Raw genomic sequence first — 72,089 nt, 5'->3', positions numbered from 1 at the left:
TCGCTTTCTCGGTCCGAATCGCTCTCGCTGCTGGTGTAAACAATGGGGAAATGTGAGGAGCCCTTCAACCTGCGACGTCACGCTACTTCCGGTACAGGCAAGGCTTTTTTTTTATCAGCGACTAAAAGTTGCGAACTTTATCGTCTATGTTCTCTACTAAATCCTTTCAGCAAAAATATGGCAATATCGCGAAATGATCAAGTATGACACATAGAATGGATCTGCTATCCCCGTTTAAATAAAAAAAAATCATTTCAGTATGCCATTAAAACAATAGTCTGAAAGGTTAAAAAAAATGTAGGATAGTAGGGGTTTCCCAACAAGCACAATAACAGAAGCTTGAACCTGTGGACTTTTATTGTTGATATCTAATCTTTTAGCCAACAGGATACCATTGTTAGACATTTCTACTGCTTGAGGGCAGATTGTGTATTAGACGTTTATAGTTCAGGCCCTGAAAAGGATTTTAACAACACCCTGCGGTGAGGAGCTGAAAATAAAATGTCTAATGTTCTTCCCTTTTCTACATCATTACATCAACGACATGACCAAAGGGGCTTCTCTATATTTGTCCTCGTTTTCCTGAGATGTCGGCGTGCATCTTCCTTCTGTGCTTCCCGTGACCTCCTGTAGTACATGTAACATGTACTTACGCTTCTTTTACAATGACAAAATATCAACCGCAACAAATTAACAAGATTAACTACGCGACGTTAGTATCGGTGCATTTCCAGAACATAAACCAAGTATCATCATCAATAATCTGCTCCTAATAGGAGTTATACAATTCAGACAGGCATGTCATTTATTCCGACAGCACACGATGTCGTAAATATTGGCAGACCTTGACAGTTGGAGTTTCCTTGTGGTCAGCCGGGTGCTTATCCAACTGCAGGGGGCTCCAGTCGAGTGGTAAATCATCTTACGCCAGTCTTGCAATTCATAAATTAGTTTCCTCTAATAGTAGATCAAGAAATATGATCAATATCTGCACTGCCACCTGCTTTCCCGTTATGAGCAATCAATATTCATGAGATGACTTTGGGGTCATTCAGATGTAGATGATTGAATGCAGCTGAGCCATTACACCGGTGTATTCTCAGCTTTATGTTTTACCGCAAAAATGAGTTTTCAGAATGCTCAACGAATACATAATGTGGACTGTCAGAGTTAACACGATAACGAGTTGACTCTGATTTCCTTTTAAAGGCGCTATTTTTAGTCATGTTTGACGCTGGCCCTGGTGTTCTCAGCCGCCGAGTACTGTGCCCCGGTTTGGTGCCGTAGCCCCCATGTAAAGAAGTTGGATGTCGTCCTCAACAGCGCTCTGCGAACCGTCTCCGGGTGCTGGCGAGGGACCCCAGTAAACCAACTGCCCGTCCTCGCTGGCATCGCCCCGGCAATCATCAGATGAGAAGCAGCCTCTCTGGCCCTCGCCCGAAAGCCACAGACCAGCGAATCCCACCTCCTCCATAAGATCGTCACAGAAACACCACGACGCATGCGCCTCAAGCCACGGCGCCCCTTTGCCATGAAAGCCCACGAGCTGCTCAGCACAACATCAGCTGATACTTCCAAGGCCACCTGGGTCAAGACGAGATGGAGAGAACAGTCGAAGTTAGCAGAACCATCTAGGCTGCACCACTACATCGATGACCCCACAGACGTCTCCGGCCAGGAACTGCCCCGGAAGAAGTGGACAACCTTAACCGCTTGAGGACCGGCGATGAAGCGGTGGGGACTTGCGGATAGTGCCTCCTGCGAGTGTGGGGACCCAGTCCAGACAGTAGAGCACATAGTCACTCGTTGCCCCAAACACCGGCCACCGAATGGCGAACAAGGTCTGATTGTTCTGGATGATGACACGTTGACCTGGCTTGCCTCAACGAAGCTGCAGGTCTAAAGACACACGACAGAAGAAGCCATACGGGTCACACTGGGGAAAAACGCACAACCCTGAGCAGAGGTGGGTAGAGTAGCCAGAAATTGTACTCAAGTAAGAGTACTGTTACTTTAGAGATTTATTACTCAAGTAAAAGTAAGGAGTAGTCACCCAAATATTTACTTGAGTAAAAGTGAAAAGTATGTTGTGAAAAAACTGCTCAAGTACTGAGTAACTGATGAGTAACCTGTTCGTTTAATGATGACAGCAACAAATAATGCACAAAAACAGCAATGAGCAAATTCAGAGCCAGGAATATCTCTTAAGCAACTAAAACAATAATATATATTAAATAATAATACATTAACATAAAAAAAATGAAGGCAAATTGAGCCACAATAACTTAACAGCACCATAGGCTCAGTAGGCAGAGATTACAAAGGAAAATAACAAGTTAGCCTTTACGCAAACCATAAACTGATTGGTGTGGGCTGCATGAATTGATTTACGTGGACCCCGACTTAAACAAGTTGAAAAACGTATTCGGGTGTTACCATTTAGTGGTCAATTGTACGGAATATGTACTGAACTGTGCAATCTACTAATAAAAGTTTCAATCAATCAATCAATCAATCAATCGCCTGGGAACACACTGTGCACTTCTGATTGGTGTTTCTATGCATGCGTGTGTGTGTGTGTGTGTGTGTGTGTATTTGTGTGTGTGTGTGCGACTGTGCGTGTGAGTGTGTATCTCTGTCTGTGTATGAGGCTGCAGTGCGTTAATAAATGTCCCCACACGATGTACATTTGACAGTGATTCATAGCAGGGAAGCTAACATCAGCCTACGGTGACAGCCAAAATATCTACTAAGGTTACTTACCGCGATGTGCTTCCTCAAATTTGACGTTGAGTTCATGTAAGCTTAAGCTTGTTGTTTGCCGCTGAAACTTTTTGTGCAGTTAATCATGTGACCGCCTGGCTCTGTTTGATTGGTGAAACTGAGTCAAACGTCACCAGTGACTGCATTTGATTGGTGAAACGCAGGATCTTACTTTGAAGGTCTGTCTGACAAACCAAAACAAACAAAGCGTGCATTAACAGATCGATAAAAATCAGTAGCGAGTAGCGAGCTGAATGTAGATAAATGGAGCGGAGTTTCTTCTCTATAAATATACTCAAGTAAAAGTATGTTGCATTAAAACTACTCTTAGAAGTACAATGTATCCTAAAAGTTACTCAAGTAGATGTAACGGAGTACATGTAGCGCGTTACTACCCACCTCTGACCCTGAGCCACAGCACCGGCAGAACACCGAACAGAAATGGACATAGAAAAGTGCACACTAAATGACAAGGCTTACCCTGAAGCCAGGAGTCTCTCCCAATGAGACCAAAGCCAAGTCATTCCTAAATGGCAGCTTCCACCAGTTAACTATGCAGAGAACACCCTGTTAGAATAATTATTTCTAACCTATGACAAAAACTTTGTGTTACATTGAGTGCCTGGTGAGAAGCAAAAGCTGTCTTTGGAATCTACCAAGAGTAAGGCTCGTAAAACTCAACTGTGTAGGGGGGAAGCAAGATGAAGGTGTTCCTGTTTCTTTCATGTATTATAATTAAACAGAAGGATATTGTCTGACCCAAGGACTATAAAAGGGTAGAGCAAGCAGGACCAGAATACCTCCTTTTTCAACTGTTTTACGAACGTCTTTTTGAACTGTTTTACGCACCTCTTTTTGAACTCGTTTACGACCTTTTCTGTGACGTGTTTACGACCGTTTCTTTTGAACTGTTCTGTAACCAAAGGCAATGCTGTTTACGACCCACTTCCCTCTGGAAGCAGCTGTGGACATGTGGTCAGAGAAAATCCAAATAAAGGAAGGAGGCATACAATCTTTCGCCAGAGCGTGCTGGAGATTGTACAAGAGTACAGTGTCCCGGCGTCTCTCCTCAATTGAGCCAAATTGAATTCTGTCTCTGTTTGATTCTTTGCTTCTTGTCTTGTTTAATAGATGTCATCAGTGTTTGAACCTGACACACCCTTACCCTGCCAGAGGCAAACCATGCCACAAAGCCAACAACGGCAAACTTTCCATAACAGTGTTAAGTTAATTGACTAATCATTTTTGTCTTAGTTATCGTTAACAAATTATTTTCCCATGACAAAAATAAGACGATAACGAATTGAAACAAAATGCAAATTGACTGAGACGATAACAAAATTACCGTATTTTTGTTGTCAAAATTGGATCTGGAAATGATCATTCACGCGTTCATTTCGTCCCGCATTGACTATGGCAATTCTCGTTTCACCTTTTTCAACAAGTCAACGCTGAAGAGACTTCAGACTGTACAAAATGCGGCTGCCAGACTTTTGACCGGTGCACCCAGAACAGCCCATATCAACCCCGTTTTATCCAGTCTTCATTGGCTTCCCCTTAAATTCCGCATTGAGTTAAAAATTTTAGTCCTGACATTCCGTGCGTTGCATGGCAGGGCCCATCAGTACATTATTGACTTGTTATGGCCCTACTCTTCAGGGCGCAGCCTCCGGTCTTCAGGCCAGGGTCTTCTAAAGATCCCAAAAATGTGTTTTAAAACCCGTGCAGACCTTGCATTCCGGGCTATAGCTTCCAGGCTCTGGAACAATTTGCACCACTCCCTTCGTGATCTTGACTGTGTCGAAACTTTTAAGAAACATTTGAAAACTTCTCTTTTTAGTAAAGCTTTTAGTTAATGCACTTTTTAAGTATAATTTTTAATCCACTTTGTATCATTTTTATGATATTGCCTCTGTTGTTTTAAATTGAACTGTTGTTTTACTTTACCTATGCTTTGTACAGTACTTTGTGATTCTATCTGTGAAAAGCGCCTTATGAATTAAATTGACTTACTTACTTACTTACTATTTTCTGGACTATAGGGCGCACCGGATTATAAGGCGCAGCGCCGATGAATGGTCTATTTTTGATCTTTTTTCATATATAAGGCGCACCGGATTAAAGGAGTCATATTATTATGACTTTCTTGTGGTCTACATCAGTGGTTCTCAAATGGGGGTACGCGTACCCCTGGGGGTACTTGAAGGTATGCCAAGGGGTACGTGAGATTTTTTTTAAATGTCTGTCAAAAAGAACTGTGAAAAGAAATGGAACAATGCAATATTCAGTGTTGACAGCTAGATATTTTGTGGACATGTTCCATAAATATTGATGTTAAAGATTTCTTTTTTTGTGAAGAAATGTTTCGAATTAAGTTCATGAATCCAGATGGATCTCTATTACAATCCCCAAAGAGGGCACTTTAAGTTGATGATTACTTCTATGTGTAGAAATCTTTATTTATAATTGAATCACTTGTTTATTTTTTAACAAGTTTTTAGTTATTTTTATATCTTTTTTTCCAAATAGTTCAAGAAAGACCACAACAAATGAGCAATATTTTGCACTGTTATACAATTTAATCAATCAGAAACTGATGACATAGTGCTGTATTTTACTTCTTTATCTCTTTTTTGCAACCAAAAATGCTTTGCTCTGATTAGGGGGTACTTGAATTTAAAAAAAATTCACAGGGGGTACATCACTGAAAAAAGGTTGAGAACCACTGGTCTACATAACATGTAATGGTGGTTCTTTGGTCAAAATGTTGCATAGATGATGTTTTACAGATCATCTTCAAGCCGCTTTCTGACAGTCGCTTCAGGATGCGCCATTTTGTGGGCGGCCTTATTTACGTGGCTCACCTTCGGCAGCGTCTTCTCCCCGTCATCTTTGTCGTAGGGGTGTAGCGTGCAAGGACGGGAGTGGAAGAAGTGTCAAAAGATGGAGTTAACTGTTGTAATGACATTCAGACTTTTCTTCAATCAATAACGGAGCAGCATCTCCTCATCCGTGGCTCACTAGACAACAACAACGCCAGAAATGCGTCCTGTGAAAAACCATCCGACCGGAACGCTCTAATAACTAAAGTTCCTTGGGTGAATAATGTAAACTCACTACACCGGTAGTTTTTAGCGCTTACATTGCGAGATATAAGTTAGAACTTTAAACTTTATATTAGAAATAGCAACAGCAGAGGATGGATGAGAAGAAGCTTATCGACTACGGCATCGGCACGGACTACAGCGGCGGACTTGCACACATTTTCAGGACTTATGCAGATCTCAAATACACATCAGCAGGTACCAGAAGGTAAGAAAAGTTGGTTTTGCATAATATTGTGAAACAAAACACCAGATAATATGTCTGCTAATGGGTGCCATTTTGCGGTCCTTATACACACCATAGTAAAACTTGTATCTCTGACTACGGTAGCCGTAATGGGCCGACAATCCATCAAGCGGTGTGGCTTCAAAGTCATACTAAAACATTTTGACAGATTTTTGAGTGCCGTGTGTAATGTTCTTTATTTCCAATGGAACATTTAAAGTTTTGGTGTTGTTTACTGGCATCATATTGCAGTCTACACATATCTCTTATGTGTGACTGCCATCTACTGGTCACACTTATCAATAAACCATGTACCAAGTAAAATTTCTTCGAGGTCGGTAAGCACAACCAGAATTATTCTGTACATTAGGCGGACCGGGTTATAAGGCGCACTGTCCATTTTTGAGAAAATTAAAGGATTTTAAGTGCGCCTTATAGTTCGAAAAATACAGTAGTTTAAATAAAAGTACTTTCAACTGAACTTTTTAAAAAAGCCTCATCTTTTATACTTTATATTTTAGTCGAATAAAATGTACTGTTATTTTAGTTCACTAAAATGTGATGTAATTTTATTGACTAAAGCTAAATAAATTTAGATGACTAAAATTTTACTAAAACTAAATATAATACTGCTGTCAAAATAAACACTGTTCCACAGCAATTGTTAAATGGGTGGCAATGGTCCGAATTCTGCGACCGATCAATACTAATCGCATGATCATGAAGACTGAGGAAGTACCCTGCGGACATGCACACGAGCCGATTTCTTTTATTGCCATTCATAGAAGCTTTGTTTCGAAAGTGAACCTGTGTCAGAAGTGGTAAACATGTGTGTTCAAGAGTGTTAATATCCGTTTTGTGTTGAGCTGTTTGAAAAAGCCTCGTGTTCATTAGGCAAAACAAAATGTGACAGAATAAACAACTTGAATGTGGTCTTTCTAAGGTAATCTTATCTTAAAGATAGAACAACTTTGATCTGTGATGAATTACAATTGATTAAGAGTTAACTATAGAAAAAAAAATGGTTAATTGTGTTTAAAGGCCTACTGAAATGATTTTGTTTTTATTTGAACGGGGATAGCAGATCCATTCTATGTGTCATACTTGATCATTTCGCGATATTGCCATATTTTTGCTGAAAGGATTTAGTAGAGAACATCGACGATAAAGTTCGCAACTTTTCATCGCTGATAAAAAAAGCCTTGCCTGTACCGGAAGTAGCGTGACGTCACAGGCTGAAGGGCTCCTCACATTTCCCCATTGTTTACAATGCAGCAAGAGCGATTCGGACCGAGAAAGCGACGATTACCCCATTAATTTGAGCCAGGATGAAAGATTCGTGGATGAGGGACGTGAGAGTGAAGGACTAGAGTGCAGTGCAGGACGTATCTTTTTTCACTCTGACCATAACTTGGGTACAAGGGTTCATTGGATTCCACACTTTCTCCTTTTTCTATTGTGGATCACGGATTTGTATTTTAAACCACCTCGGATACTATATCCTCTTGAAAATGAGAGTCGAGAACGCGAAATGGACATTCACAGTGACTTTTATCTCTACGACAATGCATCTGCGAAGCTCTTTAACTACTGAGCTAACGTGATAGCATCGGGCTTAAATGCAGATAGAAACAAAAGAAATAAACCCCTGACTGGAAGGATAGACAGAAAATCAACAATACTGTTAAACCATGGACATGTAACCACACGGTTAATGCTTTCCAGCCTGTCAAAGCTCAACAATGCTGTTGCTAACGACGCCATTGAAGCTAACTTAGCTACAGGACCTCGACAGAGCTATGCTAAAAACATTAGCTATCCACCTACGCCAGCCAGCCCTCATCTGCTCATCAACACCCGTGCTCACCTGCGTTCCAGCGATCGACTTTGGAGGCGAGACTGACAACAAGGACACGGACAGACAAAAATCAGCTAAAAAAAACATATGTTGTCTTCTATCCAAGTTTCTTTTACTTGAGATCAAGCAATCTTCCTGTTGTGTGACAATCAGTGAGCAACAGATGTTCCACATGAACAGGCACAATAGAAAAAATGCGAAATTGGGTAAGAATGCAGCTGGAGAACTCCCAGCTCTGTCAGAGGCGGCTGATGAGAAAAACACCACATCTGCAATTCTTCATTTTCATCACAACCTCCGCCATGAAGGTTCGGTCTCATCAGTGTGGATTTTATTTAATAGACAAATCCTGTTACATGTTATTTGTATTTTCTGTAGCAGTAAGACGTTTTACATAACAGTATTTCACTGAAACCCACAAAACACATCTGTATGCAGTCATCACAGTTATGAATTACTCTGATGAACTTATTTGGTGATATTTTCTCTTTATCTACTTCCTGTTCCTCAATTCTATCTATTTCAACCCACTGGTCGACGCCACAGAGCCTCGGTTCTGCTTCAAGGTTTCTTCCCTAAAGAGTTTTTAGAGTAAAAAAATACGCAGTCAAAGGCTGCACTCCAGGGAGGGAGTCTAGACTGAGAGTTGGGTCAAAGATAATACCCAGATTCTTTACTGGGTCACTTTGTGTAATTGTTTTGTTTTCAGATGATAAGGTGGTATTATTAAATAGATGTCGGTGTCGAGCAGGACCGATAATCAACATTTCCGTTTTCTTAGCGTTGAGTTGCAAAAAGTTAGTGCACATCCATTGTTTAATTTCATTAAGACACGCCTCCAGCTGACTACAATCTGGCGTGTTGGTCATCTTTAGGAGCATGTAGAGTTGGGTTTCATCAGCATAACAGTGAAAGCTAACACGGTATTTGAGTATGATGTCACGTAGCGGCAGCATGTAGATGCTGAAGAGTGCAGGGACAAGAACCGAACCCTGTGGGACTCCGCACGTTACCTTAACATAGTCCGAGGTCACATTGTTACGCACTGCATCCTGTCAGTAAGATAGGAGTTAAACCAAGACAAGGCTAAGTCTGACATACCAATACGTGTTTTGATACGTTCTAATCAAATGTATGATCGACGGTATCGAAAGCAGCGCTAAGATCAAGAAGTAGCAACATGGATGACACATTGTTAGCAATAGATCATCAGTCATTTTTGCGAGGACTGTCTCCGTAGAGTGATATGCCCTGAAACCGGACTGAACGGGTTTACAGAGATTGTTAGACGCTAAGTGTTCATTTAGCTGCTGTGCAACAATTTTTTCGAGGATTTTCGAGATAAAGGGAAGGTGGGACACTGGCCAGTAGTTTACCATGAGGTCAGGATCAAGGTTAGGTCTTTTGAGCAGAGGATGAATAACCTTTTTTTTTAATGCTAGGAGAACAGTGCCAGAGGAAAGTGATACGTTTATACAATTTTACACTTAGGGTCCTAATATTATAAACGGCTCCTTGATAAGTTTCCCTGGGCCTTGCTCTCTGCGGGGGAAATTCGGGCTGGCAGTCTTCTGTTACGTCTGGGTCGCATGGTTGCGGCGGTCGTGTCCCCAAGATGCAGGAAGGCAGCGTGCAGGTAAGATGCTTATTTATTCACAATAAGCGAGGGTGAAAACACAAATAGGCAGACGTGCCGATGGCACGGGAAACTACGGCAAAGCTTAACACAAGAACGAGCATGAAGCTAGTAACAAGTAGGAGTAACCATGTTGCGAACAAGACTGCCAGACAAAGTGTGGCGCGAGGCAGCAATAAATAGCTTTCTGATTAGTAACCGGGAGCAGGTGAGCGTCCTGACAACTAATCAGAGGCAGGTGACCAAAATCAGCACCCATGGCAACTAAGAAAACTAACAAAAGTGCTGAAACAGAAATAGACAACAACTAAACTAAGGATATACCAAATTAAACATAACATGACCCGAGCAACGGATCATGACATTCATATTCTTATTTTATTCATCTAGTTTTATTATTAATTCTATTTTTATTTTGGTTATCTTAGTTTTGCTAATTAAAAAAATGCCTAGTTTGTGAACCCTCATTGACAATGACTATTCGTATGTAGCAATAACTTCTGACATAATATAACGTTCACATAAATGCAGTATCTTATCTGTCACAAAACTAAGCCGGGCTCATTTTCCAGTCAGTGTGCAATCACCCTGTCTTTGACAGCTGATCAGTTCAGGGTATAAATCCTCCTCTCTCTGGGACAATCTCCAGAGTGCTCAAGAAAATGCATGTATAGATATCTGTATGATACACGCTGTCCCTAAACCACAACCCTCTTGGGGGTTGGGGAAAATTGCAAGCGATCTGTTGTTCTCTTGTCTACAGCTTTATTTCTGCTATGATTAACAGACACAGCGTTCTTCAATATGCCATTTCATTAAAAGCATTGAACATGGCTCCTATTGATTTGGACCTCAGTCCCTTTGCATTGCAGATATTGTTGGCAAAATGGGAGCGATCCTGTCCAATAGCTGCCTGGGTGGGCTCGAGCTCATCCGAGACTCGGAACAGAATAATAAGAAGAAGTTCATGTCCCATTACTTGTGTAAATGGTTAATTGCACTACTCCAAAAGAAGAACTGACAAAAGTTGTAGCTGGGCGTGCAGAGGGTGGGATTACTGACGTACTATGGCTATTTGTAATCCTCATGATCCCCCGTCAAGGACAAGACAGAGAAAATTAATCACCTCGGAGGGTTAGAACAAGGGGAGGCATCGACTGACGAGGTCAGAAGTTAACATGCACTCATCATGGGCAAAAATGTTCAATTGATTTTGGGCCTTTTAGGACTCATTTTAAAAAAAAATTTGAAAACTTACACTTTTAATGGCTTATTTAAAACAAGACTAAAGATGTTACGATCAGGGTTTTTTTTGCTGCTGATTCCAATACAGATAATCTTTAATATACCGATAATCACCTACTCAGTGGCCTGGTGGTTAGAGTGTCCGCCCTGAGATCGGTAGGTTGTGAGTTCAAACCCCGGCCGAGTCATACCAAAGACTATAAAAATAGGACCCATTACCTACCTGCTTGGCCCTCAGCATCAAGGGTTGGAATTGGGGGTTAAATCACCAAAAATGATTCCCGGGCGCGGCACTGCTGCTGCCCACTGCTCCCCTCACCTCCCAGGGGGGTGTACAAGGGGATGGGTCAAATGCAGAGGAAATTTCACCACACCTAGTGTGTGTGTGACAATCATTGGTACTTTAACTTTTTTTTGAGTGATATCGAACGATATCAATACCAATCACATATATATTAACTGTATATTTTTCTATATACTGTATTTACGGAGAGTGCTATAGGCAGTGTAACAATTTCAAAACAATATAACTGATTCCTTATTCTATCTTATTACATAAAATTGTTTGAAGAAAACAAAGTCAATAGTTGTCAGGACGTGAACTTTGAGGGGGTTTTTTTCCCGAGATGCAAGTGAACTTGGAACGGACATGGCGTGAAGGTAATGACATCTTTTATTTTAACACTATAACTACAAAAAAAGAAGCAAACAAAAGGCGCACACAATGGCGGAGAACAAACTTGACCAACGAAACAAAAGACTAGCACAAAGGCAATTAACTATGAACATGAAACAAAAACACTAACTGTGGCATTAATAAACAAAACTTACTTGCGATGACGTGAACTGGGCAGTATGGATTATGAAACAAGCAGCGTGAACTAAGCATGAAACCGTAAACATGGCATGAAGCAGAGTGATGTCGCCAGAAAGACAGCCTGACAACTGGAAGCTTAAATAATAGTGACATGATTAGTGACAGCAGGTGCGTGACTCAAATTGTGAAAACGTGAGACAGGTGCGTGACATGAGGATGTGAACCAGGTGAAACTAATGGTTGCTATGGTGACAAAGCAAGGGAGTGAAAACAGGAACTAAAAAGTGTCCAAAAACCAAGCAAAACATAACTAAACAAAACATGATCACAGACATGACAATAGTACACAATAATGAAACAAAAGAAAAAAACAATTATCAGCTACTTACTTAAATCTTTTTTTTTTGCCCTCAAAAAGTCCCCCTATGTCCAGAGAATTACATGGTTCCAGCTATACTTCATAAAGTTTACTAAGCACTAATTTATTTGTTTTGTTTCAAGATAGCTTAGTAAATAACTTAACTACTAGCATGCATGTTCCTGCCTCGTCCTCCAGTGATAATAGTACACAATATTGAGATATTTAAGATACTAACAAAAGAATCCCACATGTTTGTTGACTCAATCTCTGCTTTTTTAAATGAGTATGACTGATTGTAGGTGTCTATCCATCCCAGCAGACATATACACCAAGTAATGTGCCAGGAAAGCCACCAAAATGCCATCAGAACACCGCCCTTCATACTGCTCCCCAACCACAGGACATGTATTTATTTATTCACACTAATGTATACATTTAATTTATTACTATTCATGTACTGTTGCCTTATTCTCAGTATGCAAAACAGAATTTTAATCACTGCATGTAACATATGGAAAATGACAAGGATGAAAAACCATGAAACCTATAATATATATATATATATATATATATATATATATATATATATATATATATATATATATATATATATATATATATATATATATATATATATATATATATATATATATATATATATATATATATATAAAATGTGTATATATATTTTTATAAAATATGTATATATAGAGTACAGGCCAAAGGTTTGGACACACCTTCTCATTTCAATGCGTTTTCTTTATTTTCATGACTAACTTACATTGTAGATTGTCACATCAAAACTATGACACCTGTGAAGTAACAACCATTTCAGGTGACTACCTCTTGAAGCTCATCAAGAGAATGCCAAGAGTGTGCAAAGCAGTAATCAGAGCAAAGGGTGGCAATTTTGAAGAAACTAGAATATAAAACATGTTTCCAGTTATTTCACCTTTTTTTGTTGAGTACATAACTCCACATGTGTTCATTCATAGTTTTGATGTGACAATCTACAATGTAAATAGTCATGAAAATAAAGACAACACATTGAATGAGAAGGTGTGTCCAAACTTTTGGCCTGTACTGTATATATACCTATTTGTGTTAATATTGTTGTGGATCTGAAACAGATTAGTTGGATTAACATTATTTCGAATTCAGTCTTCGTTGGATCTTTTGGAACGAATACTGAGGTCAAACTGTATATTTGGCCTAGGCCTAATTAGGTGCTGGGGCTTCCGGAATGCCTTTTAACTTGTCAAGGCCAAGGCTCATTATTGATCATGATTGAGTGCAGCTGCTAGTTTCTCTAGTGAAGACATTTCCTAAAGGACTACAGATTAAAAAAATAATTGTACATATTGTAAGTACTAGTTATTTCGATGTGTCATCACTGTGCCATGGTCTGGAAAAAGACCCACATTGTCACCCTTAAATGAAAGAAACTCGTTTAGGCTGTTGAGGAGCCTGCACCAAGGCTCAAGTCTGCCATCAACTGGAAACTAGTGGAACGCCAGAACAGTTTTACATCACCATGGACTGAGAAAGTGCTGGTTAAAGAACTACATAATCTGACACGCAATACCTCAAGTTGGAACTGGATAGGATATCCAATATATACAATAATATATTATAATATATCAAATAAATACAAATATTTGTTTCCCCCTTTGTTTTTGCGGCGCCCCTAGAGAATGCCGTCCTTGCAATTGCCATGATATTGCCCTTGTATCTAAAACTGCCACTGCCTGTTCTTTATTTGACTTGCTGTTGGGAGCAAAACCAAGTTTATCCAAATTATAATATACATGTTGAAAACGGAAACCACATGTCGAATTTGCATACTTAATCCAACTGTCAAACTTGCATACTTAATCCTACATGATCAAAAGAGAAGCATATTTCTGTCAGGTTCAAACACTGATGACATCTATTAAACAAGACAAGAGGCAAAGAATTAAACAGAGACATAATTAAATTTGGACTCAATTGAGGAGACATGCCTGGACACACTGTCCTCTTGCACAGTCTCCAGCACGCTCTGCCAAAAGATTGCACTCCTCCTTCTTTATTTGACTTTCTCCGACCACCTGACCACCGCTTCCACTTCCAGAGGGAAGTGGGTCGTAAACAGCGTTGCCTTTGGTTAAAGAATAGTTCAAAAGAAGAGGTCGTAAAATAGTTCAAAAAGAGGTCCATAAAATAGTTCAAAAAGAGTTTGTCTGGAAATTGGGCAGATCCTGTCATCTCTCCGCTCTGAAGTCCTGGGGCCAGAACAACATCCACTTCCTTTTTTCTACCCTCCTATCATATGACAATTGTTGTTGTTGCATGTATTGAAAATGTTTATTTTAAAAATAATAATAATAAAAATAAAATAAAATACAAAAATTAAAAAATTAAAAATTAAAAATTAAAAAAAAATTAAAAAAAGAAAAGGTTTATTTAAAAAATCATGTAGAGAGTGGTGGAAATCACAGTACCCAAAGGTTCTTTTTTATAAAAAATAAAAAAAAAACATAAAATACTGAAATGCCTTATCATACAATACGATATTTTACAAACAATTGTCATAAGTGCAAAAAATACTATTGGGTCAAAACTTAAGGTTAACAATTTGAAGGGTTGACTGTCCAAAACCTATAAAATAAAAATATTAATTCAGATACCATTGCTTATTTGCTTGTTCTTTGTGGCGTCAAAGTGTGTGCGTTTACTTCAACAAAATGGATTGATATATATCTATTAAATACACGCAGGCAAATCTATTTATGTCAATTTTACGTCTTTTTTAACATAATTGAATCAGCATAACGTTAACGTAATAAACTCGCTGGAATATAAAGACAATTTAACATACATCCATAAACGTGGATGCATATGAAAAAGTGCAATATATTTATCTGTACAGTAACCTATTTATTTGTTTATATATGCACCTTATTGCTTTTTTATCCTGCACTACCATGAGCTAATGCAATGCAACGAAATTTCGTTCTTATCTGTACTGTAAAGTTAAAATTTGAATGACAATCAAAAGGAAGTCTACGTCTAAGTCTAAGTCTTAACGTTATACGTCTTTACAATTATGCATATCATTTGCTTTTTTTCCCCACAGGTTTGAAGACTTTCATCCTCACACTGCATATTTTTAATATGTCTAGTTTTATCAAATCAAATGCGCATTTATAGTAAGTTTGTAGTAGAATCAGTTGTAGGTTTTTGAAGAAATGTACATCCAGTAATTGAAAAATGTCAAAACAATGGAATAAAAATCAAAGAGCAGCAATTCTTAATAACAAACGTAAAAGGTTTCCTTTTTGTGACATGAACGTGACGTGTAATATTGTTTGGTGCGTGGAGTTCTTCTTTTTCCACTCGACACCCTTTTGAGTGGGCGGATGTGACGTAATCGAGTTGGGCGGATGTGACGTCATCGAGTGCTGCGTCATTACGTCCCCCAATTGGCGCACAAAATTCAAACACCGAAACAGGAAGAATATACAAAAGTGAGTCCTTGCCTCTTCGTTTTATTTTAAGCCTTCTAATACAACTGTAAAGGATTGGTGACATTTCTTCACATCATTTTACGATAAGTATGAACCTGTTAACGCCCCCGTCAATAGTCGAACAATGCGTTTGTGTTTACGATGCTATACGCTAGCTAGCTTTGTTGTGCTAACGCCTGTTACTTGTTTCCGACATGAATTAGCAGATAGCAAGTACGTAGACGTGGTTAATTAAATATGTGCCGGTATAATATACATTTTAATAAATGATTAGTTTCTAACAGTGTTGGTGACACTCAAAATTATAAACGAATATGAACTCTACGAGTCCATCCATCCATCCATCCCTTTTCTACCGTTTGTCCCTTTTGGGGTCGCGGGGGATGCTGGAGCCTATCTCAGCTGCATTCTAGCGGAAGGCGGGGTACATCCTGGACAAGTCGTATGTGCGAGTCAAGTATATTAAAAAAGTGTTTTTCAACCACTGTGCCGCGGCACACTAGTGTGGCGTTAGATACAGTCTGGTGTGCCGTGGGAGATTGTGTAATTTCACCTAATTGGGTTAAAAATATTTTTTGCAAACCAGTAATTATAATCCGCAAATGTGTCGGTGCTGTCTAGAGCAGTGTTTTACAATCATTGTTGATGACTGAAGTGCTGATATCAACCAAACCTAACCCCGCCCCAACCCCCTCCACATCCCACCCCCCATATTGTAAATAATGTAAATAATTCAATGTATATACTCTGATGATTAACTTGTGTGATGACTGTATTATGGTGATAGTATATATTTGTACCATGAATTGATTAACGGGGACCCCGACTTAAACAAGTTGAAAAACGTATTTGGGTGTTACCATTTAGTGGTCAATTGTACGGAATATGTACTGTACTGTGCAATCTACTAATAAAAGTTTCAATCAATCAATCAATGTGCCGCGGGATATTGTCTGGTGTGCCGTGGGAAATTATGCAACTTCACCTAATTGCTCCAAAAAATATATTTTGCAAATCAATAATTATAAAATGTGCCGTTGTCCAGTGCAGTGTTTTTCCAACCTTTTTTGGTATGTAACACTTAAACCAAAAATGAACAAAAGGCAAGTCCCGCTAGGAAAAGGCACTGAAGCATAGTGATGGCTATGCAAAATAAAAGTAAAACTGAACTGGCTACAAAGTAAACAAAAACAGAATGCTGGACGACAGCAAAAACTTACAGCGTGAGAGAGCAGGGAGACGGCGTCCACAAAGTACATCCGTACATGACATGGCAATCAACAGTGTCCCCACAATGAAGGATAGCGTCAGCACAACTTAAATAGTCTTGATTGTGAAAACAATAGCAGGTGCGGGGAATAGCGTTCAAGGAAGACATGAAACTGCTACAGGAAAATACCAACAAAAGAGGAAAAGCCACCAAAATAGGAGCAGAAGACAAGAACTAAAACACTACACACAGGAAAACGCCAAAAAACTCAAAATAAGTCACAACGTGATGTGACAGGTCGTGACAGCACACCTACGTTGAGACAAGAGCTATAGTGATGCATGCTTGGTTATGGTTTAAAATTCATATCCAACAATTGCGAGAACAACTTTTTATTGTCAATACTGAGTTTCATTTTTCAATGATTTCTGCTGGTAGTGTGCCTCGGGATTTTTTCAATAAAAAAATGTGCCTTGGCTCAGAAAAGGTTGAACAACACTGTATTAATAGATGCCCAAGACAAAAAGGCCTATTTTCCTCAAATATTACACAACTGGAGAATTTTGCTGCAAGGTTAAATATCCCGATAGTTCGCCATATTCATATTTTTTCACACACATTGTAAAGCTTGTAAAATGTCATAGTAACCAGAACAATGCACCTCTTGCAGTGTGGAAATAAAGAATTAAAGATGCTACGATTGTTGTATCTATCACAAATTAAATGCTGCCATGTTAAATTACAACAGGACTATCAAAATTATATTGTATGGTATATACTACAATCTATTTGGCTAAAAGTCTGATTCGCATGTGGTTATATTGTTGCTTGCAAATTATAATATGACTCCAGACTTGCTGTAAGCACTGGCACATCTCTCAGTTCAACATGCCGCAACGCCTCGTATCCTACAATTTGTACCAATGGTTTTTTTAAGATGCTCTCTGTTTGCAGCTAAGATGAGTGCAGCATCCTCGCCGATCTCCCGTGTACGCCAAGGATGGATGTCCTCCACCTCATCTATCAAAAACAAGGGTGCATCACCAGCTGCCTGTAGCACACCGCTGCTTGCGGCCTTCCCTGGCAATGATGACGAGAAAGAGCGACGTCAGCGCAGACGATCTCGAGTCATTGACCTTCAAGCTGCTGCAGACTCCTCTTTCTGTGACTCTGTCACTCACAGGTACATGGTATTCTACAACAATCAACAAATATCCGTCCATTTTTTTCTTGTTTGTAAAGTGCCTCCATCCTGCTGTCAAACTTTAGTCCAAATGATATGTCAGATCGTTATTACATCTAATTGACATTTTATATTTATTTGTCAGCACATTAACATATATAACAATACTTTGGGTCCCTTCAGGCTGATCGATGCCACTGTTACCCCAGATGCTCAATATTTGCAAAGCAAATGGTCAGTGTTATAATAATATATTTATTTAATGGAGTTTATTTGATAGACACACAATAACTTAGACAAACAAAGAAAGCGGCAGTCCAATGCGTGTTACACGGTGCTTACAGTCCTCAACCTACCAATGTGGACCTAACACAGCCAATGAGCGCTCCTTCGCTGACGTCATGCTTCACTGGCAACGGGCACCACCCTTTAAAAACACAAGCTCACACTCTTGTCTCATGAAACATCTCTCAACTGCATTTACATAGTATTTAAAAGTAAGGCATTAATTACTTTCTATAGTAATTACATCTATCAAAGAATAGTTCAGTTAGTAATTCAATGACCTTTTTTTGGAAAAGTAATGAGTAACTACAGTGTTTCCCACACATTCATTTATTTGTGGCGGCCCGCCACGAAAGAATTACGTCCGCCACAAATAAATAAAAAATATATATATCCATCCATCCATCCATCCATCTTCTTCCGCTTATCCGAGGTCGGGTCGCGGGGGCGGCAGCTTATCCGAGGTCGGGTCGCGGGGGCAGCAGCTTAATATATATATATTTTATTTTTTTATTTTTTTTGTCCTGTCCAGCTTCTCAGGCAAATCATATAGTTGATGTAGATGCCCATATAGGCTGTTCAGATTTACTTTACAAAAGAGAAGTGTAGGATACTTCTCTTGTTGCCTTATTTGTATTTCACCACTACTGTTTTCTGTTTATTTGTTACTGACTGTGGCAGGACACCTCTGCCTCTGTTTCACTTTATGTTGCTGGTAAATAATATGGTTGTAGTAGTAGGCTAAAGTTAAATTATTTAATATGCACTAATTAAAGGGGCAGAGCTTTAAGAGACATTTTAGCTTTTATATTTTATAAGATATATTTTTTGTAAGAACCACATTTAATAAATATATTTCAGTGAATAACTTATTGTTCAAATCTGTATATAAATATGTACATAAAGTGTTGTAATTATATTGTAAAATGGATGGATGGATGGACATTTAAAACAAAACTGTTATTATTAATTAGTAAGTATACATTTTTTTAGCCTTTTTAGAGAAAATCATATCATTGTAGTAAATTATGCAAATTACTCGATGATGTCATAGTGACCACGCGTACCCCCCATACAGATCACCATCTCAATTCACCAAATTTTTTGACGGTTGTTAGGTAGGGCCTGGCGGACGTTTCCGCTCTTGAGTGCTTTCCTAGTTTAAGTATGTAATTTGAAAAAAATAGCTGCGGCTCTAAAATGGCCTCTGTCCTGCTTATATATATAATGATATTTTTCTGCCTTGAGAATGTACGCAAGGTAAAAGCAATATTTGCTTACAGTGCGGCAGGGACACCGGCTGCTGTGCCCAAGTTGTCCAATGCACAGATCTCAGAACATTACTCCACTTGCATCAAACTCTCCACTGAGAATGTAAGTAAAGCATGTTTTTATTAATGCCCTTAAAACGTTAAGTGTTTGTGTTATCCTTGTTTACTAATGCATTGTTATTTTTTAACAGAAAATTACCACAAAAAACGCCTTTGGTCTGCATCTTATTGACTACATGGCCGATATTCTCAAACAGAAAGATTCAGAGCTCACAAACTTCAAGGTAGGTTGGAAGTTTGACACATGGTTGATGTTCTGTAATTCTGTGAAATCTTGGGGTTTAATACATTGTATCAATGCTATTAGAACATGTCATTTTCCTTGGCACAGATATATCTTATGATAATGAAAACATTTGGATAATTTAATTAATTTGTTGCAATAGTGATACATAGCTTGAATGTTATATTGAAAACCTAACGGCTGAGTTACTAACTGCTGTGGTCTGCTACTGATATGGTTTTGTAAAAACCTGTATTGTATGTGGTACTTCGTACCAGTCGTCATACAATATATTTACCAATGTCTAAAAGTGCAGTAATCCACTTGTAACGGTAGTGGTCTGAGGGGAGGAGGCCATAGTCGCCGTCTAATTTGCAAAATTGGACATGACCCATTTACATGTAATTGTAATGGATACTGTAGAAGAGGAATAACGGGGGGCACACAAAGTGAGTAAAAAAAAAACATGAAAAGCACAACAAGTATGTCTTAACTATGCCTTCTGTTGCGTTTTTTTTTTTTTTTTTTCGTAAGTGCTTTTAGATTGGGGAAGGGGTCCACAGCAGGACCCGCTACTGGTTGAGAAAAGAAATGTGTGCTTTCATGTCAGTCTCTTGTTAGAAAGACCACAATTTTTAGATCTTTATGCCTTTGTTTCATTAATGATGTTTTTTGTCAAGCATTACATTTTTGCACTTTGTTAGTACCGTATTTTTCGGAGCATAAGTCGCACCGGAGTATAAGTCGCACCTGCCGAAAATGCATAATAAAGAAGGAAAAAAACATATATAAGTCGCACTGGAGCCCTGTCAAACTATGAAAAAAACTGCGACATATAGTCCGAAAAATACGGTAGTCCAAATATAACAGGGTCCTCGTGGATCATTAAAAGTCTAAAATACCACTTTTGGTTCTAAGGCCTTAAAAGCCTTAAATAGTCCTGAATGTCTCAAATTTTCAAAGGGGATGTAGTCAATTTTATAGGGGGCTGAGCTAAGGAAATATCTTTCTTTTTTTTACAAGCATTTTTTAAATGCAGCGTAACAAATCAAAATGTAAATAATTGCTGGCTGTGAATAGCTCAATATGGCTCCGAAAGCACCCGTTAATAATAATAATAGATTTTATTTAGCGTCCTAAGAATCAACATTGAAATTGTACTTTTAACATGTGTGCATTAATAAAAAGTAAACTCATAAAACGCTCCACTATTCGCAGATAAACGGTATAATGATAAACCGCGGTAAAATTTCCCACAGTTAGTATTATCGTTTTTGAACTAAAATGATCTTAAAGGCCTACTGAAATCCACTATTACCGACCACGCAGTCTGATAGTTTATATATCAATGATGAAATCTTAACATTGCAACACATGCCAATACGGCCGGGTTAACTTATAAAGTGCAATTTTAAAATTCCCGCCACACTTCCGGTTGAAAAACTCCTTTGGATATGATTTATGCGCGTGATGTCACAAAATCCACGGAAGTGGTTGGACCACATCGGACCGGATACAAAAACCTCTTGTTTTCTTCGACAAAATTCCACAGTATTCTGGACATCTGTGTTGGTGAATCTTTTGCAATTTGTTTAATGAACAATGGAGGCTGCAAAGAAGAACGTTGTAGGTGGGATCGATCGGTGTATTAGCGGCTAAGTACAATACTTACAGCAACACAACAAGGACTACTTACTTAGCAGACGCCTAGCCGATGCTTGCCGCCAAACCCACGGATGAAGTCCTTCGTCGCGCCGTTGATCGCTGGAACGCAGGTGAGCACGGCTGTTGATGGGAAGATGAGGGCTGGCTGGCGTAGGTGGAGCGCTAATGTTTTTAGCATAGTTCTGTGAGGTCCGGTTGCTAAGTTGCTAAATTAGCCTTAGCGTCGTTAGCAACAGCATTGTTAAGCCTTACCAGGCTGAGAATTTTTAACCGTGTAGTTACATGTACATGGTTTAATAGTATTGTTGATCTTCTGTCTATCCTTCCAGTCAGGGGTTTATTTATTTTGTTTCTATCTTCATTTGAGAACGATGCTATCACGTTAGCTCAGTAGCTAAGTGTGTCACCGATGTATTGTCGTGGAGATAGAAGTCACTTTAAATGTCCATTTCGCGTGCTCGACTCTCATTTTCAAGAGGATATATTATCCGAGGTGGTTTAAAATACAAATTCATGATCCACAATAGAAAAAGGAGAGAGTGTGGACTCCAATGAGCCAGCTTGTACCTAAGTTACAGTCAGAGTGAAAAAAGATACGTCCATCACTGCCTCTCTAGTCCTTCACTGTAACGTTCCTCATCTACGAATCTTTCATCCTCGCTCAAATAATGGGGTACTCGTCGCTTTGTCGCTCCGAATCTCTCTCGCTCCATTGTAAACAAAGGAAAATTGTGAGGAATATTACCTCCTGTGACGTCACGCTACTTCCGGTACAGGCAAGGCTTTTTTTTATCAGCGAGCAAAAGTTGCGAACTTTATCGTCGATTTTCTCTACTAAATCCTTTCAGCAAAAATATGGCAATATCGCGAAATGATCAAGTATGACACATAGAATGGATCTGCTATTCCCGTTTAAATAAAAAAAATTAATTTCAGTAGGCCTTTAAAACCGTCATTGATAACACAGAAACTCATGGACCAGTGACAATGCTCATTTACTGGAAAAGCACGCTAGCACTAGCTAATTTGAATGCCAACATGAAAACAACAGACAATAACATTTTTCTCCATTAAAAAACTGTCGTCACATAAACCGACATGACGCATCCCTCACACATTTTATTCTTTATTGTTAAAAGAAACACTAAAACTTTCACAAATGAACATGGAAGAAGATAAACCTAATGAAACACTCAACAAAAAAAATACGGCTCTTAGGTCGCCAGAACAATATCAATATGTAAAACGACATTTGTAAAGTTACAAAGGACTTAAAGTTAGTATTGTTAGCAGACGACACACTTGCGTTTTGTTCAGGTAAACACACAGAAGCTAATACAAATAATAACGGAAGAAATTAACAAATTTAAAAGATGGTTTGACAAAAAAAGGCTTTCTCTCAATCTTAGTCAAACTAAAAATAATGCTATTTGTAAACAGTAGAAAATAGCATCATACACAAATACAAATAGACAGAGTAGACATCGAAAGGGTAAAATAAACTAGATTTTTGGGTGTAATAATAGATGGTAAAATTAACTGGAAATCTCATATAAAAAATATGCAACATAAGTTGGCAAGAAATATTTTAATAATGAACATGGCAAAATATGTTTTGGACCGAAAATCACTTTGTATACTCTACTGCTCGCTAGTGTTACCATATCTGAGTTATTGTGTAGAAATATGGGGCAATAACTACAAAAGTACCCTTCGTTCATTAACCGTGTTACAAAAAAGATCAATTAGAATAATACATAATGTTGGACATAGAGAACATACAAACACTATTTATTGAATCAAAAATATTGAAATTCAACGATTTGTAAAAAAAAATTGCAAACCGCTAAAATAATGTACAAAGCAAACTACTGTATATAACCTGTTCCCCAAGAATGTACAACAATTCTTCTCAACTAAAGAGCAGAAATATAACCTTGGAGGGTTCTCAAGAAGTTTCTTCACTAGATTTGTCGCTGGTTGTTTTTTGAAAAGAGTATCGATCTAGAGATTACTCGTTAAAAAGTCCTTAAGTTGGCGGAACGTATCCCTTCTGCTACATCTACACCAGGTGCATACAGAGTGTGTTAACAAGCGGAGGGACCCAGACATTCCTGTGATAATGTGTTTATTTCCACATTTTATTTTAGAAAATAATAAATGCATGAAAATCACTGAAAATGCTGGCTTTTTGAGTCCTTAGTCAGTCTTTGTCTGTTTCCTTTTTCAGGTAGCAGCTGGGACCTTGGATGCAAGTACTAAGATCTATGCTGTCCGAGTGGATGCAGTTCATGCAGATGCCTACAGAGTACTTGGTGGCCTTGGGGCTGAAACCAAACCAGGAGAAGGTGAGATCGTCAAGGACTATGTTTACACTGTAGGCCAATGTGGCCCAAATCTGATTTTTTTTTTAGCTAACTGTTTACACTCCAAGGTAAATGTGATTTTTATCAGACTCCAGTGTAGGCGTGAAAACAAAGGAAGTTTACCGGGAGGAAGTTGCTACTACAACAAAATAAATTAAAAGTCACAACACCTTAAAAATGAGTGGGGTTTTTTACGTGAAAATAAATTAGAGTAATATAATGTATGAATGGATGTATAAAGTGTAATGTATTTGGGAGGGTTCTATTCTGTTAATGGCTGTTAAGTAGAGGAGATACTGACCAATTGATGTGGATCTATGTGAGCTTTATTTTTGAACTCACAAGTAAGCAAATGCGCCACAGCGTCAATTCCGGTCCTTCAACAATCGCAATTTCTTCGGAATCAAAATATATATTACATATTTAAGTTAAGTTAAAGTACCAATGATTGTCACACACACACTGGGTGTGGTGAATTGTGCCGGGAATCATAGCCTATTATTTGCGCACTATTGACAATTGATGCACCAAATAGACTTTGCTCTCCAAAACCGGATGTTGCGGTAAAATATCCACTTCCGCTGGCGACTGCGTCTTTCCCCACCCCGCGCTCACGAGTAATGTAGCTTGACCAAAGCTGACGAAAAAAATCACATTTGGGTCGCATTGTGTTTAGACTGAAGTCACATTTAAAAAAGATCGGATTCCAATCACATTCAGGACTACCTCCTGATGCGATTTGCAAAAAAATCTAATCTGTGTCACTTGAGGGCAAAAATATCAGATTTGGTGTGCAGTGTAAACAGGGTCATTGTTGTGAACTGATTTTATGGATTGTGAGCCTTTGGTGCATGGTAATTTTTTCTGAAATTACTATGTTTAGACAATTCTGAATTTTTTCTTCGTGCCACTGTAGATCATGCCATAAAGGAGGAAGAGCAAAATGAAGATACTGAGGTGACGGCCAAACAGCCAAAGAGGAAGAGGCCTCCAAAGAAGACTGTGGAGCAGAATTTGAGCAACATTAACAGCGCTGAGTCTGAGAGGAAATGTGAGGTACGGCATCATAGCATCCGATAATTATTTGGTGTGTTTTTGCACAAAAACACTAAAAGTGAATATTTTCTTTTACCCTACTTATCGTCACAACACTGGGTTTCAAAGTTTGCACAAAAAGCAGTGACCCAAACACTTTCTAGACCACAGTAAGAAGTAACAACTCTCTCTAAATTGTAGGCATTTTAGTGTCTGTGTGTATTTGATGGATCCTTTATTGATTAATAATCCACATAATGTTACAATTTGATCAATAACTTAGCTTATAAAGATCTATGTCATGCAGTCTGATACAAGACATGTATGACTCTACTTGAACTTAATTTGAAGGAGAGCGCGGGCGGGTAACTGGAAGTCAGCTCCACGGAGCAGCAAGTAGCTACGTTTATGAAGTCAAAGGCGATAGAACTGGACATTGAAAACATAGAAGTTCGCCACCCACTCCAAAGAAAGTAAGATGGTTCCAGAGCAGCAATAAACCAAAACACAAAATTGCGCTAATAAAACAGGGAAGAAAGTTAAAAGGATCAAACTAAATGGAATACCAGAAGAAGCAAGGATAAATGGTCATCAGGAATATGGAAGAACTGAATAAATGTCAGTAACTGCAAACAACATTCCCTTATCTATGACACATACAAGCAACACTGAATCAAACATGGAATTAGAAACTTTTTCCTTTATAGATCAGAAAAATCCAGAGTTGAAGATTGATTGTGATCCAGATACAAATTTCTTCACCCACAGCCAAAATAATTGTTTATATTACACGGACGGACAATACAATACCAACGTTAAATCCAACAATAAATCTATATCTTTAAATCTCTATTATTCATCTCACCTGCAGAAGTTTGTACGCAAATTACAACAATATGAAGCATTTTTTGAGACAATTCAACAAACCATTCAAAGTGATTGCTATATCAGAAACATGGATCAATGATGACAAGGCAATACATTTACATTAACAGAACCAACAAGATTGGAGGCAGATTTGCAATTTACTTGATGAAGGACTTACATTACAAAGTGGTAAAAAACATGTGATTCGCTGTCGAAAATATTTGAGTGTATAACCGTGGAAATATGTCGTGAAAAAAGCAAAATTTACTGGTCAGCTGTAGGTACTTTGCAGGTACTTATGTAGGTACTTAAGTCAAGTATTAAAAAGTTTGAGGATTGTATTAAGGCAACTTTGTTCGAAATCAGCCAAAAAGTATTTTTTATGTGATGACTTCAGCATTGACCTCTTGAACCGCAACTTCATAGATACAATGTATAACTTGAGTTTATATCCAAGAATCACAAGGCCAAGTAGATTAACATTGTCCATGGAAACAATTTAGAAAGAAGCAGGGTTAGGGTTAGTCAAACAACCCTAACCCTAAGTCAAACAATGTACTAATATGATCCGCTTTCAGATGCTGTTCAAACGGGAAATGTTTACAAAGTACAAGGAAGAAGAATTTTGATAAATGTCTTGAATCTTTTTGAAAATGAGAAATAACCCATTTCATAATGGGAATTATAACTGACTTAACTGCCTATCAAGAGTACTGTTGTATTTCATCGATGTAAATTGTGTTGCAATAAGAGAATAGGAAGTGGTCATATGTGTCAGTTAGGGGTGTGGGGAAAAATCGATTCTAATTCGAATCGTGATTCTCACGTTGTGCGATTCAGAATCAAATCTCATTTTTTAAAAATCGATTTTTTTTAAATGGTATTTATTTATTTTTTAAAAATATTTTTTTATTTTTTTATTTTTTATGAATCAATCTAACAAAACAATACACAGCAATACCATAACAATGCAATCCAATTCCAAAACCAACACTCAGAACTGCAATAAACAGAGCAATTGAGAGGAGACACAAACACGACAAAGAACAATCCAAAAGTAGTGAAACAAAAATGAATATTATCAACAACAGTATCAATATTAGTTACAATTTCAACATAGCAGTGATTAAAAATCCCTCATTGACATTATCATTAGACATTAATATAAAAAAAAAAGAACAATAGTGTCACAGTGGCTTACACTTGCATCGCATCTCATAAGCTTGACAAAACACTGTATCCAATATTTTCACAAAGATAAAATAAGTCATATTTTTGGTTCATTTAATAGTTCAAACAAATTTACATTATTGCAATCAGTTGATAAAACATTGTCCTTTTACAATTATAAAAGCTTTTTACAAAAATCTACTACTCTGCTTGCATGTCAGCAGACTGGGGTAGATCCTGCTGAAATCCTATGTATTGAATGAATAGAGAATCGTTTTGAATCGGGAAAAAAATCGTTTTTGAATCGAGAATCGTGTTGAATTGGAAAAAAAATCGATTTTGAATCGAATCGTGACCCCAAGAATCGATATTGAATTGAATCGTGGGACACCCAAAGATTCACAGCCCTAGTGTCAGTAATATCAATAATTGCAAAAGGGGTAGGATTAAATACGCTTCTCCTTTTTGGATATATGGTGAAGATACATTGGTATATGTTAATTGTATCATATTGTGACTGCATACATGTTCGAAATAAACTTGCATCAAAACAAAACAATTCAAGCAAACAAAGCATGTTGGCTTTTATTTTACAGCATGTATCTATATCATACTTACACGCCACATATGCCTGCTTTTTCTATCCACCCAGGTGGACCCCATGTTTCATCGAATGGCGTCATCCTTTGATGAGAGTAGCACAACTGGGGTATTCCTTTCTGTTCTGTTCAGTGAGAACAGTCGCTGTGAGCTGCTCTTCCCATCCCACATGACCCTTCTGCAGTCCACTGCTTCATACTCGCCTCCACCTCCAATGGCAGTTCCTGCATCCCCATTCATGGGTAAAAAAACACATACAGTATATAAACAGTGTGTCGTTTTGTTTTATTCTGTGCTGATTTTGAAGAAAATGTGAACACATTTTTATGGGAGAGACAGAATATCAACTTATAAATTCAATTTAAAAATGAATCAAACACTTAGATACCGGTCACAGAAACTCCTCTATTCAAACCGCTCCACCACCATGGCAGAAATTAATTTACCAGTTTAATCGTTTTACTCATATTCCATCTTTGTTACAATACACCTACCATAATAAATCTAGACTGTTCTTATCTTAATAAAGGGTTAAACTTTCAAGATCAGCCATACTTATTTTTTCCACTGTATATTTTATATGGTAACTTGTAATATCCAAAGTCAACGATCCCATTTGTGACCAGATTGCATGTTTCCAGCCATATATACATGTATATCTCTGGTTTCTGATTCTGGCAGCTGGACTGCAGCGTTCTCAAGAGAAGAGCTCCATTTGCCCCTCTCTGCAGGACTTTTCCTTCACGAGCTGGAACCCAGAGCAGGTGAGAGAATAGCTTGACTTCAGATAAATATGAATTTACCGTATTTTTCGGACTATAAGTCGCAGTTTTTTTCATAGTTTGGCCGGGGGTGCGACTTAGTGAAGTGAATTACATTTATATAGCGCTTTTTCTCAAGTGACTCAAAGCGCTTTACATAGTGAAACCCAATATCTAAGTTACATTCAAACCAGTGTGGGTGGCACTGGGAGCAGGTGGGTAAAGTGTCTTGCCCAAGGACACAACGGCAGTGACTAGGATGGCGGAAGCGGGGATCGAACCTGCAACCCTCAAGTTGCTGGCACGGCCGCTCTACCAACCGAGCTATACCGCCCCTGACTTATACTCAGGAGCGACTTATGTGTGAAATTATTAACACATTACTGTAAAATATCAAATAATATTACTTAGCTCATTCACGTAAGAGACTAGACGTATAAGATTTCATGGGATTTAGCGATTAGGAGTGACAGATTGTTTGGTAAACGTATAGCATGTTCTATATGTTATAGTTATTTGAATGACTCTTACCATAATATGTTACGTTAACATACCAGGCACGTTCTCAGTTGGTTATTTATGCCTCATATAACATACACTTATTCAGCCTGTTGTTCATTATTCTTTATTTATTTTAAATTGCCTTTCAAATGTCTATTCTTGGTGTTGGGTTTTATCAAATAAATTTCACCAAAAAATGCGACTTGTGTTTTTTTCCTTCTTTATTATGCATTTTCGGCCGGTGCAACTTATACTCCGAAAAATACGGTAGTTATATATATATATATATATATATATATATATATATATATATATATATATATATATATATATATATATATATATATATATATATATATATATATATATATATATATATATATATATATATATATATGTATATATATATATATATATATATATATATATATGTATATATATATATATATATATATATATATATATATATGTATATATATATATGTATATATATATATATATATATATATATATATGTATATATATATATATATATATATATGTTCTACAGTAAACTCTAATGGAATTGATGTTTGTCTTCTTTTAGACAATGAGCCAACATTTGGAGAAGATGAAGCAAGGTGAACACGTGTTTGATGTCAATGCTGAACCTGAACTCGAAGTTGAAGAGGATTATCCCGAATTTGATGCCGACTATGAGGACGGTGACAGTGAGGAGGGGGTGAAGGAACATAAAGAGGGCTGTGTGGCCTCTGGTTCTGGAAAAGGACGGTGAGAACCTTTCCTATTTGATTTATTTACCGGTATGTATTTATTTTTTATTTGCAGAATATACAATGTAAAATAGAACACATGTAGGAGAAATGTTAAGACACTAAGGTCTTGTAAAGCCACCTCCCCCAAGACGTCACTTTTTTCAGGATAGACAACTCAAGTGCAATAAGCTATATAAATAATCTTTGATTTATTGATTGATGAAAGGTGCATTGCACCAATAAATGTGAGGATTTTTGCATTTAATTAACAAACATTTTATTAAATTTTATTTTCACAAAAAGCACACACTATGGTGGTAAAATAATTTTAAAAGGTAAAAACTGAACTTAAAACAAAAGATGAAAAACTGAATTATTGTTTTTTATATTGCTATTGTTATTTAAATCAATTGGTTTTGCTACTATTGTTACTTTACTTGTTGTTGTTTATTCGTTACTAATTTATATCAAAGTTGTTGTTTTTTTAATTTAAATTTAAATTTGAGTTTTGGTGGTACAACAAATACTCATGTTTTCAAATTAATGAATAATTGTAATTAATCGTGACTACAATATCAATCAAAAATAATTGTGATTATTATTTTTGCTATAATCAGCCAGCCCTCCTTCACTGCACATGTAATATTTCGCTATGTTAGTGATTAGAGATGTTATAATTCCAAGAATGTTGGGTTTCAGCAGCACAGACGCGTATGCACGCTTCAGGCACTTTAAAAAAAAGATTCATAATGTTCCCAGGGCTCTGCGTCAGTTCAGACTGGTTTTAAAGATATTGTACATCTAGTATACCAAAATAAACATAGTAACAGAAGTATAAGGCCACCAAGTGTGCATTTGCTGCTTTTCTAGGCTTCTGTGCGTGACCGATGGTGAATGCATTTACAGTTTTGGAACTACACTCGTGTGGATGGAGGTTGTTTTAACCCTGGATATGCATTTTTGAAACTAATACACGTGTTTGTGTGGACATGTCCTCGATGGAATACCTCTGGATGAGTGCTTTTAATTTAGCTATTTATTTATGACATTCCAGCTGTTCTTGAAGATTTTTTATCTTTTCTTTTAGTATTTTAATAAATAGATTTTAATATTTTTTTGTAACATGATATATTAACATTTGAGTGGGACTATTAAGAGATATTTTTGTATCGCTTATTTTTAGCAATAGAAGATTTTTTTAATAGATTATGTAATCCATGGTAATAAGTTCTGTTTTTAAATTAATTTTTGCTTTTTATAAATGGGAAAACAAAGCAATAAATACAGTATCAAGTCCGCCACCACTCTGGACTCTTTTAGAACACAGCTTAAAACTCACCTCTTTACCGCAGATTACTTTTGATTTATGTGTTCATTGTGAGTTTGTTTGTTTATTTTAGATTCCTTTGTGTGTCTCAGTGTCTGTTTCTGTTGTTTTTTTGTTTTGTTTTTTTGTTTCTCTACTCGGGCTGATGTAACAGTTGGTTGGGGGGCGCATAATAAATGAAAATAACATAACATATATAGATAAATGTTTGGTAAGCCATCTCCGCATCCCGATGTTTGAAAATCTCGTCTGATGACACATTTGCAAATTAGATTTTCAAGGATTCCACATTTTTCTGAGTAAATTTACGATGTTTCTTTTCAACTTCAGTTTTTCTGTGTAAAATGTTTGTAAAGTACTAATAATAATATGAAATATTAGTAAGTAGTAAACCAGAAATCATTGAATTAGTGAAATAATTAGGTAAAATATTATTAAATAAAGTTGCAGAGGAGTTTATCCTTGTTGATGCATTCCTAAGTGGATACAAAATAATAGTTATGAATTGAATTTAGAAATGCACTAAATAATTAGATTCATGTTTTAAAAGATCATTATTAAAATCCTCCCAAAAAAAGACCAGCCTTATTTTGATTTTTAAAACAACAGAGCAGCTGTTTTTGTGCAGTGTATATGACGCTTGCAGAATTCTCTCATGACTAATGACAGTAATTATGTTTGCATGGTTTACATCAGAGCTTGTTGCTTTTGTGAATACTTTGCACTTTCTGTGGTGATCCAGTGATGTGATTCCAATTGGAGAGGCAGATATCGCCACTATGTGCCTGCAGCTGTCCTCTCAGCCCAGAGAGTATTCATACTTCAGCCCCAGAACAATGGCCACGTGGGCAGGACCGGGCTACTGGCAGTTCAAGCCAAAGCACAAATGTGAGTGACATGAAACAAATGACTGACTGGATTGCAATTCTCGTCCAAACTGCACACCAAACAATTTTTGCAGTGATCATACATCTTTTTATAATAGTTTGTTTTGTGTTCTGTGTGACTTAACCATTTCATTTTAATCTCCCCATTAGTGGACCATTTGCCCGACAAGGAGACGCGTAAAAAGAAGCCAAAAAAGTCTTTTGAAATGGATTTCAATGCGGATGTCAACTTTGACCCCTACTTCCGTACCACAAAAGTAACTTTTTTTTCTTCCTCTCCTACGCAATGGCTTACAACCAAATGCTCTGCGGAAAATTATTGTTTTAGTTTTCTAATGAACTAACCAAAGGTAACAAGAAAATTATATTTACATACTGTAGGGCGTTATACTTACTTTAGGAGATCTACAGCAGCTTAAGAAAAATAAAGAAAATATATTTTTCAAACCTGCCAAGCTTACTTAAGTTTTGTTAAAGGAAATACCGTAATTTCCGGACTATAAGCCGCACCTGACTATAAGCCGCACCAGCTAAATTTAGGGGAAAATACAGATTGCTCCATATATAAGCTGCACCCGACTATAAGCCGCAGGGTTTTGATGTGTAATTAGCGTAGTATATAGGGGTTCCTGCTACCACGGAGGGGATTGTCGGGACAGAGATGACTGTTTGGGAACGCAAAGCGTCCCATTTATTAACAATAAATCTTTCAATCATTCAATCAAACTTTCACATCTTTGACATGGCGAACAATATTCATGCAGAGTACAAATAATACAACAGTGCAAAGTAATACAAAGTGCTCGCCTGTACGTTATCAAAATAACCAGCCTACCGGTATATGAAAAGTCAGTCTTTAATCATTGTGTCATCGTCTTCCTCATGTGTACTAAAACCACCGAAATCCTCTTCGTCGGTGTCGGAGAAGAACAGGCCGTATATAAGCCGCACCGTTGTATAAGCCGCAGGGACCAGAACGAGGGGAAAAAGTAGCGGCTTATAGTCCGGAAATTACGGTATTCATGCTTTAGTTCCTGCAGTGAGAGAGTAAACTGAGTTTTGGGTGATCAGAAACCTCCCCAAAAAATCTCCACCCAGAAAATATTTTTGGAGACCGGGGTAGGCCCCAGCTGTACTGCCACACTTTAATGTAATTTATTTAATGCACACTTAATACAATACAGAAAAACTGCACACTGCAAAATCTGAAATCTAAGTAAGATGAAATATCTCAAATAAGGGTGATATTTGCTTATTTTCTGTCTGATAAGATAATTCTTCTCTCTAAGCAGATTTTATGTTAGTCTTTTACTTGTTTTAAGGGTTTTGGTCCTAAATGATCTCAGTAACATATTACAGCTTGTTGCTGAGATTTGATGACCTCTTTTGAGTAAAACATGCTTGAAACTAGAATATCAACTGATGCAAAGCTGTGTCATCAACACTCACAAGTATAAAACTGCTTTTTCAAAGTAATAATTTCTTATTTCAAGCATGAAAAAAAATCATGATTTTGACACAATTGTGTCTCATAATTAAAACAACTGTTTTATTTTCAATGAAACAATAGAAAAGATGTACTCATATAGTAGTACAGTTGGCACAGTACAGCAAATTGACAGTTGATATTTAAACATTTAACATGTGATATTTCTAACAATTTTGAACGGAAATAGTTCATGCACATTCAGATAAATTTCTCAAAATTCCAATTAAAAAAATTTTGACCGGGGGCCGGGCTGTATATATGCGCACTAATTGACTGAAAGAGCACACACTTGGCGCGATGATGTCATGTTATGGATGCGAAAATGCATTTTTAGACCATATGATTTGCCTGAGCGGCTCGTAGACCCCGAGAGTAACAAGCGCTTGCCTTGTTGCCTTTCCATTAAGAACAATAAATTCGTTTTTCGTATAAGTTTGCTGGTTTCAAGAAATGTAATGCCGAGCGCATATCATTATGTCAAGATAATGGCACTAGCATTTACTTAATTTAAGAATATTTTTCAACATATTGAGCAAAAAGGTCTCTTTTTTTTCCTACCAAGAAAAGTGCACTTGTTATTAGTGAGAATATACTTATTTTAAGGTAGTTTTGGGTTCATTGAGGTTAGCTAATTTTACTTGTTTTGGAAAGTCTTGACAAGCCAAATTTTCTTGTTCTATTGGCAGATAACTATGCTTAGTTCAAATAAAATACCCCTCATTTTTGTATTTTTTTTTATCTTGTTTTTGAACACTGACTTTTTGGAGTGCACATTCTACTGTGGCCTGCTTAAGGCACAATTGTACAATAATCATGCTCTCTAGTCAGCATCTTGATACGCCACACTTGTGAGATTTAGATTCATATAGACTTGAGAATGCTATGAGAGAAATAGGGTTTTTTGTGCACATATAAAAAAAATATTTTTGAGTTCTGCTCATGAAAGATGAGAGCAAAAACAAAAGTGTTTTTAAATTAGGATAGGATAGGACTTTGTCATTGCACAAGTACAACGAAACTATGTTTTCAGCACAAACCTGTTCAAGATTAGACAAACAAAGAGTGTACAGGGTTACTCAAAATTATTGAGTAAAACAAACAGAATACAGTTAAGGTGTATCTTTGGGAAATGTGCTGATTTGAATCATAATTCATAGTAATTACTGCGATCATTCATGAGTTAATCCTGTTTTTTTTAACACCTTTAGATTGCTCTAACTGACACTTAGCAAACAACTGGTAATCTGTTTAATCATAATTCAGTTCTTTGGTCTCCCATCATTTAGCTTTACCAATAGCTTTTGTTGCACTTGCTTTAAGGCAGGAATGTTAAACTTTTAGATATTTGTGCTAAATCTGATGTCTCCCTTCCCTTTTTTTATAGGCAGCCACCACCATTAGCAAGTCAGCCCTCAGCTCCAGCAACAAGAAAACAACCCTAGCAGCGGAATTCCAGTTTCCTCCAGAGACACTGTCTCAGCTAAGCCTGAAACCTTCTGCGTCGGTGAGCTGTAAATACCAGTGTCAGCTTACATATATATCTGATTTATAGTTATTGAGCAACTGAAATGTACATGCATATGCACTTTGTACATAATTTATCCATATTCCAGCCATCTGTAAAATGCACTGCTGTCCAAAGCGCATTCTATGAGACATTTTTATCACACAACTATTTTCAAATGTTCCCTTGGCATATTCTAGAAATGAATTTAATTAATTTTTAATGCAATGTATTACAGTTGCTGTTGCTGTTAGCAAAAAGTGCCCGCTGCGATGTATCAGGTTGCTTATTTCAGCATGTTTTGTAGTGTTGTTAACTTCCTCATTATAACTAAATAGCAACGTAATTACTGTCAAATGACACAACATTGAAACTAATGGCAGTATTACCAGGTTACTACCTACCTTGAAAAAGTTTTGATCATTGAAAGGAAAGAGGAATATTCTTCAAAATATATTGCTTTTTTAAAAATGTTTACTCTAGTTATGTCAAGAGGCGCAAAGACGACTCTCTGGGGAGCTTGGAGAAGGCATCGGCGATTATGACTACAACAATCCCAACGATACGGCAAACTTTTGTCCAGGTCTTCAGGTGAGACATTTCATTGTACTTGCTTACCCTAAAATATTTTAATAAATATATTGGTATTTTGTCATGTGTCATGTACTGCACAATAGGGGTGGAGGTTGTTAATGATTATTAATGTTAATGTTAAACGCTATATTGTGGTCTACATAACATGTAATGGTGGTTCTTTGGTCAAATATTTGCATAGATTATGTTTTACAGACCACCGTACAACCACTCTCTAATCGTCTCTTCAGGATGCGCCGTTTTGTGTGAGGTCTTATTTATGTGCCTCCACTTTGACTGTGTCTTCTTCCCGTCAGACTTGTAGTAGTTTTTTGCGCTTCCATATAGGGCTGGACATTTATGGAAAAAATAATAGTCACAATTATTTTGATTGATATTTATTAGAGATGTCCGATAATATCGGACTGTCGATATTATCGGCCGATAAATGCTTTAAAATGTAATATCGGAAATTATCGGTATCTGTTTCAAAAAGTAAAATTTATGACTTTTTAAAACGCCGCTGTACGGAGTGGTACACGGACGTAGGGAGAAGTACAGAGCGCCAATAAACCTCAAAGGCACTGCCTTTGCGTGCTGGACCAGTCACATAATATCTACGGTTTTTCACACACACAAGTGAATGCAAGTCATACTTGGTCAACAGCCATACAGGTCACACAGAGTGGCCGTATAAACAACTTTAACACTGTTACAAATATGCGCCACACTGAACCCACACCAAACAAGAATGACAAACACATTTCGGGAGAACATCCGCACCGTAACACAACATAAACACAACAGAACAAATACCCAGAATCCCTTGCAGTACTAACACTTCCGGGACGCTACAATATTCACCCCACTTTTCTTTCTGTTTCACTAAATAGGCGTTTATCACTTGTAACTTTAAAAAAACAGTGCATTTGTAATAAGAAACCGTTAAATTAATTCCCACATGTTTAATTAATGGAAATGTGTGCAAAACTGGAACATAAGAGCCCTATAATAAAGGAGCTGGTCAAATCTCTCGGTAAGGTGGCTCGCTGCAGTCGGCCAAACTTTAGAACTGTCTGCATTACTTTATTTACAATAAATAAATCAATTATCGATTATTGATGTTTACAAATACATTTTATAATCGTCCATGTCTGATTTGCGATGCTGCTAAAAATTAATTATTTCCCACACCTCTATTTTGCATATTAGGTCACCTTAAATGAGATCAGTCTAAGGTGCTTAGGTGCTTTGGTAAAGGGTAGTCGGGAGTAGCAAAGCAGACTTGCATCTCTCTAACAACTAGTTGCAGTTTTTTTTATCCCATAGGGGGAATTGAGCCCTAGGTCTTAAAGCCTAATCCCATTTGGGACTGTAATACTGTTCTTTTTTCATTTTATTTTCTGTTTGCCAAGCATAAATGTGTTGGTGTGTTTAATTTATTGTGTTGATTAATGAATCCCAAAAGTCACAATATTTACCCGTTGTCCTCAATGAATCCCACAAGTCACCATCTTTACTCGTTGTCCTCATTAGACTGGTGACAGTGATGACGACGTGGAAGGCTTTCCGGACTCTGACGATACACAACCATCAGGGGAGAGTTTTCCACCACCCTCACAAGACGGCGTCTCTACCTATGGCGAGGATGATCTTGTACCAGAGCCACACAAGGTATGTAGTTAAGTGTTTTCTTACTTTACATGAAAGGGAGGCCCTGGGGCTTCATGTAACAACAGTTGCGTGGCGTTCTTACTAAAAATAGACGTATGTTAAAAACTACATACGCCAGTGAAAATAACAGATGTATTTAAGTGTGTGCACGCACAAAGCAATTTTACTTTGCAATTGGTCCCTGATGTGCCAAGCCACGCCGCCGTAGGAATATGCATATCATATTAAAAGTATCCATGTGCTTGAGCTCAGCACGGTCTGACCAATCACAAGTCAGTAGAAGGTGCGTGTTTCTAGCAAAGTTAAAGGGATTGTCAGACCGTCATTGCGCTTTCTCCGAGAACTGAACACAGGTGGAAATAAAAAGGAAGTGGTCGTGTCACGAAGAGGTTGAGACTGCTCAGATTAGGGTTTCATGAGACAATCAGTGTTGGCGCTAGGAATCTTCAAATTGGGGTCCCAGGACCCCATCAAGTCATAAAAATGGGGTCCGACTTTTTGGGTTCCCACTTTTTTATAACCGTTTTGAAAACAAATGATACATGTATGCATTATCTTGTTATATCTCACATTCTATATTGTCTTTTGGAATAAGGTTGTCGTTAAAAAAATAACACAAAAGAAAACAATTGCAGTATTTGTGATCGATAAAAGTTTTGGCGAATCAAAATTTAAGAAACTGTACTAGAAAGTGCATTACTTTGAGTTGACCAATAATTAATAATTTGACCCGGCAAATATACCGTATTTTCCGGACCATAGGGCGCACCGGATTATAAGGCGCACTACCGATGAATGGTCTATTTTCGATCTTTTTTCATATATATATATATATATGTTAGGGCTGCAATTAACGATTAATTTGATAATTGATTACGGTAATCTGTCGATTATTACTTTGATTAATCTATTAATAATCGGATAAAAGAGACAAACTACATTTCTATCCTTTCCAGTTCCTTGTACATGTTGCAGTTTATAAATACAGGTTTATAAATAAATGCCTCTGCGCATAGCATAGATCCAACAAATCGCTGACTAAATTAATCGCCAACTATTTTTATAATCGATTTTAATCGATTAGTTGTTGCAGCCCTAATATTTATATATATATATACATATATATATATATATATTTCATAAGGTGCACTGGATTATAAGGCGCATTAAAGGAGTCACATTATTATTAGTTTTTTTCTTTAAGAATGTTTTTGACTGCCTATCAACAGACATCTTGCAAATAGTTAATAATTCTATTAAATCGGGCAATTTCCCGAAGGCTTTCAAAACTGCAGTCATTAAACCTCTTCTAAAAAAGCAGAGCCTAGATGCCTCTGTTATCAACAACTACAGACCAATTTCAAATCTACCATTCATAAGTAAAATAATTGAGAAAGTTGTCCTCCAACAACTAAATCACTTCTTGGCTTCTACTGGCTGCCACAACAACTTCCAGTCAGGATTTCGACCTCTTCATAGCACAGAGACGGCCCTTCTTAAAGTTATAAATGACATCCGTCTAAACACAGACTCTGGCAAAACTTCAGTATTAATGCTTTTGGACCTCAGTGCTGCATTTGACACTGTCGACCACTCAATACTTTTGGACAGGTTGGAAAACTGGGTGGGGATCTCAGGCACAGTTTTAAGCTGGTTCAAGTCATATCTACAAGATAGGAACTATTTTGTTTCCATTGGTGACTTTGTATCAGAACCAACCAACGTAACGTGTGGAGTCCCCCAAGGTTCAATCTTGGGGCCGACTTTATTTAACATCTATATGCTCCCACTAGGACAAATCATGCAAAATAATAACATTGACCATCATTGCTATGCCGATGACACCCAAATCTATGTAGCGCTATCACCAAATGACTATCGCCCCATAGATCTTCTGTGCCAGTGCATTGAGCAAGTCAAACACTGGATGTGCCAAAATTTCCTACAACTAAATGAAGATAAAACTGAGATAATTGTTTTTGGTGCTAAAAAAGAAAGGTTTAAAGTCATCCAACACCTTCAATCACTGTCCCTGAAAACCTCAAATAAAGCCAGAAATCTTGGGGTTATTTTAGATTCTGATTTACATTTCGACAGTCACATCAAATCAGTAACAAAATCGGCCTACTATCACCTCAAAAATGTAAAAAGACTTAGAGGGCTCATGTCAGCTCAAGACTTAGAAAAACTTGTACATGCCTTTATTACCAGTAGGCTAGACTATTGTAATGGTCTCCTTGCAGGTCTTCCCAAAAAAACTGTCAGGCAGCTACAGCTTGTTCAGAACGCTGCTGCTAGAGTTCTAACAAAGACCAAAAAATGTGAGCACATTACACCAATTCTTAAATCCTTACATTGGCTCCCTGTACATCAGAGAATAGATTTCAAAATCCTCCTGCTCACATATAAATCACTACATGGTCTAGGGCCCAAGTATATCACTGATATGCTCCCACTATATACGCCCTCTAGATCACTAAGATCTTCTGAGACCAATCTGTTAGCGGTTCCAAGAGTAAACTCAAATCAAGGGAGATCATCATTCAGTCACTATGCAACACATAGCTGGAATAAACTTCCTGAAGATGTCAGACTCTCCCCAACTCTCACTACTTTTAAAACTAGACTGAAGACTTTTATGTTCACCTTAGCTTTCAGCTAAATCTTTTAATCTTTTAACTTTTAACGTCTGCACTGTTTTTATTTTTATTGTCTGCATTTTAATTTTGCTTTTATTTTCTTTCATTTCACTTTGTTGTCTGTGAAGCACTTTGAGTCTGCCTTGTGTATGAAAAGCGCTATACAAATAAAGTTGCCTTGCCTTGCCTTGCCTTGCCTTGCCTAAATGTACAAGACTTACTTGTGGTCTACATCAGTGGTCCCCGGTACCGGGCCGCACAAGAAAAAATTAATTATTTCCGTTTTATTTATTATCTGAGCCCGAACGATTTTTTATTTTGAAAAATGACCGCAGTCTCCCGGTTATATCTCGGTCGCTTGAGCGCCAAAATTTAACCCAGCTAGCAAAATGAGTAAAAAACAGACGTCTTTGGAAAGTTTCTTTGTAAAGGGGAAAAGGCACAGCGAAGAGAGAGAAGAACAGCCTACGACTTCCAACAAAAAGAAAGCTTTTAATAGACAATACCAGGAGCCATACTTGAAATATGGATTCATCGCCATACTTGAAATATGGATTCATCGCAACAGGTGAACAAGCCTATTTGCCGTACACACTGAATGTTGTCTTTCGTCTTTCCATAAGGTCAACAAGATAGATATCAACTACTGTAAAACAGCCAAGAAAATGGATATGAAAAGACTGAAGAGCAGCATGTGGACTCTTCTCACTGAAAGCCCAGAAAAATCTGACAAGGTGCATATTCCTGATTTACCAGTACTACCTAGTACATTTTTATTCCATCATTTACTTTCCTTAAAACCATATAATTTTTAACTGCAAACGTTTCTTTGTGTTTTATGTATTTCTTAAATGTAGGAGGTGGAAACAGTAAAAGTTTGTGGCGACAAAGTCTTCAGTCAAACCACAAAGACGCTGCTTCAAAGGTAAAATGTCTTGCAAAATTAATAATTGCATCAATGAGAAAAATTAGTGACTGACTCTGACTTTGAATTATTTAGTCTTGAAGTTTTTATAATACACAAAGACATGCACCTGGGGATATGCTGATTGGCAACACTAAAAATGGTCCCTAGTGTGTGAATGTGAGTGTGAATGTTGTCTGTCTGTGTTGGCCCTGTGATGAGGCGGTGACTTGTCCAGGGTGTACGCCGCCTTCCGCCCGAGTGCAGCTGAAATAGGCATCAAACACACGCGACCCCGAGAGGGACAAGCAGTAGAAGATTGGTGGATGTTTTTCCTTGTATTCCAAATAGGCCTGGGCGTTATATCGATTTTATCCATATATTCAAGTTTGGGTTTTTTTGCATACGATTTTAAGAATTGTATTTATTTTTTCCTCCTCTTTCTGCGGTACACTGTTTACCTCTCGGGAGCTTCCCCTTACTTCCTTAGCGGCACACATAGCGATGCATGGCAAATGCTAAAGCCTGGTGTATACTCTGGCGTCACATGGCTTGCATCCTCCTTGACGGCGTCTGGTTGGATTTATAGGACGGTGTGGCTCCGTTGGTAGAGTGGCCGTACCAGCAACCTGAGGGTTCCTGGTTTGATACCCGCCTTTTGCCATCCTAGTCACATCCGTTGTGTCTTTGAGCAAGACCCCTTCACCCTTGCTCCTGATGGGTCATGGTTAGGGCCTTACATGGCAGCTCCCGCCATCAGTGTGTGAATGTGTGTGTGTATGTGGAAATAGTGTCAAAGCACTTTGATTACCTTAAAGGTTACACAAGTATAACCCATTTACCATTAGTTCTTGGGTGGGGGGGTGGCGCCAGACTTGTAATTCTCTTCCAAAACACTAGGGGGGAGTGTTTCCAAAAGAAACAGAAGTATTTTTCTTCAAGCAGAAGTATTGGTTCCCAAGGGAAGTTCTTTAATTCTTTGAAAAGTATTCCATAAAATGAACAATTTATATCTGAACAAAATTATACAAATTTGAAGAGTAAGATGGAAGTGTATGCAGTCATCTTAATATACTAGGTTTTGATCAAATAAAAAAAACTTATTGTGGATTATCTCAGTCATTTGTATTCAATGTTTTCTTTGAAAGTAGGGGGAAAAAATCTGAGATTTTATTTTTAGGCCGTATGGCCCAGGCCTAAGTCATCCGTGTCGAATAAAACACTTCCTGCCATGAATTGATTAAACAAGTTGAAAAACGTATTCGGGTGTTACCATTTAGTGGTCAATTGTACGGAATATGTACTGTACTGTGCAATCTACTAATAAAAGTCTCAATCAATCAATCAATGCACAACAACTAAGCTTTAAGTTTTGGTTATGAAAATGGACAACAAAAATACGGGGGATTGTACCACCAAACACAATGTTTATTACCAGGACTTAACATGACGTTAGTTTATTTGCACAAGCAGGTCTTCCTAGTTATATTTAAGCATAGCAACCACAAAAACAACACAAACTAATGCGATCTCTTGTCCTTTCTTTATGTTTAGTTCTGCTATCAAATACTACTAACATAGTAGAGAATAAACTAATAATAATAATGCAAATCATAAATTAAATAGGCCATATCACCCAGGACTAATTCCAAAAGACTAAACCAGTGGTTCTTAAGGTGTGGTACAGTGGTGTGTGGGCTCCATTAAGTGGAGTAAATATGTAATCATAAAGTTTGAATAAACTTTGTGTAATGTTACCGTGGCCAAAATAGTAAATATACTTGTTTTTAATGAATATTTATATATTTATGCTACTGTATTTAATGTTGGTCATTATGGTGGTACTTTGAGCGCCAACTGTTTACTGAGGTGGTACTTGGTGAAAAAAGTTTGAGAACCACCGGACTAAACCTAAAAATACACGATGCTAAACCTCTTCTGCTCTCGAAATGTTGCTTGATATTAGCGTCATTTATGATGTATCGTTGTATTTTGCTTTGTGCTGGTCTAGACTGCCCAACACCATGGCTCAAAACCTGTCCATCCCTTTGGCCTTTGTTGCACTCCTTCATCTGGCTAATGAAAAGGTAAGTGTTTGTTAGCATGTCACTTAGCGTTTCCGCTGCCATTTAAATAAAGACACGCTCCTATAACCTCTTAAGGCCCAAGCTGTTTGTTTACATGTTTTTTTTATTTCTCTTTGCTATTTGGGCTTATTGAACCCTAATTAGAATAAAAACTAAAAATAATCTTTTAATAAGGTGTACTTCATGTGTAGTGACATGTACATTTTTATTTTTACACTTTTTTTCCAAATTCCATTGTATGTTATACTCTTCTGACACCACCAGATGGCAGTATAAGTGTCCATATGTCAGTATAAGACCCCAATTCAGTGGTGTACACAATTTTGGAAATAAGTCCACGCATATTATCGGCCAAAAAAAGCTTTAAATTGTAATGTCGTAAATTATCGGTATCAGTTTCAAAATTAACGATATCTGTTTCAAAATGTAAAATTTATGACTTTTTAAAACGCCGCTGTGTACACGGACGTAGGAAAAAGTACAGAGCGCCAATAAACCTTAAAGGCACTGCCTTTGCGTGCCGGCCCAGTCACATAATATCTACGGCTTTTCACACACACAAGTGAATGCAAGGCATACTTGGTCAACAGCCATACAGGTCACACTGAGGGTGGCCGTATAAACAATTTTAACACAGTTACAAATATGCGCCACATTGTGAACCCACACCAAACAAGAATGACAAACACATTTCGGGAGAACATCTGCACCATAACACAACATAAACACAACAGAACAAATACCCAGAACCCCTTGCAGCACTAACTCTTCCGGGACACTACAATATACACCCCCGCCCACCTCAACCTCTTCATGCTCTCTCATGGAGAGCATGTCCCAAATTCCAAGCTGCTGTTTTGAGGCATGTTAAAAAAAAATTATGCACTTTGTGACTTCAATAATAAATATGGCAGTGCCATGTTGGCATTTTTTTCCATAACTTGAGTTGATTTATTTTGGAAAACCTTGTTACATTGTTTAATGCATCCAGTGGGGCATCACAACAAAATTAGGCATAATAATGTGTTAATTCCACGACTGTATATATCGGTATCGGTTGATATCGGAATCAATAATTAAGAGTTGGACAATATCGGATATCAGCAAAAAAGCCATTATCGGACATCTCTACTAATTTTATATCAGCTTGAAAGTGAAGTGTTACCTTCCTGTATCTAAAAGAAATCTTATTTACAAAAAAAAAACCTTCCCAATTTGTTTTACTTGTGCTTATAAATGTATGAGAAATGAATTATTTACGTTGTGGTTGTGTTGTGACTGATCTTACTGACAGAATGCTAAATATTTACTGTCTGTGTAGAATTTGCAGCTGGTGGAGGTCGACGACATGTCGGACATCATCATCAGGCAAAGCCACTGAGGACAAAAAGGATTTGAAGGAATGTTCATTGTTATTTACACCATATTTTGTACACTATTTTCATTTCAGTCATCATTTGTCTCCGCAGCCTGCCATTGTTTAGATGCTTTAATTATTTCTGTACTTTTCCTTACATACTGTACTTACATACATTAAAGGGGATGTGTTATGATCTTCCTCTTTTGTGACTTGTACATCTTGTTACAATGTTGGAAATCATAAGGTTTGTGCATAGAGCTTGCATGCCGTTTTGACAGTGGCCCATTTGTGACATCACAGTGTGGTGGACGTACATATGTGGCCATTTATTGTACACGCTGTCAGCCAGCCTTCCCTCTGCTTTAGGCTGCGCCACCGTTACCTCCCATGTTATTCCTTCTCGTTTCATGCCCCACCGTTACCTCCCATGTTATTCCTTCTCGTTTCATGCCCCACCGTTACCTCCCATGTTATTCCTTCTCGTTTCATGCCCCACCGTTACCTCCCATGTTATTCCTTCTCGTTTCATGCCCCACCGTTACCTCCCATGTTATTCCTTCTCGTTTCATGCCCCACCGTTACCTCCCATGTTATTCCTTCTCGTTTCATGCCCCACCGTTACCTCCCACGTTATTCCTTCTCGTTTCATGCCCCACCGTTACCTCCCATGTTATTCCTTCTCGTTTCATGCCCCACCGTTACCTCCCATGTTATTCCTTCTCGTTTTATGCCATCCCGTCTGCTCTTATGCCGTCCTGTCTGCTCTTATGTCTTATTAAATAAATACGTTTGTGTTGATTTGTCCACAACATTTTACACAGAACTGTTTTGTCAACATGGACCAGTAACTACAAAATTGGATTAAACGCCGAACTTTGACAAAAAACGGAAAAACGACCGTATTTTCCGCACTATAAGGCGCCCCTAAAAACCTCCAATTTTCTCAAAGCTGACAGTGCGCCTTATAATCCGGTGCGCCTTACATATGGACCAATATTGAGCCACAACGGGTCTCGCAACTACAGAATGCATAACGTAACCCCAGCCTCTACTGTAGCGTCTATTCTATGCGCCTTATAATGCGGTGCGCCTTATATACGAACAAAGTTTTAAAATAGGCCATTCATTGAAGGTGCGCCTTATAATCCGGTGCGCCTTATAGTGCGGAAAATACGGTAGTTGGTTAACACGATATCGGTAAGATCAAGTATTATTTTCATCGTGCACACAATCATACTGTGTGGAAAAAATGCAGCTTTAGAAAAAAAGATGGTGTCAGACATAAAAAAAATGTTAGTGTCCCAAAAACTTTTGGAGAGGTTCATTTGCAGTCTAAATGGAGTGACTCTACAAATGAACAGTTTGCAGCCACATGCAAAAAGTGGGTTATACGTGTGACAGTGGCTAAATGTACCCTATCCCATTCATATTATAATAGGGAACTGTGTTAAATGTAGATTAAAATCATCATGAACTGCATTAATTCACAAAACGTACACATGTATATTATGAATTTACATCGAGGTATGCTTGAAAAAGTAGAGCACAGGAGCCAAGCGTGCAATTTTAGCAAAGTTTTAATTTTCATATATTTCTGTCCAAGTCTTTTTCCAGTAGAACGTGACTTTTCAGTCACGTCCGTATCCTCTCTCCCCTCCTGCTCCCGGCCACTTACTGTTAAAGACAACAGATGATTAGATTAACACGTACCACCTGTGAAATCTAATCACCTGCCAGCTGTGTCTCGCCGTCAGCACTGCCACGCCCCCGGGTCTGATGGTGCTCTGTCCTCAGCACCGTGGACAGAGGCGGTGACCTTTGCTCCTGCAGGCAGCGCTGGCCACACCTCCCCCCACAAGGTACTTTTTCACACTCTGTATAAGATCATGTAAATTTAACTTTTGTGTGTGTGTTTTAGCTACTAGTTCACTAAATTGTATAGATACAATTGATATACTCTACTCTGTTTTTAAAAATGCTTGTATTAGTCCATTTTAGTTATGAAGAATAAATGATTATTATTGAGCTTGACAATAGTTACATACATGTTGTACCGCTTGTCCCTCTCGGGGTCGAGAGTTTGATTTGACAAGTCGCCTCCTCCTCGCAGAGACAACATTCACACACTAGTGTCAGTTTAGTCATAATGCATAATCAATATTAAAGAATGTTAAATCTACCTCTGAATAGTTAAGAAAATGTTTAAAATGTATCGTCATACATCAAATGCAAAAGCACACGATGAGATTTCATTTCAAAATTCCACTTCCTTTAAGGATGTAGCCTGAAATTGCCAATGTGCCCTATAGCTAAAACTGTCAGGTTCAAACACTGATGACATCTATTAAACAAGACAAGAGGCAAAGAATCAAACCGAGACAGAATTCAATTTGGACTCAATATATTGAGGAGAGTCGCCGTCGACCTGTAACCTCTTACAGTGTCTCAGCACGCTCTGCCAAAAGATTGCACTCTATTTGACTTTCTCCCTCCACCTGACCCCAGCTGCTTCCAGAGGGAAGTGGGTCGTAAACAGCGTTGCCTTTGGTTACCGAACAGTTCAAAAGAAGAGGTCTTAAAATAGTTCAAAAAGAGTTCGTAAAATACTTCAAAAAGAGTTTGTCTGGAAATTGGGCAGATCCTGCCATCTCTCTGCTTTGAAGTCCCAGTGGAGTTTTACGAGCCTTCTTGGTTGGTTTCAAAGACAGCCTTTTTGTCTTTTTGCCTGGAACTCATTTCAACACAAAGTTTTTTGTGATAACTTACAAACAATTATTCTAAGAAAAACCATCACTAGATGCTGGGGTAAAGTTTTTTTTTGTTTTTTAAAATGCTGTGAAGTTACAGATATTTCAAGGTAAAAACAGCCTCCAAGCCAGCTTTTTTAAAAAAGAATGCATTTTATTGTTATTATACACATACAATGTTATTGTAGCAGCTTATTTCTTTTATTGCAAACATGCTTATTTTTGGTCAAATATAAAACTGAAAAAATATTGAAATAAAAAAGGTACTAAAAGATAGTGCAAGTAAGTTAAAAAAAAATAAAAAATTCAGTGTGGTTTATTAATGCACAATGGTAAGATGTGTCATATAGCACAGTGTCCAGGTAAAGCAGAGCTGGGAAAATATTTTGACTCGGGGGGCCACATTGAGAGAAAAATCTAAAGGTTTTAAGTGTTGTACGTGCGTACAAATTAGAAACTCTGTCGTTCGGGGGGAGCTGAAAGTAAAGCCGCTGCTCCTGCACATGGAGAGGAGCCAGATGAGGTGGTTCGGGCATCTGGGGAGGTGGGTAGGAGACCACAGGGAAGACCTAGGACACGGTGGAGAGACTATAGGAACGCCTCGGGGTCCCCCAGGAAGAGCTGGGGAGAGGGAAGTCTGGGCTTTTCTTCTTAGGCTGCTGCCTCCGCGACCCGACTTCGGATAAGCGGAAGAAGATGGATGAATCAAAAAAAGAATGGCTTTAGATTGGCCCAGCAGGAGTCCAGACCTGAATCCAACTGAACATTTGTAGGGAGATCTGAATAGGGCCGTGTACACGAGATGTCCTCAGATGTGGATAACGGAGACATATATAATAGTCTCTCACCTGAAAAGACTGAGTGTTGTGATAAAAGCCAAAGGTGTGTGACAAAGTGTTAGTTTAAGGGGTGTGTATGTTTATGCAACCTGATTATTTGAAGTTTCTGTTTGTTTTTCAATTACATTGTACAAGTTATAGGTCACATTAAGGGTGGAAAAAGTTGTGAAATTATTTGTCTTGCTGTCCTTCATTACATCACGAAAACCTGGCATTTGAACAGGGGTGTGTAGACTTTTCATATCCACATATACAAACCCCGTTTCCATATGAGTTGGGAAATTGTGTTAGATGTCAATATAAACGGAATACAATGATTTGCAAATCCTTTTCAACCCATATTCAATTGAATGCACTACAAAGACAAGATATTTGATGTTCAAACTCATAAACTTTATTTTTTTGCAAATAATAATTTACTTAGAATTTCATGGCTGCAACACGTGCCAAAGTAGTTGGGAAAGGGCATGTTCACCACTGTGTTACATCACCTTTTCTTTTAACAACACTCAAACGATTGGGAACTGAGGAAACTAATTGTTGAAGCTTTGAAAGTGGAATTCTTTCCCATTCTTGTTTTATGTAGAGCTTCAGTCGTTCAACAGTTCGGGGTCTCCGCTGTCGTATTTTACGCTTCATAATGCGCCACACATTTTCGATAAGAGACAGGTCTGGACTGCAGGCGGGCCAGGAAAGTACCCGCACTCTTTTTTTACGAAGCCACGCTGTTGTAACACGTGCTGAATGTGGCTTGGCATTGTCTTGCTGAAATAAGCAGGGGCGTCCATGAAAAAGACGGCACTTAGATGGCAGCATATGTTGTTCCAAAACCTGTATGTACCTTTCAGCATTAATGGTGCCTTCACAGATGTGTAAGTTACCCATGTCTTGGGCACTAATGCACCCCCATACCATCACAGATGCTGGCTTTTCAACTTTGCGTCGATAACAGTCTGGATGGTTCGCTTCCCCTTTGTTCCGGATGACACGATGTCGAATATTTCCAAAAACTATTTGAAATGTGGACTCGTCAGACCACAGAACACTTTTCCACTTTGCATAAGTCCATCTTAGATGATCTCGGGCCCAGAGAAGCCGGCGGCGTTTCTGGGTGTTGTTGATAAATGACTTTCGCTTTGCATAGTAGAGCTTTAACTTGCACTTACAGATGTAGCGACCAACTGTAGTTACTGACAGTGGTTTTCTGAAGTGTTCCTGAGCCCATGTGGTGATATCCTTTAGAGATTGATGTCGGTTTTTGATACAGTGCCGTCTGAGGGATCGAAGGTCACGGTCATTCAATGTTGGTTTCCAGGCCATGCCGCTTACGTGGAGTGATTTCTCCCGATTCTCTGAACCCTTTGATGATATTATGGACCGTAGATGTTGAAATCCCTAAATTTCTTGCAATTGCACTTTGAGAAACCTTGTTCTTAAACTGTTTGACTATTTGCTCACGCAGTTGTGGACAAAGGGGTGTACCTCGCCCCATCCTTTCTTGTGAAAGACTGAGCATTTTTTGGGAAGCTGTTTTTATACCCAATCATGGCACCCACCTGTTCCCAATTTGCCTGTTCACCTGTGGGATGTTCCAAATAAGTGTTTGATGAGCATTCCTCAACTTTATCAGTATTTATTGCCACCTTTCCCAACTCATTTGTCACGTGTTGCTGGCATCAAATTCTAAAGTTAATGATTATTTGCAAAAAAATATATATTTATCAGTTTGAACATCAAATATGTTGTCTTTGTAGTGCATTCAACTGAATATGGGTTGAAAATTATTTGCAAATCATTGTATTCCGTTTATATTTACATCTAACACAATTTCCCAACTCATATGGAAACGGGGTTTGTATGCTCATTTTAAACTTTCATGCAGAGAGAGAAATCACAACTAAGTCAATTGACCAAAAGTGTATTTATTAAACAGTTATTAAGCAGTGGCACAAACATTCATGTCATTTCAAAACAGAAAGTGCAAGATTGTCAGAGACATTTTAAAACAAGCTATGAGTGCACTTTTGTGCATGATGTCACTAAGATGACATATCAAAACAACACTAAATTAAAGTGCACTTTTTGTACAGAACGCCACTACAATAGTTAAAAACAAATAAAGTGCACTTTTGTGCATGATGTCACACAAGATATGTCAATAACTGTCAAATAAAAATGAGCTGCATAATAGGGAATCAAATAGTGTATGTCCTTCGCTATGTGGTAGGTTCCTGCGGACATTATCTCCTTCTGTTGTTGACTATTTTTTTAATATGGTGTTGACGTGGAAATGGTTGCCTCGGCATTTTGTTGGTGTGGCACCGGCCGGAGATGTTGACATGCGGAGTTTCAAGCACTCTTCATTCTCTAGCAGGTGACTTTTCAAATGATGCTAAATATTAGCAGTAATGCTACTTTTTGTAGCAACGCTTTTGCCCCACAAATTACGGTTGTCTGTTCGACATCTTCCCGCTTGAAGCCAAACCACCGCCAGACGATGGACACCCTGCTGTTTTTCTCGGGAATTAATTCTTCCTTCATTTGTTACCAGATTCGCACCTTCTTTCTCTCGTATTACCACTCGCACCACAGCTAACGTTACCCATGCCGCTACCTCTCTGCTCAGCCAGGGCGTATACGTATGTAAGAAGGTACACTTGTTTTATGTCTCTGTGAGAAGGAGAGACAAGAAAGAGTGAGAAGAGCCTGTAGTGTAATGCCCGCAGCTAAAAGCAACTGCGTGAGAATGTATACTCGAATATCACGATAGTCATTTTCTTTAAACCCGCGATATATCAAGTATATTCGATATATCGCCCAGCCCTAGTTCAGCGTTTTTGTTTTTTTCATGGGAAAATTTGCTTTGGTTTCCGTATGATTCGGGGTTGGTTGGACTTGCAAAGGAAAACCGAGGTATAGCGCTTTAAATACAAACAATATGGTCGACTTATTGACACGATGCAACAAATCCTCCCATAAGAAGCTCCTGCTCCTCCAAATGCAAACGTTCCCGTCGCTGTGTGAACGCTGCTGCTTTGGTTTAGGGGTCAAAGGGGGAGGAGCGGTGAAGCAAAGAAGTGAGAGGCTTGCCACACAACACAAAAAAACACAATGACGTACAAAAAGCTGATCGAGCTACGATTATGTGTCCACTAAAATGAAACAAGCTTAAAAAAAATACATTTTTCGGATGACAAAGATGTGGTTTTTCCATCACATCTTTGTTGTTAAACATTGTCAACTTTTAACTTCACTGTAGGGGACGCTAGTTTCAACACTTGATGTATGTTTCACGCCTAGTTTATTGCCTTTTCTGCACTACAAAAAGCACACAAATTGTAACATATTCGACTGTGTAATAGACATTTTCCATCTTTGAAACGAAGCACATGGTTTTGTAAAAGTGCATCAGTACAAACGAGGGCCAACATTTGGACTTTCCCAACCACATAGCAGCTGGAGGTGTCATGATCCGTGGTCCGGATCATGTTTTGTGTTATCTGTTTGTTTTGGACTCCTTTAGTTCCTGTTTGTGCACCTCCTGAGTTTAGTCAACATGGTTACTTGTGATTTTCACCTGCCTTTCACGCTTACCTGTCGCTAATCATGAGATTATTATTTTAGCCTGCCTTTTCCGGTCACTCGTCGTGGCTTCATTGTTTGCATTCGCAACAAGTTACGTTGGTATTCTGGTTTCCGAGTTTTATGATTCCTGTGCTCGTAAGTTTTTGTTCTTTAGCTTTCAGCCACGAATGTGGCCGTTCCTGGGTTCCACTCGCCGCCGCCACGGTGGATTCGGGGACACTTGGCCTGGCGACCCACCGCCAAGTCCTCCCTCCGCCCTCCCGTGACTTTTGACCCTGCTTGTTTTTTCTTGTGGTTTTGGATATCTGGAATCTGTCCTTAAGGGGGGGCTCTGTCATGATCACGTTTTGTTTAGTTATGTTCTTTTAGTTTTGGACTCTACTAGATCCGGTTTGCGCTTCCTTGTTTGTTTTGTCACCATGGCGACTCATTAGTTTCACCTGCTTCATTTGTTCGGATCACACCTGTCGCTAATCATGAGATTATTATTTAAGCCTGCCTTTGTTGATCACTCGTCCTGGCTTCTTTGTTTGCGGTATGCAACTGTTACGTTGGTTGATTCCTGTGCTAAGTTGTTGCCTTAGCTTCCCGTGCAATTCGGCACGCTTGTCTTTTGTTTGTTTTCTGTCTCTCGGTATAGTGTATGATTTATAGTTAATAAATCATCTCCTACCTTCACGTTTTCGTCCGTAGTTGTCCGTTTTGCATCTGGAGGAACGACCCCGCATAAAGATGCGACCCGCACGTGACTGGAGGACGCTTCGGTCCTAAAGGACGTCACCAATAAGGCGATAAACCTTCTCATTTAGCGTCCTTTAACAGTGACTAAAAAAAAAGGGTTTCTTGTGGTAAACTGACAAAGTTCCAAACTGATCAAATTAAAAGTCACCAACTGGACCTAAAAAGCAAGGGCGCAGCAGCAGTTTGCTAAATATGTGCTATTATTTTGGAACTGTGCAACTACAGGATTAAATTAAGTCTGTATATACAATCACTGTGTGTGTGTGTGTGTGTGTGTGTGTGTGTGTGTGTGTGTGTGTGTGTGTGTGTGTGTGTGTGTGTGTGTGTGTGTGTGTGTGTGTGTGTGTGTGTGTGTGTGTGTGTGTGTGTGTGTGTGTGTGTGTGTGTGTGTGTGTGTGTTACGGGCCAGCAGGCGTGGGTGAGACAATTGGCGGCAGAGGTGCGCTGACTGGGATGACGCCGGTGGCCAACAGGATGATGATGAGGACGATGATCAGCACGATGACCACGATGGCCACCACCAGCTTGACATTCTTCCACCAGTAAGAGCGAGCCACTTTAGTGGACGTTTTCTTGAAGGCGTCGGCCTGGTCAAAGATGGAGAGAATAGCCGAGTCAGCCAAACCACTGAGGTTGCTATATACAGTGCATCCGGAAAGTATTCACAGAGCTTCACCTTTTTCCACATTTTATGTTACAGCCTTTTTCCAAAATGGGAAAAAAAAATAATATATATATATGTCCTCAAAATTCTACGCACAATACCCCATAATGACAATGTGAAAAAAAAAAGTTTTTAAATTAGCACATTAAAAAACTAACAAAAAAAATATGTGTACATAAGTATTCAGACCCTAGGGTCACTGTCAGAGCTACAGATTCCTCTGTGGAGAGAGGAGAACCTTCCAGAAAACACCATCTCAGCAGATATGACAGAGTGGCCGGATAGAAGACATTTATTCGTAAAAGGTTTGCCCAAATGCACCTTAAAGACTGTGGGAAACAAAATGATCTGATAAAACAAAGACTGAAGTCTTTGGCGTGAATGCCACATGTCATGTTTGGAGGAAACCAGGATTGGATGAGATGGGATTTTTTTTTATCAGCGGCAGGAATTGAAAGAATAGTCAGGATAGAGGGAAAGATGAATGCAGCAATGTACAGAGACATCCTGGATGAAAGCCAACGCTTCCCATCCAACCTGATGGAGCCTGGAGGGAAAAATACTTAGTATAAAGATGGTATGGAAAGTTCTGTAGTAATGTATAGTAGGTGACATTTAGTCCACAGTAACTTTATTTACAGACTATCAATAAACACTCTTAATTTGGAAGTTCTTTCATCTTTTCATTTAAAAAGGACTGTTTACTAGGAAATTGACCAGATCTCATATCATGAAATCCTGCGAGAATAAAAAGTGACAATATGTCTCATTTAGGAAAAAAAAATGTCTGGCGGGCACAGAATTAAAAACTTTTTTTTAATAGTAAGAAGCATATCTATCTGACCGGAATTAGAAGCTCACATTAAATGCTCTGCAGACACTACACACTGAGAGCTAACAGAGCTGCCTTGGCGCGAGTTGCCCATTCAGGCGGACATGGCGGAGGGAACAATCTCCTTATTCTACAGGACATGTGTGCGTCCGAGCAGAAACCTCCAAACTTTCAATCATGGGCGCCACAAGATGACAGAAAAGCACTCTGGACACACTGGATTAGGGAAGGGAATTGACAAGATTTTACACTTTAGATTCTGCTTAAAGATTCGGTTCTCTTATCGATACTCATTTGGGTAAAGGGCTTGGATTTTATAGCCAATTTCTGTCTCTTTGACTCCTTCTCCACTTCTAACTGCTCCAAATGCAAAAATCATGAAGAGTCAGTCATGACTACTAATACTAATAATACTGTTTTTACCCCATCTACCAGGCCCTCTGACTTCTTCACGAGGTTGTCCATTTTTTCTTCTCGTTCAATGATAAGTTCCATATTTTGTGTCATGATTTGTCGGACTTCTTCGACTTCCTTCTTCGTCCTGTCCACTTTGTCCATTCCAGCAGGATCTGCACCCTCTCGCTCCTGGAGGACAAAAAAAAAGCACAGCGGACAACTTAAAAAAAAAAAAATGAAATCATAATGCCTGGGTGGTTTTAAGTGTACAATGGAATTACAGTGCAACTCGTTGAAGTCGATATCCCAAAGACTGGCTGACTCATTTCAACATTACTGAGGACAGCTTTGGCTATGTTGACTAGAGATGCCAGAAAATACGCCTTACTACTGCAAACGATAGGAAGCTACCGTATTTTTCGGAGTATAAGTCGCTCCGGAGTATAAGTCGCACCGGCCGAAAATGCATAATAAAGAAGGAAAAAAACATATAAGTCGCGCTGGAGTATAAGTCGCATTGTTTGGGGAAATGTACAAACCCCGTTAACATATGAGTTGGGAAATTGTGTTAGATGTAAATATAAACGGAATACAATGATTTGCAAATCATTTTCAACCCATATTCAGTTGAATATGCTACAAAGACAACATATTTCATGTTCAAACTGATAAACTTTTTTTTTTTGCAAATAATCATTAACTTTAGAATTTGATGCCAGCAACACGTGACAAAGAAGTTGGGAAAGGTGGCAATAAATACTGATAAAGTTGAGGAATGCTCATCAAACACTTATTTGGAACATCCCACAGGTGTGCAGGCTAAGTGGGAACAGGTGGGTGCCATGATTGGGTATAAAAACAGCTTCCCAAAAAATGCTGAGTCTTTCACAAGAAAGGATGGGGCGAGGTACACCCCTTTGTCCACAATGTGTGAGCAAATAGTCAAACAGTTTAAGAACAACGTTTCTCAAAGTGCAAATGCAAGAAATTTAGAGATTTCAACATCTACGGTCCATAATATCATCAAAAGGTTCAGAGAATCTGGAGAAATCACTCCACGTAAGCGGCATGGCCCGGAAACCAACATTGAATGACCGTGACCTTCGATCCCTCAGACGGCACTGTATCAAAAACCGACATCAATCTCTAAAGGATATCACCACATGGGCTCAGGAACACTTGAGAAAACCACTGTCCCTAAATACAGTTGGTCGCTACATCTGTAAGTGCAAGTTAAAGCTCTACTATGCAAGGCGAAAGCCATTTATCAACAACACCCAGAAACGCCGCCGGCTTCTCTGGGCCCGAGATCATCTAAGATGGACTCATGCAAAGTGGAAAAGTGTTCTGTGGTCTGACGAGTCCACATTTCAAATTGTTTTTGGAAATATTCGACATCGTGTCATCCGGACCAAAGGGGAAGCAAACCATCCAGACTGTTATCGACGCAAAGTTCAAAAGCCAGCATGTGTGATGGTATAGGGGTGCATTAGTGCCCAAGGCATGGGTAACTTACACATCTGTGAAGGCACCATTAATGCTGAAAGGTACATACAGGTTTTGGAACAACATATGCTGCCATCTAAGCGCCGTCTTTTTCATGGACGCCCCTCCTTATTTCAGCAAGACAATGCCAAGCCACATTCAGCACGTGTTACAACAGCGTGGCTTCATAGTAAAAGAGTGCGGGTACTTTCCTGGCCCGCCTGCAGTCCAGACCTGTCTCCCATCGAAAATGTGTGGCGCATTATGAAGCGTAAAATACGACAGCGGAGACCCCGGACTGTTGAACGACTGAAGCTCTACATAAAACAAGGATGGGAAAGAATTCCACTTTCAAAGCTTCAACAATTAGTTTCCTCAGTTCCCAATTGTTTTATTGAGTGTTGTTAAACATGCCCTTTCCCAACTACTTTGGCACGTGTTGCAGCCATGAAATTCTAAGTTAATTATTATTTGCAACAAAAAAAAAACGTTTATGAGTTTGAACATCAAATATGTTGTCTTTGTAGTGCATTCAATTGAATATGGGTTGAAAAGGATTTGCAAATCATTGTATTTCGTTTATATTTACATCTAACACAATTTCCCAACTCATATGGAAACGGGGTTTGCACAATGCAGCAGACACATCCACAATGAAATTTACTAGAAACATTTCAGACGTTTTCCGGGAAATTCTAAAGACTAGGGACTGGTGTGTTGTATAATCTTTCCGGCCCAGAAAAGCAAAGGGTCAAATAACTAATTTCAGTCCCAAAATAAATAGGAAAAAAAACAAACACACACACACGAGTTTTGGGCTCAAAACTGTCACTAGGATACAGGTTTTTCCTGCATCAATTACTCTTCTCTATGGCTTCCTCTCTTCTCCTTGTTTTCTCTTATTAGTCAATGGCCTTACCTGATTCACCTAGTTTTACTTACTGAGATCAATGCTGTATGCTCCCAAGACTTGTCCCCAATTGGAAATTCACATTCTGCTACCGGTATATTGAACGTGCTACATTCCCATATAACAGCAAACACAAAATCTGAACCAGAACTCATGGACAGGCACTTAGACTTGTACCATTACTGGGCCATACAGTAGGCCCTGGTCTAGCTTAAAGTGGACCAATTATTCAAAGCCACCTTTTCTTACCTATTGGTACCTATTTTTGTGAAGTGTGAACTATTTTCATCAACTGGATCATTGCGAACGCAACAAGACCATATTTGTCAGACTTTTGTCTTTGGTTGGAATGATAATGTAATGTTGTAAAGAGCAGCGTGTTGGTCCTCCACGTAGCGAACAGCCAGAGAGCATTGATTTTCTATCACGACATCTAAGTGTGTTAGTCTGGGTTGTTTTTTAAAAGCCAAACACGTTTAGATCAAGGTGTTTCCACGTTTTATAGAAAGCTTATTTCGAGCCAAATTATTTAATAAATCAGACTAATTCAGGCCATGTCCACAGGAACACGGAGAGTTTCAAAAACACATATTTGGGGTTAAAACAATCTCCATCCACACAAGTGTAGTTTCAAAACTGTCTATCTCTACACGAAAACAAATACACTTACTGTCATGCCCATTTTGTCCAATCAGAAGCCTGAAAAAATCAGAAATAGCTGACTTGGTGGCATTATTATTATGTTTATTCTGATCGACTTTAGACGTACAATGACATGTACATTATCTTTAAAACCAGCCTGCACGTACACAGAATCCTGGGAACCTTATTAAAGAGCGAATGTGCTGCTGAAAGCCAACATGTTCAGCAACATAGTGATGTATTACATGTGCAGTGAAGTCTACATTCTTCATCAAATCAGATCTAGGGATGATGTTCGAAACCGGTTCTCCCGGTTGTTCGATAAGAAAAGAACCGATTCCATGGACTCAAATCCCTTTTTGAGAACCGGTTCCCGTTATCGAGGCCATTATAGTAAAGAAAAAGAGTTGGTTCTTTATTCGAATCCCTGGGAACGAATCCCGTTCCACAAGAAATGCCCTGTGGGACATCACAGGAAATAAGGTAGCTCAGTCTAATGTCTGAGCTACGTCATTTCCTGTGATGTCACACAAGCAGCAAAAATAATGGACCGGAAAAACGCCTCAAGGCATGGCTATTCACCTATAGTGATCACAGAGACAGGTTGTTTTTGTGTTACTGTGTATATTTGTTTTTCTGAAAAATCCCACTTAATATACTTTGGGTAACAACAGTCAATATTTGTTTATTTTATTTTTTTAGGGGGGTAACAGTCAATATTTATTGATTTATTTTATTTCATTTTTTTCTTATAAAATAAAAGTGAGCTTTTGTTAAATCAAATATTGTGTTTTTTTCCATATACAACAACCTATCTGGATTCGATAAGAGAATCGATAAGGAATTGGTTCAAAAAGAGGATTCGATAATGGGCTCGAACTCGATAATTTCTTATCAAACATCATCCCTAATCAGCACGCACCAACGAGCCAAGGGAACCATTTTGTATGTTTAAGGGAATTATAAAGCATTGAATCATGGATATAGTGATATGGTACATGTGTAACAAAGTGTGTATTGTCTTTAACATCAGTACACACTACAAGGAGGACGCTACATTGTTTTTTTAGTTGCTTGGTTGCTTTTTACACGTAAGTTAACTTCATGATTTGTGGTTAAACAAGGACTAAAAACATAAGATAATGTTGCACCTTTCTTATGACACAGAGCAAAAAGTCTTGCTGGTCAAAGTTGTCCATCAGGTGGAGGTTCCACAGACATCGTATCCAAAACAGCTGTCATTAGTGCCGGCGGGAGTGTCGCAAAGTCCATTTTGATTTGTATTTTTTATTAATGTTGAGTGAAAATAGCAGCAGGTTTACGTTCAAACGTACAAACCCTGTTTCCATATGAGTTGGGCAATTGTGTTAGATGTAAATATAAACGGAATACAATGATTTGCAAATCATTTTCAACCCATATTCAGTTGAATATGCTACAAAGACAACATATTTGATGTTCAAACAGATAAACATTTTTTTTTGTTGCAAATAATCATTATTTTTAGAATTTGATGCCAGCAACACGTGACAAAGAAGTTGGTAAAGGTGGCAATAAATACTGATAAAGTTGAGGAATGCTCATCAAACACTTATTTGGAACATCCCACAGGTGTGCAGGCTAATTGGGAACAGGTGGGTGCCATGATTGGGTATAAAAGTAGATTCCATGAAATGCTCAGTCATTCACAAACAAGGATGGGGCGAGGGTCACCACTTTGTCAACAAATGCGTGAGCAAATTGTTGAACAGTGTAAGAAAAACCTTTCTCAACCAGCTATTGCAAGGAATTTAGGGATTTCACCATCTACGGTCTGTAATATCATCAAAGGGTTCAGAGAATCTGGAGAAATCACTGCACGTAAGCAGCTAAGCCCGTGACCTTCGATCCCTCAGGCTGTACTGCATCAACAAGCGACATCAGTGTGTAAAGGATATCACCACATGGGTTCAGGAACACTTCAGAAACCCACTGTCAGTAACTACAGTTGGTCGCTACATCTGTAAGTGCAAGTTAAAACTCTCCTATGCAAGGCGAAAACCGTTTATCAACAACACCCAGAAACGCCGTAGGCTTCGCTGGGCCTGAGCTCATCTTAGATGGACTGATACAAAGTGGAAAAGTGTTCTGTGGTCTGACGAGTCCACATTTCAAATTGTTTTTGGAAACTGTGGACGTCGTGTCCTCCGGACCAAAGAGGCAAAGAACCATCCGGATTGTTATAGGCGCAAAGTTGAAAAGCCAGCATCTGTGATGGTATGGGGGTGTATTAGTGCCCAAGACATGGGTAACTTACACATCTGTGAAGGCGCCATTAATGCTGAAAGGTACATACAGGTTTTGGAGCAACATATGTGGCCATCCAAGCAACGTTACCATGGACGCCCCTGCTTATTTCAGCAAGACAATGCCAAGCCACGTGTTACATCAACGTGGCTTCATAGTAAAAGAGTGCGGGTACTAGACTGGCCTGCCTGCAGTCCAGACCTGTCTCCCATTGAAAATGTGTGGCGCATTATGAAGCCTAAAATAGCACAAGGGAGACCCCCGGACTGTTGAACAACTTAAGCTGTACATCAAGCAAGAATGGGAAAGAATTCCACCTGAGAAGCTTCAAAAATGTGTCTCCTCAGTTCCCAAACGTTTACTGAGTGTTGTTAAAAGGAAAGGCCATGTAACACAGTGGTGAACATGCCCTTTCCCAACTACTTTGGCACGTGTTGCAGCCATGAAATTCTAAGTTAATTATTTGCAAAAAAAAAATAAAGTTTATAAGTTTGAACATCAAATATGTTGTCTTTGTAGCATATTCAACTGAATATGGGTTGAAAATGATTTGCAAATCATTGTATTCCGTTTATATTTACATCTAACACAATTTCCCAACTCATATGGAAACGGGGTTCGTATTTGGCTTTTGTGTGTAATTCTCTCCTGAACAAAAGACAGTTGCATCATCTGCAGATAATACTAACTTTAAGTCCTTTGTAACTTTACAAATGTCGTTTATATAAAGAATGAACAATTTTGGTCCCAGTATTGATCATTGAGCTATGCTATAAGATATTTTCATCTCTGTATAAGTGTGTTCTCCTATCATGTTGGTTAAGTAGATTCTAACCCAGTTCAAGACCAACCCTCTGATTCCATACCTTTCTAATTTGTTAATTAAGATATTGTGTCAAATGCTTTTGTGAAGTCCATTAACACTGCAGCAACACATGTTTTTTGATTGATTGACAGTTGTCATTTTGTCCAGCAAAAGTCAATCACCAGACGTGGTTAATGTGTACTTATTGTACAAATATGTGTGTACTTATAAAACTAGATGTGTACTTATTGTACAAAAACCTGACACTTTAGTGGAAAAGACAACTTGTCATGTTCGTAGTTACAAAAGCAGTCCGAACACTTTTTTATGAACAACCAAACTATTATTTCTTACCGGGTCGTAGTTCATCTTTCCACCGCAACCCAAGAGACTTTCCTCGGGGTTGAGAGTTTTGAACGGTGTTGAATTATTAAAAAGTGGAGAGTTTGCTACAAGACGAAGATAATCGAAGGTTTTCTCTTTGATTAACTTCCCGGTGTGTGTTGCTTCACCCTCCCTTCAAACTTCCTTCCTCCTAACGTCAAGTTGGCAATATTGCGAAATGAACAGATACATCCGTTTTACCAAATTATACAAGACAAACCAGATGATTGCGAGTTTTCATTGCATTCGTGCATTTGTCAATCAAAAACTTTTTTTATTTTATTTTTTTGTTTCACAAAATGTTGTCGTGTTGCTCTGTGTGAACGACGAAATTACTGTTTTATTTTGAAAGCCTTGCATTGGTTTCCGTTATTATTGTAAACATACCAGGTGTGTGTGTAGCAGAAAATATACAGTACATAATATATAGCACTAGATATTACACTAATTTGATTTGTCACCTTAAACACAAAAGCAATGATTTAAATGTTTTCTTTGTAGTTTATTATATAAAATAGCACAAACACCATGTAATAATGCATCTGTTCCTTTTTGACTGTACTTGAATGTATAATAGACTGTATTTATATTATTCACATGTGAATAATGCTATATAATAGACTGTATTTATATTATTCACATGTGAATAATGCTATATAATAGACTGTATTTATATTATTCACATGTGACTAATGCTATATAATAGACTGTATTTATATTATTCACATGTGAATAATGCTATATAATAGACTGTATTTATATTATTCACATGTGAATAATGCTATATAATAGACTGTATTTATATTATTCACATGTGAATAATGCTATATAATAGACTGTATTTATATCATTCACATGTGAATAATGCTATATAATAGACTGTATTTATATTATTCACATGTGAATAATGCTATATAACAGACTGTATTTATATTATTCACATGTGAATAATGCTATATAATAGACTGTATTTATATCATTCACATGTGAATAATGCTATATAACAGACTGTATTTATATTATTCACATGTGAATAATGCTATATAATAGACTGTATTTATATCATTCACATGTAAAAAATACCTAAGTGTTTATTGTGAGTGAACTGTGGTGCTAAATTTCCCCCAGGGATCAATAAAGTACTTTCTATTCTATTCTATTCTATTCTATTCTATTCTATCTATGTGATTCCAGACTAGTTTAAGACTATGTTTACACTGCAGGCCAAAGTGGCCCAAATCGGATTTTTTCTAAATCGGATTTTTTCCAGCTGACCGTTTACACTGCAGGTAAAATGTGATCTTTATCAGACTCCAGTATAAACGTGCACAGGCCCCAATCTGACCCCAATGTGGCCCCAATGACAACGTTTACACTGAAACTTTTTTTTTTTTTTAACTCTGTTTTTACTAGAGATGTCCAATCATACCGGTCTGCCGATATTATCGGCCGATAAATGCGTTAAAATGTAATATCGGAAATTATCGGTATCGTTTTTTTTATTATCAGTATCGGTTTTTTTTTGGGGGGGGGGGTTTGTTTTTTAATTAAATCCACATAAAAAACATAAGATACACTTACAATTAGTGCACCAACCCAAAAAACCTCCCTCCCCCATTTACACTCATTCACACAAACGGGTTGTTTCTTTCTGTTATTAATATTCTGGTTCCTACATTATATATCAATATATATCAATACTGTCTGCAAGGGATACAGTCCGTAAGCACACATGATTGTGCGTGCTGCTGGTCCACTAATAATACTAACCTTTAACAGTTAATTTGACAAATTTTCATTAATTACTAGTTTCTATGTAACTGTTTTTATATTGTTTTACTTTCTTTTTTATTCAAGAAAATGTTTTTAATTTATTTATCTTATTTTATTTGATTCATTTTTTTAAAAAGTACCTTATCTTCACCATACCTGGTTGTCCAAATTAGGCATAATAATGTGTTAATTCCACGACTGTATATATCGGTATCTGTTGATATCTGTATCGGTAATTAAAGAGTTGGACAATATCGGATATCGGCAAAAAGCCATTATCGGACATCCCTAGTTTTTACCCATCTGACTGTTTACACTGCAAGTAAAAGGTGAGTTTTATCAGACTCCAGTGTAAATGCACATGTTGATTGAGACTTTTATTAGTAGATTGCACAGTACAGTACATATTCCGTACAATTGACCACTAAATGGTAACACCCCAATATGTTTTTCAACTTGTTTAAGTCGGGGTCCTACTTGAATGTTTGTTTCTACTGACTTGGAAACCGCATGTGAAAGCAGTACAGTCTAAATTGGCTAAGGGTGCTTCCATTTTGTGGAAAATGCAGAAATGACTAAATCAAAATTCACTAAGAACGATTTACTTAGCTCTTTTATTGCCGCATTTACAGTATTGCGCTGAAGTTTGGGGGCACACCTACGGGGACACTATTGAACCGCTATTTAAAGGCCTACTGAAAGCCACTACTACCGACCACACAGTCTGATAGTTTATATATCAATGATGAAATCTTAACATTGCAACACATGCCAATACGGCCGGGTTAACTTATAAAGTGCAATTTTAAATTTCCCGCCACACTTCCGGTTGAAAACGTTTATGTATGATGACGTATGCGCGTGACATCAATGGTTGGTACGGAAGTATTCGGACCCATTGAATCCAATACAAAACGCTCTGTTTTCATCCCAAAATTCCACAGTATTCTGGACATCTGTGTTGGTGAATCTTTTGCAATTTGTTTAATGAACAATGGCGACTGCAAAGAAGAAAGTTGTAGGTGGGATCGGTGTATTAGCGGCTGGCTGCAGCAACACAACCGGGAGGACTTTGAGTTGGATAGCAGACGCGCTACCGTGAGTACAGCGTTGGCTTCCAAACATTTGATCGCTTGCCCGTACGTTCGTGTAGCTATGTGCATGTCACGTACGTAACTTTGGGGAAATATATGTTTCTTACCGACTCTGATGGCGGCCGGCTCGTCGTCGAAAGCTACAACGCCCGGCGCCATCCCGTAGCTAAGTTAGCTTCAATGGCGTCGTTAGCAACAGCATTGTTAAGCTTCGCCAAGCTGGAAATTATTAACCGTGTATTTACATGTCCATGGTTTAATAGTATTGTTGATCTTCTGTCTATCCTTCCAGTCAGGGGTTTATTTATTTTGTTTCTATCTGCATTTGAGCCCGATGCTATCACGTTAGCTCAGTAGCTAAAGAGCTTCGCCGATGTATTGTCGTGGAGATAAAAGTCCCTGTGAATGTCCATTTCGCGTTCTCGACTCTCATTTTCAAGAGGATATAGTATCCGAGGTGGTTTGAAATACAAACCCGTGATCCACAATAGAAAAAGGAGAAAGTGTGGAATCCAATGAACCCTTGTACCTAAGTTACGGTCAGAGTGAAAAAAGATACGTCCTGCACTGCACTCTAGTCCTTCACTCTCACTTTCCTCATCCGCGAATCTTTCATCCTGGCTCAAATTAATGGGGTAATCGTCGCTTTCTCTGTCCGAATCGCTCTCGCTGCTGGTGTAAACAATGGGGAAATGTGAGGAGCCTTTTAACCTGTGACGTCACGCTACTTCCGGTACAGGCAAGGCTTTTTTATCAGCGACCAAAAGTTGCAAACTTTATCGTCGATGTTCTGTACTAAATCCTTTCAGCAAAAATATGGCAATATCGCAAAATGATCAAGTATGACACATAGAATGGATCTGCTATCCCCGTTTAAATAAAAAAAATTCATTTCAGTAGGCCTTTAAGCTCCATAAAAAGGCAATTAGAATGATACATTATGCCCCATATAGAGCACATACCAATGATCTGTTCATAATGAGTCATTTTCTTAAACTAAATGATATAATCCAATACAGTAACCTTCAAGTTATGTTCATGGCCTCACAAAGGGCTCTACCTGCAAATATACAGAGTCTGTTTTCACTCAGAGATGGTCCACATGAACTCAGGGGTGTCCTGAAATTCAAACATAACGTGATAAATTCCACATTCAAGGCTCAAACGTTATCTATAGCGGGGGTGAAACTGTGGGACAATGTGAGCGCAGAAATTAAACGGTCTTCTAGCCTAAGAGTGTTCAACCTTGCGGTAAAATATGTGTTGTTGGGAAAATATCAAAAACATGACTAATTGTTTGGACTATCTCAACTGTGGGACACAGGGGCAAAATAACTCACTGTGGAATAAGGGACATAACACACCAGACAAGGCTTCAGAAGACGAAAGATACCCAGGCAAGATGGAGCTAATCTCATCCATCCATCCATCCATCCATCCATCTTCTTCCGCTTATCCGAGGTCAGGTCGCGGGGGCAGCAGCCTAAGCAGGGAAGCCCAGACTTTCCTCTCCCCAGCCACTTCGTCCAGCTCTTCCCGGGGGATCCCGAGGCGTTCCCAGGCCAGCCGGGAGACATAGTCTTCCCAACGTGTCCTGGGTCTTCCCCGTGGCCTCCTACCGGTCGGACGTGCCCGAAACACCTCCATAGGGAGGCGTTCGGGTGGCATCCTGACCAGATGCCCGAACCACCTCATCTGGCTCCTCTCCATGTGGAGGAGCAGCGGCTTTACTTTGAGCTCCTCCCGGATGACAGAGTTTCTCACCCTATCTCTAAGGGAGAGCCCGGCAGAGGAAACTAATTTCGGCCGCTTGTACCCGTGATCTTGTCCTTTCGGTCATAACCCAAAGCTCATGACCATAGGTGATGATGGGAACGTAGATCGAGCGGTAAATTGAGAGCTTTGCCTTCCGGCTCAGCTCCTTCTTCACCACAACGGATCGATACAGCGTCCACATTACTGAAGACGCCGCACCGATCCGCCTGTCGATCTCACGATCCACTCTTCCCTCACTCGTGAACAAGACCCCGAGGTACTTGAACTCCTCCACTTGAGGCAGGGTCTCCTCCCCAACCCGGAGATGGCACTCCACCCTTTTCCGGGCGAGAACCATGGACTCGGACTTGGAGGTGCTGATTCTCATCTCAGTCGCTTCACACTCGGCTGCGAACCGATCCAGTGAGACCTGAAGATCCTGGCCAGATGAAGCCATCAGGACCACATCATCTGCTAAAAGCAGAGACCTAATCCTGCAGCCACCAAACCGGATCCCCTCAACGCCTTGACTGCGCCTAGAAGTTCTGTCCATAAAAGTTATGAACAGAATCGGTGACAAAGGGCAGCCTCTGCGTAGTCCAACCCTTTTGATTGATTGATTGATTGATTGAGACTTTTATTAGTAGGTTGCACAGTGAAGTACATATTCCGTACAATTGACCACTAAATGGTAACACCCGAATAAGTTTTTCAACTTGTTTAAGTCGGGGTCCACTTAAATTGATTCATGATACAGATATATACTATCATATATACTATCATCATAATACAGTCATCACATAAGATAATCACATTGAATTATTTACATTATTTACAATAAATAATAACTGGAAACGTGTCCGACTTACTGCCGGCAATGCGGACCAAGCTCTGACACTGATCGTACAGGGAGAGGACCACCACAATCAGACAGTCCGATACCCCATACTCTCTGAGCACTCCCCACAGGACTTCCCGAGGGACACGGTCGAATGCCTTCTCCAAGTCCACAAAGCACATGTAGACTGGTTGACAAAGTGTTTTCCAGCAGGTGTGTGGGCCACCTGGGGTAACAGTAGTAAAGGGGTTAACCTCCTAGTGCCCCAAGACCCCATAGAGGAGCCTCCACTGCCGGATGCACTTTAACGTCATGCCCAGGACACATGATTATATTACTACTAATAATAATTATATACTTCTGTTAGAATAATTGTTTCTAAGTTATCACAAAAACGTTGTGTTACATTGAGTGCCTGGCAAGAATACAAAAGCCGTCTTTGAAACCTACCAAAAAGAAGGCTCGTAAAACTCCACTGTGTAAGGGGTAAAGCAACATGAAGGGTTTTCTGTTTTCTTTCATGTATGGCAATCAACAGAAAGATATTGTTCTGACCCAAGGACTTCTAAGCGGAGAGAAGGCAGGATCTGCCCAATTTCCAGACGACCTCTTTTTGAACCTCCTTTTTGAACTGTTTTACGAACTGTTTTACAAACCCTTTTTTGAACTGACCTTTTTTGTGAACTGTTTACAACCTTTTCTGTGAACTGTTTGCGACCTTTGTCCTTTAGAAGCAGCTGTGGCCATGTGGTCGGGGAGGGTCCAAAATAAAAGAAGGAGGCGCGCAGTCTTTTGGCAGAACGTAATGACACTGTGCAAGGGTACAGATGTGCACGTTTCTCCTCACTGAGCCACATTGAATTATGTCTCTGTTTGATTCTTTGCTTCTTGTCTTGTTTAATAGATGCCATCAGTGTTTGAACCTGACATCTTCATCCCAAGTGCAGGACTAATAGACTAAAAAACTCCTTTGTCCCACACGCCATCAGACTGTACAACTCCTCTCTGGGGGGCAGAGGATGCAAAACAATAACAGTGCAATACTTTTTCAAACCATGGTCACTACTGCCTAGTTTCTCTTGTTATATTCTTATTTTTACTGTTATATTTTTTATTCTTATTGTTGCTTTTTATTTTTATGCTTATTGCAGGGGTCGGCAACCCAAAAGAGCCATATTAGACCAAAAATACAATAAAGTAATCTGTCTGGAGCCGCAAAACACTACAAGACTTAATAAGCTGACCTTTGTGCATTCACGCACAGTATAAAACGTTGGGTGGACAAAATGAAACAAAGGAGGAGTGGCATAAAACAAGTCTTTCTGTGGCACCGTCGGAGAAAGTTATACATGTAAACAAACTGTTGAGTCACGATCCACACAACGGTGAGTTCAAGGGCCGCTGAAATTAGTAGGACAAAGCGGCGCTCGCCTAATACTCTCATCAGTGAAGCATAAACACAAACAAATTCAACAGTGGGCTTTCTAACAATTAGGGAGCTTTTTTTGTCGTGTTTGAAACCATATTGCAACACAAAATATATTTTTCACCCCATTCTTTTTCCCATTTCCATACATTTTTGAAAAAGCCCCATGGAACCACCAGGGCGCCGCTTAAGAGCCGCATGTGGCTCTAGAGCCGCGGGTTGCTGACCCCTGTCTTATTGTAATGTTTTTCTATTTTATTTCCATTTATACCCCCATTATTTACTTTTTACATTCGATCTCAATTCTATACACTGCTGCTGGAATTTGAGTTTTCCTGAGGGAATTCTCCTGAAGAAATCAATAAAGTACTTTCTATCTATTGATTAACAAATGCAAGGCAAAATTGTTGAAGGATCCTGTAAAATGTAAAAAATAAGTAATGCAACTTGGCATTAAATTGATTTGCAGTATCGCCCTCTCCACTAAAAATCCCATTGTGTTGGTGTAGTTATAGAATGCCATCTATTAATACCTCCTGGGTTGGAGGTTTGTTTCTGTGGCTTCATTAACAACAAACAAAAACAAAAGTGTGAAACAAATTGGACAATTCAAAGCAGGGAGTGGATCGTCTCCAAGAAGTAGTAATTGTGACGTAAAGACCGTCAACACCTTTTTTTTCCTCCCCCGACGTCATTCTGTGTTCCACCCAGCCAGCCAGCAGCACCCGCCTGGACAAACCGGTTCCTCCGATTTGTCAGCTGCTGGTGGAGATGAAATACTCTGCATTTCCTGCATGTGACATCTGCAATGTTTGTGCTGACTTTTGCTTGTCATTTTAGTAGTGAAACATGTAAATGAAATAACTAAATGCAAGAATATGTTATAAATCAGGGGTGGGCAATTAATTTTTACCGGGGGCCGCATGAGCAACCCGAGCACTGCTGGAGGGCCACATCGACAATATTTCAATTAAATTTTGCTCAATATTATTTTTGATATACTGTAAGATAAATAATAATTAATAATAATAATAATTTCATTTAACCTAAATTAACTTTTTACAAAAGCAGATTGCTTTTGATGGTTTTATTTTTAACACTGTCTTACACAACACTTCCTGATGTATAATACAATGCAAAAATGTCCATTTCTGTCACTTTATCCTGCATCCTCTTTAAAAGTCCAACATTTTTCCCCGTCAGATTTGGACAACCATCTGTTGTCACACCTGCCAGCTTGTCCCATTTCAGTCCTAACATGTCCAAACACGCATTTACCTATGTGAACAAGTCATTACCTGTGGTTGTCTCTTTAATTGACTGCATGGCTGCCAGCTACTCCGTGATTTGAAAGTCTGCAGTTATCCCACGTAAGAAGATGAGCAGCTGGGTGGTGTCCCATACATCGCAGCTCTCATCCAAAGCCAGCGAAAAACAGTCAAAGTCGGCCGTTCTGTTCTTCAGCTGAAGCTCCAAGTTTCCAGCGATGGTCTCAACCCGCCTCGTAACAGTGCGTCGGGAGAGTGACACGTTCTCAAATGCGCCCCTCTTCTCCGGGTATATCAGCGCAACAGAGTCCAATAAGCACTCCTTAATAAACTCTCCGCCAGAAAACGCCTTACTTTTTCTGGCGATTTTGTGAGAAATTACGAAACTTGTCCTGACGGCTGCATCTCTGGGGGTGTGAAATATGGCAAAAAGTCCTTGTTGGGTTTGAAGTTTTACCATCAACGCATCAGCCTCCCTTGCGCGCTCTTCATCAGACAGATTACGGTATTGCACACTCGACATAAATACTTTTTTAAATGTATTTTGTAATTTATGATTGGCCTCACGCGGGCCGGACAGGAACTCACAAAGGGCCGGATGTGGCCCGCAGGCCGCAGATTGCCCAGGTCTGTTATAAAGTGTAACATTTGTCCTAATTTTTTCATTGCACAACTACATTCCTGCATTCCTTGGATTCATACACCAACACAGACACAGGAGGTGATTAAATTCCGATGGGGAACACGTCTCGTCACAACACTTGGCCCCTATCCTTTACATCAGACCTGGGCCAAATAAGGCCCACGGGCCAAATGCGGCCCATTAAGATTTTCAATCCGGCCCACCGGACGCTCTACATTTTTTTAGACCTTTAACATCAAAACTGTATTTGCCATTATGATGTGCACTGCACAGCAGATTTTTAGTCTTAACGCTCCAAAGTTTAGCGAACTGCGCATGCAAGTGACATTGAGGCCACATGTGCATTTACACTGGAGTCTGATAAAAAATCACCTTTTACTTGCAGTGTAAACAGTCAGATGGGCAAAAACAGATTTTAAAAAATAACCGTAAATTAAAGCTGCAAGCAGCGATGAACGGGATCGACTTTGACGGCTCATAAAATCCAAACCATAGCAGTAATTAAAACTCTTTCATCAACTTTTAATCAGAAGGGTTCAATCTCTCTCCTGTGCTAATTTGAAGCCGACACGACAAACGCGCTCAGAGGAGATAATGTTTGAAAAAAGGTGACGGTTTTTACTCAACTTTTCATCAATCAATCAATCTTTATTTATATAGCCCTAAATCACAAGTGTCTCAAAGGGCTGTTTTGAAGGGGGAATTGCAAACTCCATGTTGATTTTTGCTGGGGGTTGTGAGTTTATGAAATCTAGGTCTAAGTGAGACCTACATAGAGGTTTTCGTTTCATGTCTCTACGACATTCCTACTGGAAGTTACAGGCAGTTTTGTCTGTGTTTTCTTCCTAGGGGGCGCTAGAGCGCAATTTTGAGTTTTGGGATTTGGTTTTTTTGATTAGATAGCATTTTTCACCAGTCCTGATGTGTGTGTCCAATTTGGTGAGTTTTGAAGCATGTTAAGGGGGTCAAATTACAGCTCAAAGAGGCGGCAGTATAATAATAAAACGCTAGAAATACAATAGGGTCCTCTGTCCCAAAGGGACTCGGTCCCTAAAAAATTGCAGTGTAAACGTAGTCATTGGGGCCACATTGGGGCCTGTGCACGTTTATACTGGAGTCTGATAAAGATTACATTTTACCTGCAGTCAGCTTGGAAAAAATCCGATTTGGGCCACTTTGGCCTGCAGTGTAAACATAGTCTTAAGCTAGTCGGGAATCACATAGATATAATAGAATAGAAAGTTTTGAGGACCAGTCATAGACAATTTAGAGTGAAAAGCAAATTTTATTTTCACTTGCATACAAAACATTCTAACTTGGATTGTTTCCCTGGCTTCGAGACTCTCCCGAAGGACATTGCAGCAAAGACACAACAAACTCTCTTCTTGTCTCTCATGGACACACACCTGTTGTTGTTGACTTTGGACTAGCGACTGCACAAACATCAAGGCCGCGGAACAGAGACACACTACGGGCTTACACACAAACTTGCATCCACAAAAATATACGCCACACATACACACCCCACACCCCCAACCCAACGCCCTCGACGCAAATCCCATAGGGGTGATGAATGGATGGTCAGCGCCTGAGAGCTGCGGCCAACCATCATGACCTCGCACTCCCTTCCCTCTGTTGCTAGATATCTCGAGATGTACGTTGTAATATGTACCGTAATTTCCGGACTATAAGCCGCTACTTTTTCCCCTCGTTCTGGTCCCTGCGGCTTATACAAGGGTGCGGCTTATTTACGGCCTGTTCTTCTCCGACACCGACGAAGAGGATTTCGGTGGTTTTAGTACGCAGGAGGAAGACGATGACACAATGATTAAAGACTGACTTTTCATATACCGGTAGGCTGGTTATTTTGATAACGTACAGGTGAGCACTTTGTATTACTTTGCACCGTTGTATTATTTGTACTCTGCACGAATGCTGTTCGCCATGTCAAAGATGTGAAAGTTTGATTGAATGATTGAAAGATTTATTGTTAATAAATGGGACGCTTTGCGTTCCCAAACAGTCATCTCTGTCCCGACAATCCCCTCCGTGGTAGCAGGAACCCCTATATACTACGCTAATTACACATCAAAACCCTGCGGCTTATAGTCGGGTGCGGCTTATATATGGAGCAATCTGTATGTTCCCCTAAATTTAGCTGGTGCGGCTTATAGTCAGGTGCGGCTTATAGTCCGGAAATTACGGTATATGTGCTTTGCTATGGAGGTTTTTTCCCACTCCAGACTGGGCCCCCTTAGGAGCCCAGTCTAGATTGTATTGTTTTACTTATCCTTCCCCAGCGTTTTACCTTTTTCCCATCTTTTACGGGGCGCCTTGTGGCGACCCTTCAGCGTTCCTGTTCTGTAACCCTGTACACTGTTTGTTTTGTCTAATCTTGAACGGGTTTGTGCTGAAAACAAAGTTTCGTTGTACTTGTGCAATGACAATAAAGACCTATCCTATCCTATCCTAAAGTACTTTATTGATCCCTGGGGGAAATTTAGCACCACAGTTTGCTCACAATAAAAAATAAACACTTAGGTATGTTTTACATGTGAATAATATATATACAGTCTATTATACAGCATTATTCACAAGTGAATAATATAAATACAGTCTATTATATAACATATGCATTATTACATGGTTTTTGCGCTACTTTATATGATAAACTATCTAAACAAAACATTCAAATCATTGCTTTTGTGTTAAAGGCGACAAAATAATTGCCCAGGCCTGGGCAATTATTTTGACTCGGGGGGCCAAAATTTAGAGAAAAAAATGTGTCTGGGGGCCGGTATATCTATTTCTAGGAACACTAATACCAAACCTCACAATAATGTCTGATTGAATGCTAAAAACGTTATGACAGACCGCCTTAAAAAACGTAATGGAATTTTACATTTTTCTATGAAGGATAAAACACTGAATATTGACAACATATGAACGTCACACCCCCTTTCGATCGACATATTTTACAATCAAGTGAAACGTGACAAAAATGCAACAGACAGTGAAATATGAACGCGAAGGGTACAAAATAAACCCACCTAGAATCTGA

The 72,089-nt window shown here is 38.8% G+C and overlaps 2 protein-coding genes across 2 annotated transcripts; one reads left to right on the top strand and one right to left on the bottom strand.

Annotated features, from left to right (window-relative positions):
- Positions 1–15,394: 15,394 nt before the first annotated feature.
- LOC133651650 (condensin complex subunit 2-like) lies at positions 15,395–44,350 on the top strand. Its single transcript, XM_062049652.1, has 18 exons — positions 15,395–15,519; positions 17,684–17,912; positions 19,481–19,571; positions 19,660–19,756; positions 23,651–23,764; positions 24,699–24,838; positions 27,507–27,696; positions 28,136–28,218; positions 29,303–29,487; positions 31,541–31,686; positions 31,836–31,942; positions 34,559–34,678; positions 35,162–35,269; positions 36,788–36,925; positions 40,188–40,298; positions 40,422–40,489; positions 42,480–42,555; positions 43,877–44,350. Exons 2-18 carry the CDS (start codon positions 17,689–17,691, stop codon positions 43,934–43,936), a joined length of 2,058 nt encoding a protein of 685 aa, XP_061905636.1. The 5' UTR covers positions 15,395–15,519; positions 17,684–17,688; the 3' UTR covers positions 43,937–44,350.
- A 7,875-nt stretch (positions 44,351–52,225) lies between these two features.
- On the bottom strand, positions 52,226–60,373 carry LOC133652751 (vesicle-associated membrane protein 8-like). The gene is made up of 3 exons (XM_062051802.1): positions 60,202–60,373; positions 53,747–53,908; positions 52,226–52,414 (listed from the first exon to the last, which is right to left on the bottom strand). Exons 1-3 carry the CDS (start codon positions 60,214–60,216, stop codon positions 52,226–52,228), a joined length of 366 nt encoding a protein of 121 aa, XP_061907786.1. The 5' UTR covers positions 60,217–60,373.
- Between the last annotated feature and the right edge of the window lie 11,716 nt (positions 60,374–72,089).

This window comes from Entelurus aequoreus, linkage group LG06 (genome assembly GCF_033978785.1).
Source record: "Entelurus aequoreus isolate RoL-2023_Sb linkage group LG06, RoL_Eaeq_v1.1, whole genome shotgun sequence".
Taxonomy (NCBI): Eukaryota; Metazoa; Chordata; class Actinopteri; order Syngnathiformes; family Syngnathidae; genus Entelurus; species Entelurus aequoreus.
This window is presented reverse-complemented; position numbering and strand designations above follow the sequence as displayed.

What these genes read in the sequence shown, in the direction of transcription:
- LOC133651650 (XM_062049652.1), top strand. Translation starts at nt 17,689, where the DNA reads ATGAGTGCAGCATCCTCGCCGATCTCCCGTGTACGCCAAGGATGGATG. An exon ending in TGTGACTCTGTCACTCACAG is followed by an intron (nt 17,913 to 19,480) that starts GTACATGGTATT and finishes ATTTGCTTACAG; the next exon opens with TGCGGCAGGGACACCGGCTG. An exon ending in TTCATCTGGCTAATGAAAAG is followed by an intron (nt 42,556 to 43,876) that starts GTAAGTGTTTGT and finishes CTGTCTGTGTAG; the next exon opens with AATTTGCAGCTGGTGGAGGT.
- LOC133652751 (XM_062051802.1), bottom strand. An exon ending in CAGAGGGCCTGGTAGATGGG is followed by an intron (nt 52,415 to 53,746) that starts GTAAAAACAGTA and finishes ATCTTTGACCAG; the next exon opens with GCCGACGCCTTCAAGAAAAC.